This window comes from Cenococcum geophilum, assembly GCF_001692895.1.
Source record: "Cenococcum geophilum 1.58 unplaced genomic scaffold K441scaffold_1, whole genome shotgun sequence".
Classification (NCBI taxonomy): domain Eukaryota; kingdom Fungi; phylum Ascomycota; class Dothideomycetes; order Gloniales; family Gloniaceae; genus Cenococcum; species Cenococcum geophilum.
The window spans coordinates 5,730,761-5,791,708 of NW_027137559.1; the positions used below are offsets into that span (position 1 = coordinate 5,730,761).

General features: G+C 39.7%; 3 protein-coding genes across 3 annotated transcripts; 2 read left to right on the forward strand and 1 right to left on the reverse strand.

Moving 5' to 3' along the window:
• The first annotated feature begins 44,600 nt into the window (after positions 1–44,600).
• On the forward strand, positions 44,601–44,977 carry K441DRAFT_11185 (uncharacterized protein). Its single transcript, XM_067639967.1, has one exon. The coding sequence runs from the start codon at positions 44,658–44,660 to the stop codon at positions 44,886–44,888; it is 231 nt and encodes a 76-aa protein (XP_067510594.1). The 5' UTR covers positions 44,601–44,657; the 3' UTR covers positions 44,889–44,977.
• A 7,999-nt stretch (positions 44,978–52,976) lies between these two features.
• On the forward strand, positions 52,977–59,772 carry K441DRAFT_650697 (uncharacterized protein). The gene is made up of 6 exons (XM_067647075.1): positions 52,977–53,356; positions 53,446–55,443; positions 55,556–57,044; positions 57,107–57,207; positions 57,280–59,431; positions 59,502–59,772. The coding sequence occupies exons 1-6, from the start codon at positions 53,010–53,012 to the stop codon at positions 59,640–59,642; spliced, it is 6,228 nt and encodes a 2,075-aa protein (XP_067510595.1). The 5' UTR covers positions 52,977–53,009; the 3' UTR covers positions 59,643–59,772.
• Positions 59,773–60,281: 509 nt separating this feature from the next.
• On the reverse strand, positions 60,282–60,617 carry K441DRAFT_11252 (uncharacterized protein). The gene has a single exon (XM_067639969.1). It carries the CDS (start codon positions 60,593–60,595, stop codon positions 60,383–60,385), a length of 213 nt encoding a protein of 70 aa, XP_067510596.1. The 5' UTR covers positions 60,596–60,617; the 3' UTR covers positions 60,282–60,382.
• Positions 60,618–60,948: the final 331 nt, after the last annotated feature.

The window sequence follows — 60,948 nt, forward strand, 5'->3', positions numbered from 1 at the left end:
GGTAGTAGAAGTTATAAAAGCTAAGGAAAAACTGGATCCCTTTTACTATATAAGGGGGCTTCTAGTTATAGATTACTTCTACCTTCTTAGAGTTAACTTTAATTCCTTTTATAGTTATAATAAACCTAAGGTACTTTATATATTTTACCCTAAACTTATATTTCTTAATATTAACTTATAAGCCTACGTTCTATAGTTTCTCTAGGACCTTTTTAACATAAACTTAATACTTAAGTTCGTTATCTAAGTATATAAGAATTTCGTCTAGGTATGCCGTACAAAATTCGTCTAGGTAATTAAAAAACGTTATTTATATACCTTTAATACGTAGCTAGTCCGTTTATTAGTCTAAAGGAAAGAATTTTATATTTATAGGAGCCATAATAGGTACGGAATATAGTTAAATCTTTAAATACGGGGTCTATTCTAATTTGGTAGAAAGCTTAACAGATATTAAGTTTAGTAAAGATCTTTACCCGGCTTAAACGTGTAAGGGTCTTATTAATTAAAGGAATAGAATACCTATCCTTTTAAGTAATAGTGTTTAGCTTTTAATAGTCGATATAAAAGCGGAGGCCTTTATTAAGCTTTTTTATAAATAGGATAGGGGAAGCAAAAGGGGCTTAACTTAGCTCGATAAACCCTTTATTCAGGTTATTAATTAAGTACTACTTTATTACTTTTAGCTTATCTATTAATTATTAGTAGAGGGGGCTATAACCTAGTAAGTTATTAGCTTTTAATTAAATCTTATAATTATATATCTAGTAAGTGTTAGCGACTTAGTTAATCGAGATATAAGCATGGTAAATGGGTCGCGCAAGCCTATATAATTAGATTGTCTATAAACGAAAATCTAAAGCTAGGAAAAGGAAAGGAGAAGAAGAGTAGCGCCGTTCGTGTTTTATAAGATCTTCGCGTTACGTAACCGCAATATGCGGCAATTTGTAGCAACTTGCCGATGCGTAGTTCTACCAAGTCCTGCTAGTGCCGTAACATTACCCCCCCCCCCTCTAAAAAGCCTGCCCTTAGGCTTTGTTGCTAAAAGTCTTAGTAAGAGAATCTAACTAATTAGATAACTTTAACCGCCGGTTAAAGTTCCTAGATATCTTACAACCTTACGTAACTAAGAAATTTCTAGGGCGTTTTTGTCCTTATATTCTTTTAGTAGCTTATTATCTTTATTATACCAGCAATCTATCTACTTATTTAGGTACTTTAGCGGTCCAGGTTTATTAGGGTAATAGCTATAGAACTTCTAAAGTTTATAGGGGCTACCTATAAAGTTTTATATAGGGTACTAAGTGGGATCTAGGTTATATCCTTTTTAACTAATATAATACTTTAACATTCCCTTTATAAGTTTATAGGCTAGTATTTCTTTAATTTCCTATTTATTATTATCGTTAACTTAAATTAATAGGGGAGGTTTATTCTTTTATTTAGGTAGTAGGTTATTTATAGCTTTTTATAGCTTATCCGGTAAGAAGATAAGGTGAACTTTAATTAAGTCTAGGAGCTTAACCTTATACAAGTTGCCTACTTTATTAAGAATCTTATATAGTCCTACTATTTTATAATCTAGCTTATAGCTAGGCCGTTCTATCTTCTAGTTCTTTGTTATAACCTAGACTATATCGCCTATAGTAAAGTTAGGCTCGCGCCTATACTTATTCGCCTACTATTCTATTAATTTTTAAGCCTTTTTTATGTTCGTACGGGCTACTTTTTAGGCTTTTTTTAAGCGCTTAGTGTACTACTAGGCTTCCTTATAAGATAGTTTTTCGCGTATAGTCTAGGGCCCTTCTAGTCTTTCCCAGTTAAAGCTTATATAGGGGAGGTAACCTATTTCTAGTTAAATAGGGGCAAATCCGGTAGAGTTATGGGGTAGGGTGGCTTAGGCGTAGTCTATTAAGGGCAATAGTTTAGCCTAGTTATTCTAAAAATAGTTAATAAAAGACCAGAGTCTTTAGTTTAAGTATTAATTTACAATTTCTGTTTAACCGTCTGTCTAGGGGTAATATACTATAGAAAGCTTTAGCTTAATACCTAGGATCTAGGTAAACTTATTCTAAAAGGCTAATATAAACTACGGCCCGCGGTTAGATATAATAGTATCTAGTAGTCTATAGATTTGGTAGATGTAGTAGATATATAGTTAGGCCGCCTCTTTAGCATTAATATTCTTATAATAGGGAATTAAGAACAGGCGCTTGCCGAAGCGGTTAACTAGGATTATAACTATATTATATCCGTTACGGTTTAGAGGTAGCTTATAAAAGTTTATAGAGATATATTACTAGGGGCGGTCGGGTATTAAGAGGGGTTTTAATAGTCCTAGGGTCTTATCTCGTGAAATTGTGGACCTATAGTAGTTATTGCAGTTCCGTATATAGTAGTTAATATTTATAATTATTCCGGGCCAGTAGTAGCGGTCGCTAATAATCCTATAGGTCTTATTTTTTCTAGGGTAGGCCATAGAGACCTAGGCATATGCTTTAGCAATAAGCTAAGTCTATAAGTCCTGTTCCTCTACTACCACTAGCCGTTTATAGTACTTAAGTAGTCCACTTTTAAGGGACTATAGGCTAGAAACGTTTTTTACCTTTTTACGGTACTTCTATAGAGAAGGGGCTGTACGGTTTACCTGTAGTAGTTTATTAATAAGGTCTAGTTCTATAGAGTTAATAGGGTATATCTTAGTATCTAAAGAGTCTATATTTAGTTCTGCCCGTATTTAGGAATTAAGGTACTCTAGTCGTAGTAGCGCTTAGGTCTATAATAAGATCTTTACACCTATCTAGTTATTTATATTCTATTTACGCCTTATAAGAGTATCCGCACGGTTAGTGGCGCCTAGCCTATATATAATTAGGAAGTTAAACTAAGATAGGGTGTCCGCCTAGCGCGACTATCGGGCTATAAGGGCCTTTATTATTATAAAATATTTTAAGGCCTTATAATTAGAAACTAGCTAGATAGACTTAGGGGTGCCTTTTAGTTGGGCTCACTAGTGCTAAAAGCTAGAGATAATAGCCAGTATTTCTTTGTCGTAAATTGGGTAGTTTAGCTTAGTATCTACTATAGTTTTTAAATAGTAAGTAATAGGGTGCTATTCTCCGTCTATCTACTTTTAGAAGTAAACGCTAGCTATAATACTATTTAAGGCATCGGTTTCTAGCACTAAGGGCCGCTTTAGATTAAAGTAGGCGAGTAAGGGAGCAAAGACCAGTCGTTTCTTAAGCTCGTTAAAGGCCTGCCTATATACAGTATTAAAGTAAAAGGGCCGGTCCTTGTAGGTAAGTAGGCTTAGTAGCTGGGTAATCCTACTATAGTTCTTAATAAAGCGTTAGTAGAAGTTACAGAACCCTAAGAATAACTATACCCCCTTTACGGTCCTTAGGGGTACCTATTAGTTAATTATAGCCGTCTTTTCTAGGTTTGCCTTAATCCCATTTATACTAATAATAAACCCTAAGTACTTTATATACTTAATACTAGATTCTAATTTCTTAATATTGGCTTAGAGGCTAGCTTCCTAAAGCCATTATAGGACTTTATAGATATGCTCTTTATATTCCAGTTTATTTTTAGAGTAAATTATAATATTATTTAGGTATACTGTATAGAAGTCGTTAAGGTAGTTAAATAGTATATTATTTATATATCGTTAGTATATAGCCAGTCCGTTAATTAGTTTAAAAGGTAGTACTTTATATTTATACGTTCTATAACGGGTCTAAAATATAATAAGGTTTTCTAATTTAGGGTCTATCCTAATTTGGTAAAAAGCCTAGCGGATATTAAGCTTTATAAAGATTTTAGCTCTACTTATTTGGGCTAAAGTCTTATTAAGTAAAGGTAGTGGGTAGCGGTCTTTAAGGGTTAAATTATTAAGCTTGCGGTAGTTAATACAGAAATAAAGTCCTCTATTTAGCTTTTTGGTAAAGAGAATAGGTAAGTTAAAAGGGGCTTAACTAGACTTAATAAAGCCCTTATCTAGGTTATTAATAAGATACTACTTTATAGCCTATAATTTAGTAGTAGATTACTATTAGAGGGGGCTATAGCTAAGGGTAACCACCTTATCCGGCTTAATTTTAATCTTATAGTTATACGGTTGGTTAGGCGGGAGTATATTAAACGCTACTTTAGAGAAGGTATTTTTAAATTTCTAGTATTAATAGGGCAGTTTCTGTTCTACTAGCTCCTTATCTATAAGCTCGCCTTTCTTTTAGGCTAGGTCTTCTTTCTCTTTAATTATTTAATTAATTTTATATAAGCTAGTTGTAAAGGCGACGGTATTAGGCTGAACTAGGTTTTAGTAGAATCCTATAGCGCCAATGCAGTAGATATTAACTGGTGGGAGGTCTATAGGTTTCTTTACGGATATTTATCGGGCCGTATTTTACGGTATAGGGTTTATAGTCTTCCTTAGCTTACGTTCCATTTTCTATAAGTTATCCTTCTAGTTTATTAGTTTAGTATATTGTCTAATATCCCTAGCCTTTCTTTATAGCTGCGTAGGGCCTAAGTTCTCTATTAGGGACTTAGCTAGGCTATTACTAGCTTCTTAAGTCTTTAGTGCAAGTGGTATAATATAGGCAGTCTAGGGGCGGCGTAGTATACGGATCTGTTGCGGATTAAGCTATATATCCTTCTTAAAAGCCTAGTCCCTATACGTCGCATCGGCCTAATAAACGGTGTTTATTTGCGGCCGTATAAGGTTTTCTATTATAATACTGATTTCTTTTATAAAGGAAGGCGTTAGGGGTATAATTTTGGGCTAGATAAGCTGCTTGTTCTATATATTAAGCTATAAGCCTAAATAGGCTAGCTATTTTCTCCTTAAGATTATATTATAGCTTCTAAGGTCCGTAATAAGGAAGGGGATATTATACTACCTTCGTCTGTTAACGCGGAGGTAGATCTATAAAATAGTTATAATAGGTAATCCTATTTGTCCGTTATAACCGTAAATAGGGATTAGTTTAGGTAGTTCTTTAAGGGGTATATTTAAAAGGTTAGCTAGTTTTACAGCGCACTTTATATTAATTAAGGTAAAGGCATTTACTCCTAAGTTAGCTAAAGCAGAGGTTAAAACTTAATATTTATTACGAAATAAAGTATAAGGGATAGTGCAGCTTTTTCTACTAACTAGCTAACCTAGATTAATATATAACATATTAATCCCTTTTAACCCTAAAGAGAAGTCTTCCTTTAGGGTTCCTCTTTTTCCGGCTTTATACTATTCTCCTAAATTAATAGGACCTTATTTGTCTTTACCTTTATTAGGTAGTTCCTTATAGGGTAGCCTATTTAACCGTATAAGAAGTAAGCTCCTTAATTACTAAGGGCCTATATACGGGGGTTATTATATATAGGCTAGGTATACACCGGGCCTATAATAGGGGTAGCTACGCGGCTAGCTGCTAGGTTAATTATAGGAGTTGCCGACTATACTAGGGCATTATGGGCCGTACTCGTAGTACTTATAGCCTGGTTTATAAGGTTTTTAGTTTTTAGCCAATTAGCGCATACCTTAATTTAATAGAGGCCTTAGTTAATAGCTAGGCAATAATTTATAAGTTCCTTTAACGTCTATACTATAGTATAAGCTAGTAATACGGCCCGCTATAGGTCTAGGGTAAGCTTATTAAAGAGGTCTGGTAGTAGGTCTTCTTAGGGGATCTAGGCCTATCCGGCTAGGTATAAAAAGTAGGTTTAAAAGGCTAAAAAGGTCTCCGTTGTTTTTATATTTAGGCTTTTATAACTAAGGCGGGCATTTTATACTTTAAAAGGGTCTTTATAAATAAAAGATAAGTATTTAATTATTTCTTCTTTAGAGATAAAGGGGTCTATTAAGTCTTTAGTGTATTACAGGCGTAAATGCGTCTAGGCGTCTCCGCCAGTACGGCTGAAGACATAGGCTATTCTAGCTCGGGCATTAGGGAAGTAGTCTGCATTAACTTTAAGCTTATCCCGTAATTAAAGCTTCTAATTATTAAATATAGGGTCGGTTCTATCTGTAAGTAGTGGGGGATCTATAACCTTTACTAACTACTTTAGTGCTATATAGGCCTCGTTTAATCCACTAAGGCGCTAGGATAGGGCCTAAAGGACTATAGCAAGCCTTTAGTTGTCTAATAATGACTTATTATTAGATATAGGGGTATCTCTAGCTTTGAGCAGCTCTCGCAGTTATTTAATTTCGGTATTAGTAGCCGCAAGCTCCGCCTAGGGGGTTAAAACGTTAATTGTTTCTTTGTCTAAAGTATTTAAGGGTCCTATAGCTGCTTTACCTGCTACTGTGTTTTATGGCATAGTAGTAGGGGTATTAGGTAATTCTAGGTAATTTCTTTAGGGGTTCTGGTCTGTGTGTATCTTATAGGTCCTTTCCTTAGGGTTCTATTCTTTTCTTTTAGGTTTTATCCTTATAGTCCTAGTAATGTCCTTAGGGTCCTATTCCGTGTTCTTGTAGATATATTTAAGTTCCTTTTTAGGAAGAAAGAGTAGAGTAAGCTTTAGATAATATTAGCGACTTAGTTAATTAAGATATAAATACGGTAAATAGGTCGCGCAAGCCTATATAATTAGATTGTCTATAAACGAGAATCTAAAGCTAAGGAAAGGAAAGGAGAAGAAGAGTAGCGCCGTTCGTGTTTTATAAGATCTTCGCGTCACGTGACCGCAATATGCGGCAATCTATAGTAACTTGCCGGTGCGTAGTTCTGCTAAGTTTTGCCAGTGCTATAATAGTAAGGGGGTAACTTATCTAAAGCCGCCTTTAAGAATGCATCCTTATAATTTATATAAATAGTAAAAAGAAGGCGTTTAACTAATTCCTTATTAGTCTCCTTAGCTAGCTCTTCCTCCCTATTATTAATAATTCGGTTAATCTTATATAGGCTTATTATAAAGACCTTATTATCCTTCTAGTATATATTAAAGTGGAACGCTATAGCGCTAATTATAGCGATATTTACGGCGGGGGGGTTATATAATAATAGGGGTATATATAACTTTATGGAATCTTCACCGCACATACAAACTTACCAAAAGGTGGCGCCGCACTTCCAAACTTACGCATACCCATCTTACCATCAAAAACTATCATTTTCCTAACTCCTAAGACCTAATTCTGCCTACCTAGCGAGCTAGAGGTAGACTTGTTCCCCTTATTACCCCCTTTATTCTGCGACAGAGGCCTTAGCAAAAGAGGTCTTAGCGTATAAGCAAAGCACGGACAAGAACACCAAAACTACTACTACTACTACTACTACTANTACCAAAACTACAAAATATAGACTTTTCCTAGGTTTTTCTTCTATAGAAAGTAAAAGCCTAATAAAATAGGGGGTGTAGGTACTTTTCTATATCTCTTTTAGTCAGACTTTCCTTAGTAAGAGGAGGATTGCTTTTAGGGCTTTTCTGCTAGCAAAAGCCTAATAAGTCCTTTTTTTTAAGTAGTTTTTTCTACTTTTAAAAGGAAAAGAAAATAACTACGCTAGTCTTTTTTAGCTAGTTTTTCTACTACCTTCTAGCCTAGTCTCCCTAGAAATCCTCTAGTAGGATTAGTAAGGAGAAAAGGTAAAAAAGGATAGTAAAAACTAGCAAGGCTTTTTGCCTAGTTTTTNACCTCTGGGACTAGGAGATAAGAGACCTAAGGAGGTTATTATCTACTGAAAAAACTAGGAAACCCCCCTATAAAATATCAAAGAATCCTTAGGCTACTAAGCCTAAAAAGCCTNCTAAAGANAATAATANAGAGANAAGNGATAACGAATTNACTTTCNNTTTCCCCTCTTACTNTAGCCTATTTGGGACAGGAGAACCTTAGGCTACTAAGCCTTTTAGAGGTAAAGACACTATAGAGACAAGCGAGGACGAACTCTTAGCTGCCTTACCTACCTTACCTACTTCACCTACCTTCTCTTCCTCTTCTCTCCCGCCTTCTCCCTGCCCATCTAGGGAGGACGTAGAAAAAGAGAATAGAAGGAAAAGAAGGTAATCTTATTCTAAAAATAGAAAAGAGAACCAAAACTAAAGAAGAAGGCTACTAATACCTAAGCCTATTTCGGCTAGTATACCTTCCTCTACCTCTTCTCCAAAACAGCACCTATAAATGGCTCTATATAACCTAAACCAGGCCTATATAGGGCTAAAAGAAGAAGAAGAAGAAAAAGAATAAGTTAAATTACTAGGGGACTATGTACAGAGTGTCCTAGGAGGAGAAAATCCCTTTATAAAAGAAAAGGAAAGAAAGGAAAGAGATATCCTAAAAGGACTAGTAGAAGAAGTAAGAGCTCTCCGTAAGGAGGTAGCCCTAAAAACACAAACCTATACAGAGAAGCTAAAGAAGGGCCTCTCTTCTTCTACTTTTACTCCTTCTTCTTCTACTACCTCTTCCTCTACTACCTCTCCCTCTCCCCCTCCCTCCTTATCTCCCCCTACTAGTTTTACTAGCTCTACCTCTACTAGAGGAAAAAAGAAGCAGTTATAAGAAAGGAGACTAGTCCTAGTTACAGACTAAAAGGACCAGCCTCTAGATGTCTTCTCTTTACAAAATTAAGTTAATTAACTATTTATATCTAAACTGTAAATAGAGAAGCTAGTAATAGCTACTATAGCTAGAACTAGAGAAAAGCAGAATATTCTCCTTATAACTACAGAAGAATACAATATAGAGTATTTGGTTAAACATAAGGAAATCTGGTCTAACTGCTTCTCTTTTAAAAGGGAACAAAAACTAGAGCCCTGGGCTTAGGTAGTAGCTCACAGTATCCCTATCTCCCCTTTCCTAGGAGAAGGAGGCTCTAAACTTCTAAAAGAAGAAATAGAGACTTTTAATCCTATTAGAATACAGGGATTACCTAGATAGATCTCATCTAGGGAAAAGAGATATAATCCACAAACTAGGTTCGGCTCTATAGTCTTTGCTATAGAAAATGAGGAGAAAAGACAGGAAATCCTTAAGCAGAAGGAAATCCTAATTGTAGGGGTAGCTGCTAAGGTAGTTAAATACCTAAAAGTCTCTCCTACTACATAGTGTATAAGTTGCCAAAAATTTGGCTATATAGGAGATAGATGCTCTACTAAGGCCTGTTGATTTTATGCAGCGGTATATTTATCTAAGGACCACTCCTGTTCTACTTACAATATAATAGGAAGACCTTACAAGCATACTACCCCTCTTTGCAGCAATTATAAAGAAAATCACTTTGCTAATAGTAAAGACTGTGAGTCTCTTAAAGCAGCTAAGCTAGTATATTAATAAGTATAAGCTTAGAAGGTTCTATATAGGAAGAAGAAGAGATCTCTCTAGTTTCTAAAACTAGGGGAGAAATCTCCTTTATACAACACAATGTAGGAAAAAGACAAGAAGTANAGCAAACCCTACTAGAAATAGGATTTAGGAAAAAAACAGATATTATTCTAGTACAAGAGCCNAGTACCTGGAAAGATAGACAAAAAGAATCCTACTTTTCTATTCCACATCCTGCATTTAACCTAATCCTCCCTAGTAATCTAGCTATTCGACCTAGAGTAGCTATCTATATAAGGAAAACTATTTCTAGTATTCTACAATATAGAAATAGGGAGGATATCTACAACGATATAGATATTATAGTATTAGAAATCTATGGCCAACTTAAAAGATTTCTACTATTTAACATCTATAATAAGAGACAACTAGACGAAAACTCTAGAACCCAAAGAAGTAGTATAACTACAATCTCTAGGGCCATTCTAGAACTAGAAATAGATCTCCCTTTTGTACTAATAGGAGACTATAACCTACACTATAAACGGTGGAACGCGCTAGCTAAAAACCCAACTAGGGAGGCTAAAGAACTAGTAGACTGGCTAGACAAATATAACTACCAACTACTAAATTCAGACGAACAGGAAGGGACCTCCTATAAATCCAATATAAGGGAAAAGTCTATTATAGACCTAGCCTTCTACTCAGGAAACTTCCAAGAAAATACCTAGGATAATTGGACTATAATAGAAGAAACAGGATCTGACCACAAGACTATAGCATTTTCTTTATTTACTAGAGAGACGCAAAGATACCTAAACCCTCTTCAAGAAACTCCTTTCTCTATAAAAAAGGCAAACTGGGAGCTTTTCTCTACCTCTTTAAAAGAGCAAGTTCTAGGGCTAGAACTAAAAGCGAAACTTTTAGTACTAGAAGAACTAGTAGGAGAAAACCCCTATATAAAGATAGGAGAAAAAGGTCCCCTAGCCTCTCCAGAAGATTCCTATAGACCTAGGGATAGAAGCTTAAGTATATTAGTAGATAATCTAGTAATAGATCTTACTAGAGGTATAAAGCTAGCAGCAGAGAAAGCTATCCCTAGATCTAGAACCTGCGAATTCTCTAAACCATGGTAGAATAAAGAGCTTCTAAAGAAAAGACAAAAAATNGCAAAACTAGNAAGACTTNAANAAGAACAACCTACTAGAAGTTCTAGACTAGAAGCCTATAAAGAAGCCAAAAATCAATACTTCNACGCAATNAGAGAAGCNAAGACTAGCTGCTGGAATAGCTTCCTAGAAAAAGCATAAGGAAAGAAAGTCTTTACTGCCCTAAAATATACAAAGGAGAGAATATTGCAAATAATCCCTAGTCTACAGTATAGCAAAGACGGNNNTACTAGACTAGTAGAAAGCTTCGAGGACCAGTATAAAGCTTTTACAACTACTCTATTCCCTAAACCCCCCCCTTCTACTAGCCCTATAGAGTGGAAGGACTATATAATAGACAATAAATGGGAATAGCTAGAACTAGAGAAAATAGAAGTTAAACAAGCAATTTTCTCTAGCTCTAATAAAAAGGCTCCAGGACCAGATAGGATATCTTTTACAATTCTATAAAAGGCCTACCCTACTATAGAAGATCTTCTATATAGAATCTATAGGATTTTATTTATCCTAGGCTATCAGCTAAAGGTCTAGAGAGAAGCTTAAGGAGTTATTCTCCCTAAAGCAAATAAGGAGGACTATTCCTTACCAAAGTCCTATAAACCTATCTCCTTACTAAACTGCCTAGGAAAGACTTTAGAAAAGATCTTTACTACTAGATTAGGATATCTAGCTAGTACTACTAGCTTACTTCAAGATTCTCAACTAGGAGGAAGAAAACAGCGGTCTGCAATAAACGCAGTCTTATTACTCCTAAATAATATCCAATCTAAAAATAGTAGGAAAAAAGCTAGACAAAGGATAGCCACTACGTTATTCCTAGACGTAAGAGGGGCTTTTAACCATGTCTCTAAAAACCAGCTTTTATCTATCTATAAGGAACTAGGACTACCTATAGCGTTTANANAATNGGTAGCTANTTTCCTTAGCAATAGAAAGCTANAGCTNTCCTTTAATNGGNAAATANAAGAAAAAGTAGAACTAGAAACAGGGATACCACAGGGATCGCCTATATCCCCTATTTTATTTCTACTATATATACGCAATATCTGCAGCATACAGACAGAAGGAGCCTACTCTCTTAGCTATATGGACGATTTTGCAATTANAGTTACCTCAAATTCAGCTAAGTCTAATTGTAAAAAGCTAGAGAGAATAGCGCTAGAACTAATGTCTAAAGCTAAGGAAGCTGCTATTAGTTTNNACGTTAGCAAAACAGAGCTTATACACTTCTATAGTAAACGCACTACTATAGAAGAAGGGTTAAAGCTAGGAGACGTAGAAATATCTCCTAAACCCCTAGTTAGGTAGTTAGGGGTATTTCTAGACTCTAAGCTTACTTTCAAACAATATATAGAAATATAAATCTCTAAAGCAAAAACAGCCTTCTATTTAATTAGAAGACTAGGTAATACACAAAGAGGTCTATCTCTACAAGCCCTACAACAGCTCTATATAGCTTGCGTTACCACTATAGTAGACTACGGTATACAATGCTGGTGGAAAAGCAAATCTAGAGACTACCTACTAGATAGGTACCAATCTCTACAAAACGAGGCCCTAAAACTAGTCCTAGGAGCGTTTAGAGGATCTCCTAGCCAAGCTATAGAGATCGAAGCCTCTATTCCTCCTCCTAAAATTAGATTTAAAAAGCTTTGCAATAACTACGCATTAAAAATCCTAAAATTTAAGGAAAACCATGTAATTAAGAAGGTCTATATAGAAGAGATCAACAAAGATAGGGACGAATTAGCAGCTAATTCTAGCTCTAGTTCTAGCCCTAAAAACTCTACTATAAAGTACCTCTTATAGCCAAAGACACAGCTACTATCTTTAGCCTCTAGAGTTTAGCAGCTAATTCAAAACTGGAAAATAGAGAGAATCTCTCTAGAATGGCAAAAACCGTGGTCTCCTCCTATCTCTGCATTCTTTTCTATCTTAAGGGGTAGTAAAGAANAAGCTGNANAAGAANATCTAANACTAGTANNAAGTTTATAAGAATCCCTAGAGTGGGACCTAGTAGATATATACTATATAGATGGCTCTAAAGACAATAAATTAAATACAGCTGCTATATGTAAAATAGGGGAGAGAAATAGGATTAAATATGCAACGAACTGGAATCTAGGACCCTATATGGAAATTATGGACGTAGAGCTTTATGCAGTCTATAGGGCCCTAGAACACCTAAAACAATAAAGACTAAAAGAGAAACAAGTCTATATCTTTATAGATAGCCAAGCGGCTATTAAGAGATTATAGCTTAATTCTCTTATAGGGGGGCAAGAACTAGTCTTTAAAATTACGCAAAGCTGTTCCTATTTAGCTAGTAAGGGGATCTCTATTAACTTCTACTGGGTTCCTAGCCATTTAGGAATCTATGGGAACGAAATAGCAGATAAGCTAGCAAAAAAGGGCCTTTTTAGAAGAAAACTACAATCTTTTTATACCTCCTTAGCCTATATAGGGAGAGCGGCAAGAGAAGAGATACTAGAACAGTGGAAAAACAACTNGCAGCAGAATAAGAATAAAGGAAAACACTATACTAGGATCTGTAAAGGAAGCCATTCCTTTTCTCTTAAAGCCCCTAAGGATAAATATCCTAAAAGGCTACAATCGGCTTTCTTCCAGCTAAAGCTAGGAAAAGGCTATTTTAAATCCTTTACTAAAGTAATAGGAGAGGATAAAGAAGGTAGATGCTTTAGGGAATATAGAGCACTATAAACCCCTAGACATCTACTACTGGACTGCAACCTATATAGGGAAGAAAGAAGAGAAATGCGAAAGAAACTAGGCTCTTCTCTCTCTCTAAAGAAGCTATTTTGTACACAAAAAGGAAGAGAGGCGCTTTTTCTATTTCTAAGTAGGACAGAAATAGCTACTAGAAAGTGGCTAATAACAGCAGGATCTATAGGAGGTAACTCCTACTAGGCTCCTAGAAAAGAGATATTAGTAAGCAAAAGGACAGAAATAAATTACAAAAGGACAGGGAAAGGCGTTAGGATTTCTTATTTTCTTATAGTTTTCTACCGTTTTCTCATTCCCTAGTAGTTGCTTGTAACTTAGTATTTTACTAAGGAACTATAAACCCCTAGTTTAGGGGCTTATAAACTACTAGGACATAGTTACTAGTACATGTTAAGCTGCCCTAAGGGATTCATGTATATAGGACTATAGCGCCATAGCCTAGAGGCTGCATGCGCAGTATTATACGTAGTATAATACAATGGATATAAAATAAAAAATATAAAAAAAATATAACTTTATGGACTTTTAGAGCACTAGCGTTATTATTACTCCTTTTAACTCCTATTATATTTTTTAGAGGTTATCCCTTATATCCTATTAATACGTTCTTTTCTATACCGGTTAGATCTGCGCAATTTAGACGTTATTTATATTACTATCTATCCCGCTTTTATATATAGAGTCCTTTTTAAATATAGTGCTTTAGGAGAGTATCTTTATTAGTATAGAGTTCTTTCTAGCTTCGTGGCGGGCGTCTTTTTAAGTAAAGGCTAGATTATAGGCTAGGATATCCTACTAATAAGTAGGGTTAGCCCTTACAGCTAGTATTTTACGGTCGGTTTAGATCTCCCTAATAAAGGAGGGTAACCTTAGTCTATCCTCTAGCTAGATAAACTATCTTTATTATATATTTAACTAAATATTAAAATAGAATATCTATTTTTGTTTAAAGATTATATTATAGGACCCTAGGTCTAGAATATAAAAGGAAATACTATATTAGCGTCGTCTATTAAGAGTAATATATAACTTTAAGATATAGGTAACGGGCTGACCGGCTTAGCCGTTATAGCCTTTTACCTAAATAGGCTTCTCTAATTAGATAGCTTCTATATTTAGAAACTTAGCAATATTATTTATATAGGCAGTATTTATAAAGGCAAAGCTATTTACTCTAGTATTAATAAGGGCAGTTATATTAACTTTATATCTATTTTAAGATACTATATATAGAACTATAAAATACTTTCCACCTATTAACTAACTAAGATTAATCTCTTTAAGATTAATATGGTACCCTAAGGGGAAGTCTTTCCCTAGGGTTCTTTTTTTCCTAACTTATTAGACGTTTCTCCTTCCTCTATTTCCTTAATATTATCTATATCCTTTAGCTCTAGGCAAGATAAGGCAAAGTAATCCTCCTTATTATAGTTATAGTATATAGCCGAGGCAGGGTTAATTAGAGTATTACGGCGAATACTAGTTAATAGCGTGGTATATAGCTAGTTAGGCGTCACTTGCCAATATATAGTTATAACCGCTTTTAGTATAAGAGTAGTTATAGCTTATCTTCCTACTTTAGCTTCTATAGGTATAGCTAGCGAGTTATAATTGCTACGGAGTTACTTTTACTAATTAGAATAGGCTTTAATCTGCTTTAGTTCTAAGTCCAATAATAGGTAATAAGCTGCGAGTCTATTATAAGTTAGTAGGTCGTTTAAGGTTATAGCGATCTTCTCTTATAGCTAAATTATTAGCTTATCGTATAGGTCTAATTGGTAGTTCTTAAGGGGAACCTAGCCTTCTCCTATAAGGTATAGAAATTAAGTCTAGAATTTAGCAAAGGGTTAGTTTAGCTTTATTATTAGGTAATTATAGTTATACTAGGCGTCCCGTACTTTATTTAGGTTAATATAAATAGGCGCTAGGTACCGTATTATCTTATTAATAGATATAAATTAAATAGGGGACTTATCCTTAAACTTGGCTTAAAGGTGCCGCTAGGCGTCCCTAGTAGTTTAACTAAAGAGGTAAAGCATTTTAGCTTCTTTAAAAAGGAAATAGTTATAGTTAACGCAGAGCTTTCCTTATACTTAAATCCTCTAATTCTTAAAGGTAGGGTCTATCCTATTAGATAGTAGTAGGGGGTTAAGGAGCTTAATAGACTTTAATTACTTTGTTATTATATCTATACTCCCTAGTATATCGCATTTAGTAGAGTAAATAGGTTAGCTAGGGCTTTAAGAAGGGGAAGCTAGGCTATTTTATAGGGTCTCTTATATATTTCTTACTTTAAGATAATTGGCTTTCTAGCTAGCTATAAGGGCGCGAATCTGCTCGCGTACGTCTATAACTGTCGGAATATATAGACAGGAATGTATGGATAGAGGTTACGTGGTCACGTCTCTAATTAGTCATCCTTACGGTGACTAATTAGCCCCCTACTTAGGCACTGCGATCCTTATAATCCTCTGCTTTCGATACCTATTAGATAAGAATTAATTTAACAGTTAATAGGCCAATTAAGTGCACTTAGGTGATACCGATATTAATTAATAGTTAACCTTACCGGTTGGCTATAGAGTAATAAGGTTTACTGCCGCCCTAGCAGCTTTAATTAAAAGCAGCATTCTAGTACCTAGCAGCAAAACTAGTACCTAGCAGCTCCGGCAGCAAACTAGTATCTAGTACGCGTCTTAGCATACAAATTAATACCTAGTACGACCTCTTTACTAAGCGCTAGTACCCCTAGCTTATTAACAGCACCCAATACCTAACCGCCCTCGGGTAGTACCCCATTAGCAGCTACCTTAGCAGCTACCTTAGCAGTACTATGTGCAGCATACCAGCTTATATAGTACTTAGCGTCATAGCAACCTAATAGCCTCGCGCAGTATCCAATTACCTAATAGCTTTATATAGTAACCTAGTGTAGCAACACAACTTAGCAGTAAACCAATATCTAGTACGCGTCTTAGCATACAAACCAATATCTAATAGCCTCGTGCAGTACTCTAGCGTCACAGTAACCCAGTAGCGTTATAGCAGCATCCCATAATTTAGCAGCGTTAGAAGCACCTAATAACCTAGCAGCTTCGGCAGCATCTAATAACCCAGCTGCGTCAGCGGCACCCTCTACCATCCTATAACCCCGACACTGTCTACTTCCTTGTAGATCTGCCACGTCGAAAATCACGTCAATAGCGCGCCTACAACGCTAGCGCGCTCCCTATCCTCTAACCTCTTAAATCTGCTGGCGTCTACGGCAGCTACAAACCCTTAATAATGGCACTACCTTAACTTCCTAAAGGATACAAAAGCGGGAGCTGTACGACCACTAGGCGGCCTTACTATATTAATATCTATAATAATAAAGCCCAATGGGAGTTTCTAACTATAACCGCTTATTAAAAACAGATTTAGGATATATAAGATATTCTAGACCTACGTTAACGACAGTACGAAAGAATCTAGAAGGCATATTAAGAACAAAAGGAAGAGATTAAGGAGTTACAAAGCGTAGTTTAGCAATTACAGCAATAACAAGTTATATTAGCGCAAGCTCCGTCTACACAAGCTCCGTCTGCACAAGCTCCGTCCGCACAAGCTCCGTCCGCACAAGCTCCGCCTGCACAAGCTCCGTCCGCGCAAGCTCCGCCAGCTTCACCCTCTCCGTTAACTAAAGCTAAGGAGCTACGGTAGTTAAGCCCGTACAAACCCCCGCAACCTCGAACCTGTAAAAAGTGCTCTACTATATTCCCTTTGGGTTAAGCGCTCTTTAAACATTTGCCAGACTGTTAATTATTTTAGTATACTAAGTGCGGGTCTATATTCCCCTCGAATACTACCCTCCATAAGCACGTTTGGGGATGTCGTCGTCTAAAGGATTAAGCTTCGTTAGGATAGAGGTCTACCAACTAAACGATTGTGCCATTACGCCTGCAATCCACCTGACGCTGGCACCGTACTGCCACATACCATTGACAAACTGATAGCGCCGCTATGCCTGCTATTATAATACTGATCGCGCCGATACGCCTGCGATCTACTGACCGAATTGTTCGGGTCACGGTGGGGGGGGGTTTTGGTTTCAATCGATTTCTTCTTCTTCTTCTTTCTACTTCTACAGGTGGAATTTGATGGATCTCCTGAGCTCGCTTAGCTCACGTGGTCAACCCAATTGGTTACAAGCAACCGTGTCCACTATATTACAGAACCTTATTCAGACACGAATGATTGTGCCTGTATGCCTGCGATCTACCGACCGACCAATAGACGAGCCCTACGTTCGACCACTATTACTACCGCCGCTAGTACCGTACTACCACCTAAATAGACTTTTGCTGCTTTCACCTACAGCTAAACCAATACCTTGCTGCCTTCCTGTAGCACCACAATTGACTTCTACTACTCTACCTGCAGTAATACAATCGACAACTGCTACTCCGCCTGTAGCAGTGGTCTTAGTAATGAATGCATGCATATTCTAGCCAAATATTCATTCAATTCATGATTTGAATGCATATAATGAATATAGCTTAGGTACGCTCTATTCATTATATGCATTTAAATTATGAATTAAATGAATATTTGGCTAAAATATGCATGCATTTATTACTAAAACCAGTGATAAAAGCTTTAAAAAATTCAATTTATAAGGGAAAAAAATATTCAATGTATATCATTTGTTATGAATGAATATATTCATAAAAATGAATGAATAAAAATATTCTTAAGACCACTGGCCTGCAGTACCACTATTACTTCGTGCTGCCTTCCACCTCTAGCTAAACCGATACCTTGCTGCCTTACTGCCTTCCTATAACGCCATAAGCATAAAGAAAGAACTGCCAGTGTTGGAATATATGGACAGGAATGTATGGATAGAGGTTACGTAGTCACGTCTCTAATTAGTCATCCTTACGGTGACTAATTAGCCCCCTACTTAGGCACTGCGATCCTTATGATCCTCTGCTTTTGATACCTATTAGATAAGAATTAATTCAACAGTTAATAGGCCAATTAAGTGCACTTGGGTAATACCGATAATAACGTTATTATTGTCTTTAATTTCTAATCCTAATTAGATCTTAGGTTCCTCTCTAATAAAGGCAGCTCTCTTAAATAAGCTTACTTTAGGTACCATTATTAGCTTCTTAAGGTTTGTTAGTATTATACGCTTTAGTTTTAATTCTAGGGATATAGGTTTAGTCCTGTCTAGCTTATAAGGTAGGATATTATCTAGGCCTTCATCAGGAAAATTTTTTTTAGGCGCGTTGTTGCAGCCGAAAATTGGGGTCTGCAAAACCTGCGTAAGTCGCGATTTTAGCGATTTGCGGTAACTTACGGCAATTTGCTACAAATATATAGGCTACTCGTGCAAATTGCTGCAAATTGCTAAAATCGCGACTTACGCAGGTTTTGCAGACCCTAATTTTTGGCTGTAACAACGCGCCTAAAAAAAAACCTAATACTATAACCATAAAGCTCTGCATAAAGCTCTGCACGAAGCTCTACACGAGGCTCTGCACGAAGCTCTACACGAGGCTCTGCACGAAGCTCTACATGAGGCTCTGCACAAAGCTCTATACGAAGCTCTACACGAAGCTTTATACGAAGCTCTACACGAAGCTCTATACGAAGCTCTACACGAGGCTCTACACGAAGCTCTGCGTACAAAAGCTCTGCACGAAGCTCTGCGTACAGAAGCTCTGCACGAAGCTCTGCGTACAGAAGCTCTGCACGAAGCTCTGCGTACAGAAGCTCTGCACGAAGCTCTGCACGAAGCTCTGCACGAAGCTCTACACGAAGCTTTGCACGAGGCTCTACACGAAGCTCTGCGTACAGAAGCTCTGCACGAAGCTCTGCACGAAGCTCTACACGAAGCTCTACACGAAGCTTTGCACGAGGCTCTATACGAAGCTCTACGTACAGAAGCTCTGCACAAAGCTCTGCACGAAGCTCTACACGAAGCTCTACACGAAGCTTTGCACGAAGCCTTGCACGAGGCTCTATACGAAGCTCTGCGTACAGAGGCTCTACACAAAGCTCTACACAAAGCTCTACACGAAGCTCTGCACAAAGCTTTACACGAGGCTCTACACAAAGCTCTGCGTATAGAGGCTCTGTATAAGGCTCTGCACGAAGCTCTATACGAAGCTCTACACGAAGCTCTGCATAAAGCTTTGCACGAGGCTCTATACGAGGCTCTACACGAGGCTCTACACGAGGCTCTACATGAGGCTCTATACGAGGCTCTACACGAGGCTCTATACGGGGCTCTACACGAAGCTCTGCGTATAGAGGCTCTGTACGAGGCTCTGCACAAAGCTCTATATGAGACTCTGCACGAAGCTCTATATAAAGCTCTGTACGAAGCTCTACACAAAGCTTTGCACGAGGCTCTATACGAGGCTCTACACGAAGCTCTACGTATAGAGGCTCTGTACGAGGCTCTGCACGAAGCTCTATACGAGNCTCTGTACGAAGCTCTATATAAAGCTCTGCACGAAGCTCTACATAAAGCTTTGCACGAGGCTCTACACAAGGCTCTATACGAAGCTCTGCGTATAGAGGCTCTGCACAAAGCTCTACATAAAGCTCTATATGAAGCTCTATATAAAGCTCTATACGAAGCTCTACACGAAGCTCTACGCAAAGCTCTATATAAAGCTCTGCGTAAAGCTCTATATAAAGCTCTACATAAAGCTCTGCGCAAAGCTCTATATAAAGCTCTACGCAAAGCTCTATATAAAGCTCTACGTAAAGCTCTATATAAAGCTCTACATAAAGCTCTATACGAAGCTCTGCGTAAAGCTCTATACAAAGCTCTACACGAAGCTCTATGTACAGAGGCTCTGCATAAGGCTCTGCACGAAGCTCTATGTATGGAGGCTCTGCACAAAGCTCTACATAACACATTACTATCGGGTCCCCGCTATATTCCTAATAGCCTCTACATATACACCTAGGTAGCCACCTTATTTTTTACCCTTCCTTCCTTACATCCTCCCTACCTAGGGAGGCACCAGAACAGCAGCTAGCTGAGGACCGTCGCCAGAACCAGACGACCGTCGACCGTCGCCAGAACCAAACAACCGTCAACCATCGCCAGAACCAGACAACCGTCGACCGTCGCCAGAACCAGACAACCGTCGACCGTCGCCAGAGCCAGACGACCGTCGCCGGAGCCAGACAACCGTCGCCAGAACCAGACCAACCGTCGACCGTCGCCAGAACCAGACAACCGTCGACCGTCGCCAGAGCCAAGACGACCGTCGCCAGAGCCAGGACAACCGTCGCCAGACCAGACGACCCGTCAACCGTCAACCGTCCGCCAGAGCCAGAACGACCGTCGTCAGAGCCAGACGACCGTCGTCAGAGCCAGACAACCGTCGTCAGGAGCCAGACAACCGTCGCCGGGAGCCAGACGACCGTCGCCAGAACCAGACGACCGTCGCCAGGAGCCAGACAACCGTCGCCAGAACCAGACGACCCGTCGCCGGAGCCAGACAACCGTCGCCAGAACCAGACGGACCGTCGACCGTCGGCCAGGAACCAGACAACCGTCAACCGTCGCCAGAGCCAGACAACCGTCGCCGGAGCCAGACAACCGTCGCCCAGAACCAGACGACCGTCGACCGTCGACCATCACCAGGAGCCAGACGACCGTCGTCAGAGCCAGACGACCGTCGCCAGAGCCAGACGACCGTCGCCAGAACCAGACAACCGTCGACCGTCGCCAGAGCCAGACGACCATCGCCGGAGCCAGACAACCGTCGCCAGAACCAGACGACCGTCGACTGTCGCCAGAGCCAGACAACCGTCGCCGGAGCCAGACGACCGTCGCCAGAACCAGACGACCGTCGACCGTCGCCAGAGCCAGACAACCGTCGACCGTCGACCGTCGCCAGAGCCAAACGACCGTCGTCAGAGCCAGACGACCGTCGTCAGAGCCAGACGACCGTCGCCAGAACCAGACAACCGTCAACCGTCGCCAGAGCCAGACGACCATCGTCAGAGCCAGACGACCGTCGCCAGAACCAGACAACCACCGTTTGAATGTATAGCCAGCGAACGGCCGTAGAGAACGATTCGAATTAATACAATTAATCGAATTAGGCGGAGCCTTCAATCGGGCCAACCTTTCCCCCAAATTACAGATAGGTAGGCATAGATAGTAGCACAGACAGAAGGCACAGACGGTAGGCATAGACGATAGGCACACACAGACAGTAGGCACAGACAGGTAGGCATAGATAGTAGGCATAGATAGTAGGCATAGGCAGGTAGGTATAGGTAGGTATAGATAGATAGATAGACAGATAGGTAGGTAGGTAGATATATAAATAGATAAATAGATAGACAGATAGATAGATAGGCAGGCAGGTAGGTAAGCAGGTAGGCACTAGGCCTAGTTAGGAAATTAGTATACGGCTAGTGGATTATTAGGAACACCGCTAATTAACAATTTAGAGCTTTTGCGAAAGGCTTCCCCCTCCTAAGTAGATAGCTTTGTATTTTATATAGTTATAATATAAATATATTTAAAAGTATATTATAGCAATCTGTGGTAATATATAATAATTTAGTTACAATTTATATAGTTATTATAATTTGTATAGTTCGTACAGTTTGTATAGTTCGTACAGTTTATATAGTTCGTACAGTTTGTATAGTTCGTACAGTTTATATAGTTTGTACAGTTTGTATAGTTTATACAGTTTATACAGTTTATATAGTTCGTATAGTTTATATAGTTTGCGCGCTATATAATTATAAGGTAGCAAAATGCTAGCATTAGTTTAGTAGTTAAGTATTTTGCTGCGATTTACTAGTAGATGCTACAAACTTATTACAAAATGCGCGGTTTGTATAAATCGCTAACGACCATATACGACCGCCGCGATTGTATAGTTTGTGGCAATTTGCGGCAAACCGTAACAACCTGCTATAAAAAAAAATCCTAATGTTCCCAGGCAATATAGAGTTATTTTAGTATCTAAGTATAGTGTGTTAATGCGTCGTTGCAAATAAAGTTTTTTTTAGGGTGGGATATTATTAAGGCCTTCCTAGGCAGGGTAGGGTAAGTTGAGTATAATATTACGGCTTAAATAAATGCCTTTAAACCGAAGCTTAAACGAATACTATATTATAAAGATACTAAACTAAGGAGAAGGAAAAGGGGTTACTAGGACTAATATAAACAAATATATAGGGTAAGCCGCCAAGGCGCTAGCTTTAGGCGAGCCAATTATAAATTAGCAGAATTTGGTAGGTAATGTATAATAGCGCTATTATAGTTATCTAGGTCTTATTCGCGCCTTATAAAAGCGTCCGCTTAGTTTATAGCGTCTAGTCTATATATAATTAAGAAGTTAAACTAAGATAAAATATCCGCCTATTATACCTACCAGGCTATAAGGGCCTTATAATCTAAAACTACCTTAATAGGCTTAGGGGTCCCCTCTAGCTATATACGCTAGTGCTAAAAGCTAGAGATAATAGCTAGTATTTCTTTATTATAGATGTGGTAGTTTAGCTTAGTATTTATTATAGTCTTTAAATAGTATATAATAGGGTGCTATTCTCTATTTAGTTGCTTTTAGGAAAAATACTAGCTATTACGCTATCTAAGGTATTAGTTTCTAGTATTAGGGGCCGTTTTAGGTTAAAATAGGCAAGTAGGGGAGCCTATAATAGCTGTTTTTTAAGCTTATTAAAGGCCTGCCTATATATAGCGTTAAAGTAAAAGGACTAGTCTTTTTTAGTAAAATGGTTAAGAGGCTAGGCAATCCTACTATAGTTTTTAATAAAGCGTTAATGTTATATTATGATATTCAATTACGCTGTTACGGCTCCCGTTAGGGTCTATATAGCGGGTCTATATGGGTATATATATATATATATATAAGAGGGGAACCGTACCGCTGGGGCCAGATAAAACCTCTTCTTCTCTTATTATATGGCCTATATGGCTTGTTATGCGGCCTATATAGCCTCTCTTCTAATTAATAACTACTAAGTATAAGTAGACGTCTCTTTAAGGCGCTATAGAAAAGCTATCTTAATACGTACTCCTGGGTTTGTCTGGTAGGGTGTATAGCTAGGGCCTAGGTTTCGTTCCTAGCTGCTCCGGTTATTTAGGTAGGGCGTAGGCCGGTGGCCTATAAGGCTAGTAGTAGTGTAGAAGGTTCCGTTATTTGCATCTGCGTTAATATATGTAGCTCTATACCTTGCTAAGTTTTATTAAATTCTGTTAGGATATTAACCTTTGCCAAATTCTACTAGGTTACTAAATTCTATTAAATTCTACCAGGTTGCTAAAGTTCTGTTAACTTCTATTAGGTTATTAGATTCTGCTAAGTTGCTAAAATTCTACTAAATTCTATTAGGTTGCCAAAACTCTGCTAAATTCTATTAGGTTGCTAAAACTCTACTAAATTCTATTAGGTTACTAAAATTCTACTAACTTCTATTAGGTTGCTAAATTCTACTAAATTCTGCTAGGTTAATAAGTTCTGCTAAATTCTGCTAGGTTGCTAAAGTTCTGCTAACTTCTACTAGGTTACCATCTATAAAATTCTACTATATTCTACTATCCCTATAGTATTTATCCTCCGCCTCTTAAAGCACTTCCTAGCCTCTTTTCTTTACCCTAGCCAGCTCTCTAGCAAATAAAAGGTATAGTAAGAGGTTTATCTGTATAAACTAGTCTATAACTACCTTAGTAGCCTTTAGCTTAGTTAGAAGCTCTTTATATAAAGATATTCTAGTATAGTAATACATTTCCGCCCGGCTAGCAGCGTGTCTAGGGTAGAACACCACTATGTATATCGTTAATTGTTAGCTATGGGCGCATAGGCAGGCCGGGGTTAGGTGCCCTAGTACTTTTCAGTAGTAGAGGTATTTATTAAGCCCTATATGCTTGGTTCTAAGCAGTATATTAATTATACTCTCTACCTTTATAAGCCTCGCGTAGCGTTTAAAGACTTTCTTATTCTATAGCTTGGCCTAGGCCGTTATATAGTAGGTAAGCGTGCTCTAATACTTTTCCTATTCTCTTTTCCACCGCTTCTTAAACGCCTCTTATACCCTAGCCCTTTTACTTCTCTTATACTACACTTTAGATAAGTCTATTAGCCATATATCTATCCCTAAAATAGTAGCCGCTATCCTCTTAAGCTTATCCCGTCTAGTGGGCCGTATTAGTAGCTTTATTCTAGGCCGGAGTTAGTGGGCTATTATGGCCCGTATAGTATTGCATTCCCTCTTAATATGCTCTCTTATTAGTCCTTCCCGCATTCTCTCCGCGTAGGCTATAGCTAGCTCTTTAAGGTATATCTAAAGCGGCGGAAACCCCATCTTATACTCCAGTACTAGTATTAGCGTTAATTTATACGCCCCTATAATAGTGCGGAGGTATAGGTTCTATACTACGCCTAGCTAGCATAGCTTAGTTTTGCTTATCTCTTTAGGCTTTATTTACTCCGGTAGTAAGTACTAGATACTATATCTGTATAAGATTACCAGCCGGACTACGGCGAAGTATATTATCCGCGCCTTTTAAAAGGAGGCGCCCTATATAGAGGCCGTGAGCCAGGTTAGTGCGGCTATTTAGGTAATCGCCTTTATCTTAATAATGTTGACGTACGGTCCCTATTTAAGCTTTAAGTTAACTTATACCCCTAATATACGTAGGTTACTAACTGGGCCTTCTATAAAGCCTAGGATATATTTATATTATAAAGCTATAAAAGTTATATACAAAGTAGAGTTGCGGAGGCCCTCCTACTAGGGCCCTCTACTATAGTTTTCTACTTTAGACGCCCCCTAAACGCCTATCCGCTTCTATAGCAGCTAGCCAGCTAAAACTAGCTACTGCCTATATGCACCTAATTTACTCCATAAGCCTATTCTTATAGCTTACCCCTACCTAGATAGACTAATATATATATCTGTCCTTTTAGGCTATATAGATAGTGTTATTAACAAGGTGTTAATCCTTCCTCTAAAATAGGTCCACTAGGAGTTAGAGCCTAGTAAAGGGGTAAGGTTCCTAGAGTTATCCATCGCTACCATTATATACTACGCCCTATAACCGTTACCGGCTACTTTATATTACCTATAACGCTCTTATAACAATAGGCCGACCGTATCTTATAGGCGTAGGCCTATAATAACTTAACGCCGCGTAGCTATTATCCCTTAGCCGCCTACTAACCAAACTTATTATCCTTTTATCTTAACTAATACCTATATCTAAGTCCGTTCTAGCCTACCTATATAGGTTTATCCTAGCTCTTTCTTAGTCCGTTTTAGATTAATGTCGCCGCCTAGAGATAGGTTAACGCCGCTATATAGAAAGGGAGGATTAACGTCGCTAAATATAGTTAACGGTGTTAAGATTCTTCCTATATCCTCGCTGTTTTCCCCTAGTCTTAGAGCGGAATAAGTATAAAGGTACCCTATTATCCCCTTAGACCTATCGCTTTTGCTAGCAAATATAGGCGCTAGCTTGTGGCCCTAGATTAGTTGTCTAGGTAGAGAGATATTAGGTAGTTCTTAAAACTATTCCTCTGTTCTTCTGTGGTGTTTTTTAAGTCTTAGCACGTTAAGACCCGCGAAAACTCTGCTGTTTTAACGGCGTTAAGGACAACGCATTTGAAAGCGCCCTCTAGCTATAATATAACGCCGCTGCATTAGTAACAGACGAGATCCTTACTCTTAGCTTAACCGTGCGGACAAAGTGAGATGGAAAGGAACCCCTATAGGACAGTATGGGTTAGATTTCGCTTTTAGTGTTCCTTAAATAAAGCGTTAATAGAAGTTATAAAAACCTAAAAATAAGTATACCCCTTTATGGTCTATAGGGGTACCCACTAGTTAATTACGGCCGTTTTCTTTAGGTTAGCTTTAATTCCGTTTATACTAATAATAAAACCTAGGTACTTTATACGCTTAACACTAAACTTTAACTCCTTAATATTAATCTAGAGGCTAGCCTCGCGGAGCTGTTATAGAACTTTATAGATATACTCCTTATATTCTAGCTTATTCTTAAAGTAAATTATAATATTATTTAAATATGCCGTATAGAAGTCGTTAAGGTAGTTAAAAAGTATATTATTTATATACCGCTAGTATATAGCTAGTTCGTTAGTTAGTCTAAAAGGAAATACCTTATATTTATATATTCTATAATAGGTCTAAAATATAATAAGATCCTTAAATTTAGGGTTTATTTTAATTTAGTAGAAGGCCTAGTAGATATTAAGCTTTATAAAAACCTTAGCTCTACTTATTTAGGCTAAAGTCTTATTAAGTAGGGGTAATAAATAGCGGTCCTTATGGGTTATATTATTTAGCTTATAGTAGTTAATATAAAAGCGGAGTCCTTTATTTAGCTTTTTAATAAAGAGAATAGGTAAGGTAAAAGGGGCTTAGCTAGGCTTAATAAAGCCCTTATTTAAGTTATTAATAAGATATTACTTTATAGCCTATAATTCGGCAATAGACTGCTTATAGAGGGGGCTAAAGCTAAGTATATTTTTCTTGCCCTACTTAATCTCAATCTTATAGTTATATAGTTAGTAAAGTAGAAGTATATTGGACGCTACTTTAGAGAATATATTCTTAAATTTCTAGTATTAATAGGGCAGCTTTTATTCTACTAGTTCCTTATCTATAAGCTCGCTTTCTTATCTACTAAGCTTACTTTTCTTTTCCTTAATTATTTAATTAATTTTATATAAGCTAGTTATAAAGGTAATAGTATTAGGCTAAACCAAGTTCTAGTAGAATCCTACGGCACTAATATAGCAGATATTAACTAGTAGGAGGTCCGCTAGTTTCTTTATGGGTATCTATTAGGTTATAATTTATAGTATAAAGTTTATAGTCTTCTTTAGCTTATATTCCATTTTCTATAAGTTATCTTTTTTATTTATTAGTTTAGTATAGCATCTAATATTCCTAGCTTTCCTTTATAGCTACATAGGGCCTAAATCCTCTATAGTTAACTTAGCTAAGTTACTACTAGCTTTCTAGGTCTTTTTATATAGGTGGCGTAATATAGCTAGTTTAGGGGCGGTATAGTATATAGATCTATTACGGGTTAAGCTATATATCTTTTTTAAAGGCCTTATCTCTACGTATAGCATTTACCTAGTAAATAGTATTAATCTAGGGCCGTATAAGGTTTTCTATTATAATGCTAATTTCTTTTATAAAAGAAGGGGTTAGGGGTAAGGTTTTAGGCTAAATAAGCCGCCTACTTTATATATTAAGCTATAAGCCTAAATAGGCTAGCTATTGTCTTTTTAAAATTATATTATAGCTTCCTAGGTCCGTAATAAGGAAGGGGATATTATACTACCTTTGTCTGTTAACACGGAGATAAATCCGCAAGATAGTTATAATAGGTAGCCCTATTCGTCCGTTATACCCATAAATAAGAATTAGTTTAGGTAGTTGTAAGGCAGTATTGCTAGGGTATACGGTAGGGAGTAGGTAAGCCAAGCATGAGTTATATAGGGAGTTGATAAAAGAGGACGATATGGTAATAAGGGTAGGCAATAGCCTTATACGGAGACGAACTAATAGGGGAGGAAGGAGGCTGCAAGCCTAAGGAGCTTATAAGGGGTGACCAAGGCCTAGCCGAAGGCTAGCCTTAGTAGCCCCTAAGAGCTCCCGGGATGTAGCTAAGTAAGGGACTAAAAGTACCCTTATAGTAGTTCTTTAATAGGTATATTTAAAAAGTTAGCTAGCTTTACGGTATAATAGGTATCTATTAAGGTAAAGGTATTTACTCTAAAATTAGCTAAAGTAAAGGTTAAAACTTAATATTTATTACGGAATAAAGTATAAGGGATAGTATAGCTTCTTCTACTAACTAGCCGACCTAGATTAATATATAATATATTAATCCCTTTTAACCCTAAAGAGGAGTCCTCCTCTAGGGTTCCTCTTTTTCTAACTCCGCGCTATCCCCCTAGATTAATAGGACCTTATCCGTTTTTATATTTATTAGGCAGTTCTTTATATAATAGCCTTTCTAATTATATAAGAAGCAAGCTCCTTAATCGCTAAGGGCCTCTCTTTAGGGGTCGCTATATATAGGCTAAGTATACACTAAACCTGTAGTAGGACTAGCTATATAGCTAGCTACTAAATTAATGGTGGGCTATATAGCTAGTGCTATAGGAGTTGCTAATTATACTAGGGCACTATAGGCCGTTTTTATAGTAATTTAGTTTAGAGAGTTTCGGGCTTTATACCGTTTAACTTATACCTTAATTTAACGAAGGCCTTAGTTAATAGTTAAGCACTAGTCTATAAGTTCCTTTAGTGTCTATATAGTAGTAAAAACCAGTAGTATAGCTCGCGATAAGCTTATTAAATAGGTCTAGTATTAGATCTTTTTAGGAAATTTAAGCTTAGCTAGCTAGGTATAGAAAGCGGGTCTAAAAGGCTAAAAAGGTCTCCGTTATTTTTATATTTAGGCTTTTATAATTAAGGTAGGCATTTTATACCTTAAAGGGGTCTTTATAAATAAAAGATAGGTAGTTAATTATCTCTTCTTTAGAGAGGAAGGGATTTACTAAGTTCTATACGTATCGCGGATATAGGTGCGTCTATATATATTGGTACAGCCAAAAACATAGGCCATTTTAGCTCTACAGTGATGTTCATAACCAGCTTCACCACCCCCCTTTAGCGAGCGCTGCGAGATTTCAAATTCGCTACGCGCATCCAATCTCGCTTAATTGCCGCTAGCTGTACATAGTAATTGTAGCGAAGCTATATGCTTAGCTGTGCAGTGTCATGATCTTCAGATATCGTGAGGTTTCCGCCCGTATAATATTGCCAAATTTCATCGACCTCTCTGCAGAGACAGCGTTGTATTCGCGTTTTGGCGGCCACAAGGGAGGCGTAGTTACGGGGGAGAAGGGGGAGAAGAGGAAGCGTACGTCTTCAATTTAATTCCCCTAGCCAACTAAGGCGTTTCTCCAGGGCAACCAAAAAGGTCCTTGCGTGTGGCTATAGCCATTCGCTACAGGTACTACGTACGGCTACATGGCATCTAATTTCGCTTAAGCTTCGCCTAAGTTAGTATGTAGAGCTAGCAGAATTAGATGTAGTGGCCGCTAGGGGGGGGGGAGACGTTGCCTCCTTGCATTTGAAGCTATTCGCAACTTCTCTTCCTTACCAATATTGTAATATCTGCTCTAGATCTTAGTGTAATAGAGCCTTCCTTTTATCAATATGAGCTCTAAACGTACTGCCGCTGCCGCCGTTAGAAGTCCTTCTTATCCACCCTATTAAAGGCCTTAACTATTACCAATACTGTCCTTATCTATTCCTTAACCACCTATCTTAACGCAGAGCTTAAGTATAAGTACGGTCGTAACTCTGCCGCCCGCATTTAGTAGCCAGATTAGCACGTAGCTTAACTTCTCTCTACTAATAGCGTTTAATAGGTTGCCTCCATTATAGTAGGTAGCTGCTTTTGCTAACGGCGAGCTTAAGGAAATATTAAATGATTTTAAGGTAGCAAAGGAGGCAGATTATAAGAAGGTTTAACGCTTTTATTAATCGCAGGATTATAATACAATAAGGGCTCCTCCGTAGCTGCTGCGTCTTACGTAGCTTTTAAATATAGGTTCCTATCGTCCTTTAAGTTAGCAATAATATTATTAGTTACTGTACCTCCACTTAGAGCTTAATCTAGATAATATTGGCCACTATATACAAACCCCGCGTCGATCGCGGAGACCCCCTATACTTCCTTCGTAAGTATTTAAGCCAATACCTAAAGATTTAATGACGGAAAGTAAGGAGGAGGAGCCACCACCAAGGCTTTAATTTGAGCATGAATTGTGTTACGGCTCGTATAAATGCCTCTAAACCGAAGCTTGTAGAATGCTGTATTATAAAGATACTAAGCTAAGGAGCAGAAGAAGGTCGAGGAAAGGATACGTCTATATACACGAGCTAAGTCTCTAAGCGAGCCCCTAACTAGGCTGCATATAGACGTCGCATGGGGCGGTGCCCCAGCGCCGTTACATCACCCCCCTCTTCCAAAAAAGCCTGCCCTTAGGCTTTAGCCCCTCGTAGAGAAGAAAGAGAAAAGAAAAAAAATCTTGCATCTGGCGCTTAATCGCGATGCTAGTTAACATAAGACTTACAGCAGTCCTGCAGCTCCTGCTGCTGCGAGGTATATTACTATACCTAGTTAATGTAGGGCAGGCAGCCGTCCTGCAGCTCCTACTGTAGCGAGGGGTCTATTGCTAGGAGCCCTCTATTAGTTATCGTTCCTCCTCCCTTCTCCTAGAACTCCGGTACCTCCTAGCTATACTCTCCCCCCTTTTATTATAGCGCGCCCTAAGCCATAAAAAAAAGCCCCCCTAGTCCCCCTCTTAGAAAAGTAGGCGTAAAGGTTTAATAAGGGTGGGAGGGTTAGGGAGTTACTCGCATGTATATCGGCATAAGTTCTTATCCGTTTGGTAGCAGTATAGTGCTAGTAACAGGTTATTCGGGTGGTAGTATAATGCTAGTAACGGGGTTATATTCTAGGGAGCAAAGCTCTACCTAGTTATATTTGGGTTGTAGGCGTATTAGCGCGACGGGTTATTAGGGTATAGTTCCACAAGTATATCAGCATAGTGTCTTATCGGTAGTAGTTCGCAGGCATATCGGCGCGGTGACTTATTGGGATTGTAGCAGTACGGTGCCAGCGACGGGCCGTATTTCAGGGAGTAAAGCTCTACCTTATATACAGGTGTTACCGCAGGCGGAGCAGCAAAAGTTGGTCGGCTGTAGGCAGAGCAGTAAGGGTTAGCTAGCTACTAATAAAGCAGCGAGGGTTGGTTAGCTGTAGGTAGAGCAGCAAGGGTCTATTATAATAGCAGGCATATTAGCACTATTATTTGGTTAGGTTTGCATTTAAATTACGTTCGGGTATTATTCGAATTACATTTAGGTCGCAGGCGGATTATAGGCGTAACGGCACGATCGGTCTGTCGGTTAGACTATAGGCGTAGTAGTACAGTTATTATTAGGTCGTAATAGCAGGCGTATCGGCGCTATCGTTATCTAGTTAGTTAGCTACAGGTAGAGCAGCAAGGTATTGTCTGGTTGGGTAGTAGTACGGTACCAGTGTTAGGTAGTAATAGTAGGTCGAATATTTGGAGCTTAATCTATTAGTTGGCTAGTGGATCATAGGTATATTAGCACGATTAGTCGGTTGGGTATATATTTAAATTATATTTAGGTTGCATTTAAATTGCATTTGGATCGCAGGCGTATTAGCGTAATTATTTAATTAGTTAGCTGCAGGCAGAGCAGCAAGGTGTCGGTTCTTATAGTAGTGCGGTGCCAGCGTTAGGTGGTAATAGTAGGTCGAGCATAGAGCTTATCTATTAATAGGTTGTAGTTCCACAGGCGTATCAGCGCGAAGCTTATTAATTTAGGTAGTAGTATGGTGCTAGTGGCGGGGTTATATTTTAAGGGGCAAAGCTCTCCCTTATATATAGTTGTTACTACAGGCAGGGCAGTAGAAGTCGGTTGTAGACTACAGGTAGAGTAGTAATAGTCTATTATAGTGCTGCAAGCAAGGCAGTAGAAGATGGTTCGCCGTAGGCGGAGCAGCGGAGGTTAAATTAGTATTAGCTGTAGGTAGAGCAGCTAGAGTTAATCGTGGTGCTGCAAGTAAGGTAGTAAGGTGTTAGTTAGCTGTAGGCGGAGTAGTAGGTGTTAATAGTAATACTACGGGCAGAGTAGTAGAAGGTTAATTAGGTTACTATAGGTAGAGCAGTAGGTGGTTTATTATAATAGTAGTACGGTATAAGCGTTAAGTGGTAATAGTTGGTTAAATATTTGGAGCTTGGTCTATTAGCTGGTTAATAGATTATAGGCATAGTAGCATAATTGTTAGTTAATAGATTGCAGGCGTAACGGCGCGATTGTTGTCGTAGTAGTATATGATAGCAGTTATATCGGCATAATTATCTCGTTTATAGATCACGGGCGTATTAGCGCGATTGTTCGGTCGTTAGACTATAGGCGTAGAGGCATAGTCGTTATTAGGTTGGCGTAGGGCATGCAGCCATCCTGCTACTGCGAGGGGTGTATATCGCTAGAAGCCCTCCGTAGTTATTATTCCTCTTAGAACTCTAGTACCTCCTTAGCTTTACTACCCCCTCCTTTAATATGGCGTGCCCTAAGCCATAGAAAAAAGAAATATAGCTCATATACGTATTAGCACGAGCTCTTGTCTATTTAGTAATAGTACGGTACTAGCGTCTAATAGTAGATAGTAGGTGTATTAGCGCTATTATTAGTTAATTAATTGCAGGCATAACGGCATAATTAGTTAATTGGTTTATATTTAAATTGCGTTTAAATTGTATTTAGATTATAGGCGTAATAGCGCGATTATTATCTAGTTCGTTTAAATTAATTTCGTTATTAAAGCTTATACAGCTTAGTATTAACCTCGTTATTAGAGTATATAAATGCTTAAGGTAAAGCTTATATAACTTAGTATTAACTATAGTCGTTCCTTAGTATGCGTAGCTTAGTATTAGTTAAAAAGGATCACCATAGGTGGAGAAGAAGACGATTAAATCGGTTAGGGAGGTAGTTAATCGTTAACGAACTTATACGGTTGTTGTTAAAGTTATAGTTTATGTCGCAGGCATATCGGCATAACGGTCGGTTGGGTTCGCATTTAAATCGCGTTTAGGTTGCATTTGAATCGCATTTAGATCGTAGGCGTAACGGCACGATCCGTCTGTCGGTTTCTTGAGGTCTACTATTAATTAGTAGGTAGTTTAAGACGTTGTCGGTTATTTAAAGGTACACTATAGAGTCGACAGGCGTATTTAAATACTTAGATTTAATTAAGGATATCGCTATAAATAGCAGATATTTAGGATCGATTAAGAACTTATAGGAATGCTATTATAACTTAGTATATTAAATCGTTGTCAGAGGTATTGAAAGAGGTATTAAAAGGGTATATATCGATATTTCGATTCTTATTAAAGGGTTAAAGGTATTAAAGAAAGAGTGCGCTTTAATATTTAAGTATAGTTATACGAGGGTAAGCTGTTATATAGCGTTTAATTTAATGAGATACTATTAGAAAGCAGATTCGCATATTATCGTTTAAGGAGGACTGCCGTTAAGTAGTAGGTAGTTTAAGGGTAGTTAATAAATGGTATTAAGAGCGTATGTACTAAGGCGTATGTGTTAATATTTTAATTCTTATTAACGATTGGCAAGATATGCTTTTATAATAGTAGGCTGTCTTATTTATAGAAGGTTATATAAAAGGCTATTAAGAGAAACGCGTTAATAGTTTATAAGAGGTTATAGAGATAAATAGGCTTATCTATAGAGCTGTTGGAGAGTGCTATAAATTAGAATAATTCTCCTAATCTATTCTCCTAATTAAGAGTGCTATAAATTACTTAAATTCTCCCCTAGGTTTCTAGTACCCCTATATATAGGATATAGATATATTCGGCCGTAAGATTAAAGGACTACCTAGGTTAATAGTAAGGTTCGGGTTAATTACGTACGGTGGTTATTAATAAGAACTTAATAGGTGTCTATAAGGGCGTTTATAGACAAGTTAGAGAGTTATATCGCAGGTATATCGGCGCAACAGGTTATTGGGTTTGGGGTTTTAGGGTAGCAGTATAGTGCTAGCAAGTCCTTCCTAATTAATTTCGTCTTTCCTTATACAGCTTAGTATCAATTAGGGTAGTTATCGCAGCGTAGTCTATGCTAGAGGATATAGGTAGGATTTGTTTTAGAGGACTTCGCGGATAATATATACCTACCGCCCAATAGCACGGCGCGGGTTATAAGTCAGCTTATTTTGGCTGTTGGCCTAAACCTAATGTATACTAAAGGACTTCGCGGATAATATATACCTACCGCCTAATAGCACAGCTTGGGTTATATCTTAGCTTATCTTAGCCAACACTGCGGGATTAGTGCTAGGCTTAGTAATAGGATTACTATATTATTCTCCGCAGTACTAGGCTAAGTCTCAACTAAGGTCGTTTCTGTAGCTTGTATAACTCCGTATTAGTTAAAAAGGTCAAGGGGGTAAGATATTCTTACCTTTTTAGGTAGTTGTCCTTATCTATAGGAGACCTTCTAGCTGCTTAAATACCGGCTCCTAGTATTAATAATAGCGACTTAACGCGTCGATGACGCGTAGCTAGGGGTGTTTAACGCGTGTCCCCTTAGAACACGTGGAATGGGGGTAGGAGATTATCTAGGCCTTCCTAGGCGAGGTAAAGAGGGAGCTCTAAATAAATAAAGTCCCCCCTAGGTGGGTGAGCTTAGTATAATGTTACGGCTTATATAAATGCCTCTAAACTAAAGCTTATAGAATGCTGTATTATAAAGATACTAAGCTAAGGAGCAGAAGAAGGTTAAGGAAAGGATACGTCTATATACACGAGCTAAGTCTCTAAGCGAGCCCCTAACTAGGCTGCATATAGACGTCGCATAGGGCGGTGCCCTAGCGCCGTTATAAATTAGAGTAGCAAAGCCGAGCGGTAGAGGTATCTTTTTTAACTATTATCTCTTATTATTAGCGAAGCTTAAGAAGGGCGTATGGACTTAGAATATAGTTATATATACTTTTACTAACTCTCGCCTAAGCCTCTCGCTTGCATATAGTTATAATATACTGCCTATAATTAATAAGGCTATTAAGTAGCAGCTTCCTAGCCGTTGCGTTATATAAGAGTTATATAATATATCGGTTTTATATACTAAGAAGAATAAGACTTAAGTAATGTTTAAGATTAATCCTAGTTAGGAAGCCAGCTGGAGCTTAATTAATAGTAAACTTATAAGCTTAGTAAAGAAGTACCGGAATATAGATAGCTCTACTAAGCAGCTCTTAGTTAAAGTCAGCTTTATATATATTAAGATAAATAATTAAGCTAGATCTACCGCTTGCTCTACTAATCGTTTTATAATGGCCGCATAGTTATTAATATAGCTATTATTAATACAGCTAGCTGCTACTATCTCCTTATAGGATACGCCTCTAAATATACCGTAATCTAAACAGCATAAGGCTAGTAATACTACTTATCTTCTAGCCCCCTACCTAAAGACTACTAAGCTTTGGTTAAAGCTATATAGGGAGTAAAAGTATAAGAAGAGGTGTCTAGGCTCTTCTTAGTGCTAAATCTATTACTAAGTTAACTATAAGCTAATGCAGGAGGACCTTAAGGAGTGGGCGCGGGCTATTAAGGATAGTTTAGCTACTATTTATATACCTTATAATAAGCTATTTAAAAAGCTTTAAGATTAGAAAAAGGGAGATAGTAAGAAGTTTTAACTTGCCTTTATTAAGTCGCCTATACCTAATACTTCTAGTATTATTAATTAATTCTATATTAATTTAACTAGTAGATAGTATAGGTGTCTAGCTATACTACTATTAGGGCAAGACCTAATTACAAGATTATTACCTGTAGTTCCTTTGCCTTATTCACAAGGCCTAAATTATATAGCTAATTTACGGGAGTATTTTAACTGGTAGAAGCTTTTAGTATAAGAAGACCTAGAGTAGGAGAGTAATTTTAAAGCTGCCTATTAAGTTGCTTATAAGAAGCGGTAGGACTTAAGGATTATTAGGGAGTAGAAGCTAAATGTTATAGTACTGCAATAAAGTAGACTAAATAACTACGTTATGGTATAAAGAGGGAAAGAAGGTGGAAAGGGGGTATTGTATATAAATAGTAGGGCCGGCCGCTAAGTCGCTAGTGGTAGGCTAGCTAATAGTAGGGAATAGTACGAGATAGTATAAAATAGTATGCGTTAGGTTAGTGCCGTAATAGTACTCCTCTCCCCTAAACGGTTTAGTCCCTAAACCGAATAGATAACTTAAAAATAGGCAGTGTATGGGGTTGCCTATTTTCTACCGCAAAGATATTAGTTCCGCTTACCGCCCTTAACTAAGCTAATAGCGATTTTCTATATCGGGCATGGAAAATCCTAATTAGTTAGTTTAGTAAGTAAGGTCAGTAGAACTCCACACCGCCACCTAAATCGGTCCGTGTGGCGTTTCTTAGCGAGAATTTAGCTAATTAGATAACTTCAACCGCTAGTCGAAGTTCTATAACATCTTAACCACCACAAATTTTAATGCGGTGGTCGGCCGCGACCTCGGCGTAACTTTTCCTTATCTCATGCCTAGTCTAGGGGTTTTGGCTTCTTAGGGTATTGCTTATAAAAGCGCTATACAGCTTATTTATAACCCTTTAGGTCTTCCTTTAGCTGCCAGGTTATATCCTTATAATATTTCCATTTAATCTTATAAGTTAGGCCCTAGGGGTCTTCGTTGTGTACATTAAGGATTTTCTTAAACTCCTATTTGTCTTCTATGTTGCCGTTATTATCTCTCTCTGCCACTCGTCCTTGTATATTACGGCGCTCTATAGTATTAATATTTGCTTAGCTAGGGATCTTTTTAGCAGCCTAAAGGCGGACCTTAAATATATAAAAGGATTTGTTTACTTAGATATGGTCTAGAAGGTCTACTATAACTGCCCTTTAGTATATTACGAGTACGGGGTACAGGCCGTCCTATTTATTGTCCTATTTCTTCTTAGGTCTATTTATCTTTATATTTTCTAAGCTAACTATAACTATATTNCCTTNNTAGAATAACNCNCTCTNATCCCTANNGGTATTAGNATTATCTTTATAGCGTTACTATAAAATCTAGGCTAGGGCCTTAAGCTGTATTAATATCCGCTTAAAGCGGTTAGCTATAGAGTTTATATAAAAGAACTCCTTCTTTACTTATGCTGATAGTGTTAATAGGTAGGGGCTAGTAGGCTTAATTCTAAGGCAAGGGTTAAAGCTATAGTTTATAAAAAACGGGGAGATGCCTGTACTCTTGTTAACTTAGTTATTTATAGTAAACTTAATAAGTAGCAGGTAGTTAACCTAGTTATCCTATATAAAGCTAACAAAAGCATAAAGGTATTTATTTACGGCGGCGTTAATAATTTCAGTTTAGCCGTCCGTTTCTAGGTACTAGGCTGAGCTTAGTTGTAAGGTTATCTTAAGGCGTTTACTTAGTTATCGCTAGAAGTTGCTGACAAATTATATACCGCGATTAGAGATAATCGTGCTTAGTGCACTATAGAGCTTATATACGTTGTTAATAAAGCTATTAACTAACTCCTCTATTAAGAGTCCTATTACTAGAACGAGGTATCACATTTTAGTTAGGCGGTCTATAATAATAAGGATATATTTATATACCTTACTATAGCGTTAGCATACTAGCAGTGTTATAATATAGTTAATTAAGATATTGGTCTATAGGCGGGTAGGTAATTCTAATAGCTTTAGGAAACCAGGNAGGGTAAAACGGGGGGTTTTAGTGCGAAAGTATAGGGCACAGTCTTTAATAAAGGTAGCCGTAAACTAGGAGATTTCTGGCCACCAGTATGTTCGGTTTAAGAGGTTAAGAGTCTTAACCCGGCCGGGGTAACTAGCGGGGCCGCTACTATAAGAGCGATAGGTAACTTTTAGGTAGAGGTCTAGGGTATTAGGGACGAAGAGATATTAGCGGAAGTAGATCTGTCCGTTAATAATACTGCATTCTAACTTGTTATAATAGAGTAATTTCCTAATTTTCTTTAGCTAACGGCGAGCTTTCCGATTACGTAGGGCTGCCACTATATCTCTTATAAGTTTATTCTCCTAGTATCCTAGCTAGATTAACTTGTCTAGTGACTTTTCGGCTATTTTAGGGTCTAGAGCGGCTATAAACTCCGCGTCGTTAGAGTTATAGGACTTATATAGTAATTCTTTTAAGATTATAGGGTTAACTTTTTAGGGCGGTATAATAACTTAGGCTTAGTGGCGGAGGCGTTTATTATTAGCGTCCTTAGGCCTTATTTCTAGTAGCTAGCTTAGGGCGTTAGGGAGCGTGGCTTTACTACTAGGTCTATATATAATTATAAAGTTAAACTATAAAAGGAACTCTGCCTACTGGACTTGGCGTTAGTTTAGCTGCTTAATAGTTATAAACGTCTATAGGTTCTTGTGGTTAGTAATAATTTTAAACGGCTCCTTAGTTCCTTATAGCTTAGGACGCTATTCCTTTAAAGCCTTAATAATAGCTAGGAGTTCTTTATCGTAGATCTTATAGTTATATTCCGGCGCGGAGTGCTTTACAGAGAAGAATGCGACCGGTTTTAATTTTCCGTCGTCGTTATACTAGGAAAGGACTCTACCGGAAGCCTAATTTAATGTGTCTATTTCTACCACTGTTTTCTTTATATAGTCATAGTATGCTAGTACTAGTGCTAAAGTAAAGGCTCCCTTAAGGGCCTTAAACGATTTGGCTTATTCTGGTCCCTATAGCCATTTAATATCCTTCTTTAGAAGTTTTGTTATAGGTATAGCGATAGCAGAGTAGCCTTAGATAAATCGTTGGTAGAAGTTCGCGAAGCCGAGAAATTGTTATAGTTCTTTAATTAATATCGGGTCCTTCCATTTCTGTAAGGCCTATATCTTCTTAGGGTCCATAGTTATACTATTAGTTAAGATAATTAAGCCAAGGTATTTTATTTTAGTAGAGTAGAACTTAGACTTATTAATATTAATCTAAAGTCTAGCATTGCTAAGTCTTTAGATGACTTTATTTATATACTTAGTGTGCTTAGCGCGTGTTTTAAAAAAGATAAGGATGTTGTTAAGATAGGCAGTACAATAGTCATTAAGGGCGTTATATAAAATATGGTTAATATAGTTCTAAAATATAGCGGGTGCGTTATAGAGGCTAAATAGTATAATTAGCATCTTATAGAGTCCGAACCGGGTAATAAATGCTATAAGCCACTTATAGCCCTCTATAATCCAGATCCGGTTAAACGCAGCAATTATATTAAGTTTAGTAAAGTACTTAGCACCATAAAGTGCGTTAAATGTCTTGCGGATTAGTGGTAGTAGGTATTAATTCTTAATAGTAACTATATTTAGGCCTTGGTAGTTATAGCAGATTTATATACCGCCGCCAGGCTTAGCAGCGAGGAGGAGTGGTACAGTAGCTAGTGAGGTTAATTCGCGGATAAAACCCTTATCCAGTATCTTATTAATCCACTTCTTTATACACCTAAGTTTAGCAGGTAAGAGTGGTCTATTTTTATAGTACAGGGCCTAGTTTCTAGGGGTAATCTCAATTTTATAGTCCCATAGTCGGTAAGGGGGCAGCTTATCTACGTTTTTAGGGAGAAAGTGCTTAATATATTTACTAAACTCCTTTAGTAGGCGTTATAGAATGTCTTTATAGGTCAATCCTGGTTTACCTTTTAGGAATTTTTTAACATCGGTGTCGACTATCTTCCGACATAAAAGCTTGGGTTTAGTTTTTAGATTTATCTTAAGAAAGTCGTAGAAATAGGGGGGGAGCGCTTTATAGGCTTCCTTTATTATATAGTCGCCTTCTACCAGCCGGCGGAAAGACCTTTTTAATAGGTTCGGTACTTCTATTAGGCCTATAGGCAGCTCTTTAAGCAGCTATTAGTGCTTATCTTATTTAACTAGTTTTACTAGCTCCGCTATATAGATCCTTATCACCTTTACGTCTTTTTGTTTATAGAACTAGGTAAAATTAACAGCATAGGTGCATTTAATATTGTCCAGGTTAGAGCATATCTAACTCTTCGGTACTATGGCTAGGCTAGTACAGCTCGGTTGGCCTAGGGGGGCGGAAATAAGGCGGCGGCCCTATACGGTACGCGCGGGAGATAGGTGTAAGGTTAGGCGTTACGGTGGCGCGGTTTCTATTATCCGGGTCTTAGTAGTTCTATAGCTAGTCCTTACTATAACGCAAGCTGTAGTATGCGCATATAGTATATAGCTTAGTTCTAGGTGTTAGGCTAGGCGGCTAGGGTTTAAATAGTGCCTAGGTTAGGGTTAGTTTCTTAATAGTGGCGGCATAAAGCAGACCTTCTTCCTTAGTCTTGGTAGGGCTAGCTAGCCCATCATTTTAGTCTTAAGTGCTAGGTTAATCCAGTCTTCTACTATCTCGTTTCTTTGCAGCTATATAGGCTCCCCTTTATTAGGAACATCTTCTACTATTAGGGCTTTATATATAGTCCTAGGCACTAGGCTTAGTAGTGCTAAGTATCTACATAGGGCGTCCCTACTAACGTCAGCTATCCCCCACGGGAGGTAGTGCCTAGAGTAGTAGTCTAAATTAAAGCGGATCTTAAGTTTCCTAAAGCTAGGACAGGGCTCGTGCTTCTAAAGCTAGGGCATACCTAGGATAATTAAAGTAGTGGGCAAGAGTTTAATAATAAAAAAGAGCATGGCTTTAGTATGGAGGCCGATTAATATTTAGGTGGTAAAGTAGTCTATAACAAGCGAAGTTAGGATACTATCTGCGAGGCGCAGTAGCCTAGGTGCTAGCAGCTTCTTAGTTATAACGTTATACTTTCTTATAATAGACTCTGTATCGGTAAATGCCATTATAGTACTACCGGAGTCTATTAGGCTTACTATATTAATATAAACTTAGGGATATAGGTTACGTAATAAGGAGAGTTAGGTTTAAATAAGGATTAATTTCTTATTACTATTTGCTAATCTAAGATTAAGTGGTAGTTTATTAATAGAAAGAACTAATTAATCTAGTAACAGGGACCTAATCTTCTCGTCTTCCTCCTTATATGGTTTAAACCCTTAAACGCAACTTAATCTAAGGGTTTGCCTTTTAACAACTGGGGTATAGGGCTATTTTGGCGGGGCGGTCTAGTGTCCATCTAGCTAGCGGTGTCTATCTCTGTTTCAGTCAGGATATAGGAAAATAATACCTTACTAATAATATGGCCGTATTCGTATTCACTAGCGCAAAGTCGCTAATACTGGGCGTTATTAATGGGTTAGGCTCCTATATAGGGTATGGTTTAGAGTAACTAAGCCGTAGGGTTAAAGGGGGGGGGGTTATCCACCGCGGCCATAATAGGCTCCGCGGTCGCCGCGTCTATAATAGACTCTACGGTTGCTATATCCGCGGTTATTTATTCGCGTTATTTAATAGGGTAGTATTAGGACTGGGTTTGCTATCTTAGCAGGGTTATAGGCATCCTTCTAGTGGCTAGGTAGGCTATAGGCAAGGTATAGTCTATTATTAACGCGGCGCTTACGCTCTATATCTGAGATTCTATTAAGGTCTATAGGTTCTTTAGTCACTACTAGGGTTGGGGTTAACATAGGGGTAGGGGCTTGGGTAGGGGCTTGGGTAGGTAGGCGGTGGTTAGCGTTCTTCTTAAGGTTAGCTCGGTGTGTATAGTTCGCAAGGTTCTTAGTAAACACATCTATCTACTTACTCCAACCTGTATAGTCACTATTATTAATTTTATAGGCTAGTCTAAGTACCAGCTCTTCCATCTTTAGAGAGATAAACTTTTAGAGTAGGTCCACCTTCTATTCGTCTATCTTCTTGGCGCGGACTATTAGCTTATTAAGCTCTCCCTTCTAGGACTAGTAATTACGCTCACCTTAGGGGAAATAGTTAAGCTTATTCTTTGCGACCTAGATTATATTAAGGACCTCGTAGTAGGTAGTAAGGTCTTTAAGCATATCTTCCTTAGTAGGCCATTTCCACGTAGATATATTATTTGGGTTCTTGTATATAAGCTCTAGGCCCTACTTAATAAACTTATAGGCCTTGTCCTTTAGTATATCTAAGATGTAAAGGATCTAGGACTAAACTATATTAAAGTAGTTTTAGTCCCGGTTAAAGACTCCCTTAATCTTAATATGCCAGGTCTTAAAATTAGCTTATTATTCTAGTGGGGTGCCTTTTCCGCTAAATATTAGCGGGTCTTTAGATCTCTATTTTTTCTACTAGGTTACTACCATTGTTATAGGGGTTAATTATTTTAGAACGGTAATAGTCTCTACTTAGGAGTTAATAGTTCCTGTCTAGAAAGCGATAAGGGCACTAAGGTTTTTATTGGCTTTCTTATTGGCGGTGTTTATATTATATATGCACTGTAGTCCTACTTTAATATTATTAAGGAACTTATTAGTATAGTTAATAAGGGTAAGGTAAGCTTTGCTAGGCTTAAAGATCTTAGGGTATAATAGGGAGCAGCGGATTGTCCACGCGATATTAGGGTATGTCTCTATAAATAGGTCTGCGAAAACGTTGTAGGGGTTCTAGGTTTCGGCTATTTCGGCGTCATTAGTGTCGCCTATCTAGGCGCTAGGTAAAAACTAAGGATTATTCTAGGACTGTGCTAGGGATATATCGGTTTCAGTAGAGGCGCGCGTAGGTTGCAATTACTCTAGGGCGGAGGTTAATTGGCTAGGGTACAGGGAATTAGTGATCGCGATGGGGCGCAAATTAAAGATACTATAAACTGTCATAGTGCTGTAATAAAGTAGACTAAATAACTACGTTATGGTATAAAGAGGGGAAGAAGGTGGAAAGGGGGTATTGTATATAAATAGTAGGGCCGGCCGCCAAGTCGCTAGTGGTGGGCCAGCCAATAGTAGGGAACAGTACGAGACAGTATAAAACAGTATGCATTAGGTCAGTGCCGTAACACTAAATAAAGAGGGTAAGACGCTAGTTAATATAATAATTAATAAGGGAGTACCAGAGGTAATTGCTAAATAGGTATATTAGGATATTAAGAACTAGAGGACTTTATAAGTTGCTTAGCTTTCTAGTAGTATTAAGAATTTAGAGGAAGATAAGCAGTAGATTTTTTACACTAGTATAGCTTTGCCTAAAAGTTTAGGGTAGAATATAAATTTTACTAGTAATTTATATAAGAGTTCTATAATATAGTAAGCCGACTAAAGCAACGTCTAACTCCTACTAAAAAACACCACGCTAAGGATTATAAGGTTTAACCCAAATCTAATAACTTACTAACTCTTCTATTAATCCTTCCTTATATATACCTACTATAGCTAAAGTAGGCTCTAGCGTTATTACTCCTTTTACTTACAGTATCTATATACTACTATAGGAAGTTTTTAAACTTATTACCCTAAAGCTCTAGCTTACTCCTCTATAATCTAAAATATTATTAAATATACTCCTTTAGCTTACCAAAGAACTCCTTAATTAGATTTAGATTAGGCGAATATATAGGTAGATAGACAAGCACTATACTATGCTTAGTAAAAAGAGACTTAATCCGTTCTAAATAGTGGAAGCTTATATTATCTATAACAACTACTAACCTCGGAGCTAGATAAGGATTACAGTAAGGTAAAAGGTAGTGTTTAATCTAGTAATTATAGCCTTCCGCGTTCGTTGAGCCGCTATATACTAACGATATTAGTACACCATCAATAGTATACGTAGGTAAAATATTAAGCTGCTGCTCGCCGCGATTATATGGAGTATATAGGATTAGCGTCGTGCCTACCGGCGCCTAAGCCAACTTTTATATACCTATTTTTAAATCAGCGCCAGATTCGTCTATAAAGACAAGTTGCTTAACAGTAAACTATAAGATATTGGCCCAGTATTAATTACGGTCCTCCTAACTCCGCTCTAAAGTAACGCGACAAGCCTTATATATAAGTAAATTATTTCCTTATCCATATATTTAGAATGTAGCTTACTAGCTTTCTACTCTAGCTAGTAACTCTTAACTCTACAGCAATTGTTTACGGGCCTACTATAACTCTAAAACTGTTGTATATATACTAAGCCATCTTATCTAGATATAGATTTAGTGCCTTATTAAGTCGGTAAAGTAATACAATAATTATCTAAGAGCTTAGCGCACTCTTTAGGCCAAAGTATACACGACTAAGTCTCGTCCTTCCATACCTCTCTAGTTTCTATCAAATTTATTAAACAGCTCTGCAAGAGCACTTGGCTTAAATACAACACTGTCGATTGGTGGCGCCCGCGTTAATAAGGATTTCAAGGAAGACGTGTTGCTATTCGCGCATATTAGGCGCTATATTTAATGGAGGCGATAACAAGAGTCACACCATGATCTAGAATAAAGATCACGATATTGGTAAGGAAGAGATATTATAAATAGCTTCAAACGTAAGGCGACGTCTCCCCCCCCCTAGCGGCCACTACATCTAATTCTGCTAGCTCTACATACTAACTTAGGCGAAGCTTAAGCGAAATTAGATGCCACCGCTGCTGCGCGCACGGGGGGGGACACCGAACCTTGCGGACCCTGTAGTAGCAATCAAGCGAGAATTTTGAAATCTCGCAGCGCTCGCTTAAGGGGGGGGTGAAGCTGGTCGTAAACATCACTATCCCTTTATGTGTTTGAATTCATGGACTTTTAGTTCCCGCGCGCCGTCAAGCGACGGACTAACGCCAAAAGCCACGTATATAGCTTCTATACTATAATAAGCTTGGTGTCGCAGGCCTCCCTAGCTCTGGCATTCGGAATCTGCCGCATCGCTACCCTCAGCAGATGTCGATTTTTAATGCATATCAATCGAATCTCATTATAATATCAACTTCCTCACCCATCAATGGATCTTTCAAGCTCTTCCTCGCCAACGCCCGCCTAGACGGCTTTTATGCAGTCCTTCCAGTTGCCTTAGTATATATATGTGAGGCAGTATTGCCAGGGTGTACGGTAGGGAGCAGGCAAGCCGAGCATGAGTCACATAGGGAGTCGTTGAAGAGGACGATATGGTAATGAGGGTAGGCAATAACGGGTTAGCCACCCAAACGAGACAGCCACCCATTCGAGACAGTGCACGGACCTCCTACCAAAATCAAAATCAATTTTAAATCAATTCAATTCAAAATCAAAATCAACAACCCAATTTACCCTATTGCATAAATACATTATAATTTAGCGATTTGGGGGTAGTAGAGGACAAGTGGTGGTGTAGTAAAGGAGTATTTTGATGTTTTGATTTTGATTTTGGTGGGAGGTCCGTGCATTGTCTCGAATGGGTGGCTGTCTCCGTTTGGGTGGGCTAACCCGTTAGCCTCGTACTGAGACGAACCGATGGGGGGAGGAAGGCGAGCTGCAAGCCCGGGAGCTTATAAGGGGTGGCCAAGGCCTAGCCGAAGGCTAGCCTTGGCAGCCCCTGAGAGCTCCCGGGATGTAGCCGAGTAAGGGACCAAAAGTACCCTTACAATATACAGCTCACCAATCAATTAGGTAACCCGCGTGCAGACGCTAATTACGGGTAAGGACCCACCAACGCCGCAGCGCCAGTATATGTCGCCATATAGTATACAGGTGGTGGAGGTAATAGACGAGAACGAGGATGCAGAGGAGGCAGAGGAGGCAGAGGAGGCAGGATTTTAAGCTATAATCGAGCCGCACGGTAAGCAAGCTGATGAGGGCTATAAGGAGGACCAGGTGGACGATACTACTCTGCCTAAATTATCAGTTAATAAGGTTCAAAAGCTAGGCCTTCCATCTATTCCTACTAGCTGGCAGCCCATAGATTATATTCCTAAGGAGCCTATACGTATTATAAACCTTCCGCACGAGTTCTATATTGCTGCTCAGCGAGCTAGTAAGGAAATCAGTAAGGAGAGCGTTGTCGCTAGTAGCTACGAAGGTCCTCTAAATAAGCCTCCCATTAATCTTACTGATCGCTCTAAACGCCAAGCCCATATTTCTATACTAGATCGTTAGGAAATAGGCTTATTAGAGGGGTATAGAAGCGGGTAGAACCTACTATTAAGGATCTTCCTGCTATTCTTCAGTCTTCCTATATTTAAATTGCTCGCTACTAATACTAATCTCTATGCTGCTAAGCATAATACTAACGGTATTTACCAAACAGGACGCTATGCAGGCAGGAAGAAGAGGCTCTAGAGGGACACATTAGCGGGCAAACTAATGATTTAGATCGGCCTTATTATTTATATAGGAGTCTTCCGGCAGCGCCAGCCACGTAATATTTAGAGAAAAGATAATAAATTCCCTATATATATAATTAGCAGCTTTATACCAAAGGCTTAATAGGAGCAGCTTAAGCGTTATTTCTACATATCGTCGCCCGCGATAGATAACGTTAGGGAGCACCTATACGCCAAAATCGAACCTCTTACTAGCGCCCTCGGTAAGGCCTTTTAATAATTTATAGTGCCTAGATTTATAGTATCCGTTAATAAGATAATAGTAAGGTTTACTAGTAGATTAAGCTATAAGATTAAGATACCAGGTAAGCTAGTTCCTAAAGGATATAAGATTTTAAGCCTTTATCAGTATAGATATTGCTTTAGCTTTATATTTAGCAGCGGCCTTAATAAATATTATTACCTACCTACTAAAACCGAACTCACCGATATTACGCTTAATCCTATATCAGAAGCTATCTTCTACCTCTATTACCTTCTTCTAACAAATATTTAACGATTTTGTCTATTTTATAATAACTTCTTTAGTAATATTCGACTGTTTAAGGCCCTCTGGCGGATTAAAATTGCTACCTACGGTATAGCTTATACGAATTCCATTAATTATCTAATGGTATATAAGACAGTAGATAAGAAGAAGGCGAGGCTGCTATTTAACCTTATTTCTGGAGTAGAGGTTAGTAAGGTCCTTTTAATTATATAGTAGGATAAGAATCTAGTGCGTTTCCTCACTACTGCATATAGCTGCGGTGTAGATAACATTAGTAAGGTTAAGCGGCGTCGCCTAAAGCCTTATAATTTGTTCCTAAAAGAGCTAGTTATACGCGTCTAGGGTAATAAGGCTAGAAAGAAGCTAACGCTGCCACGTCTATCAATCGATTATAATAACTGGATGGGAGGTGTTAATATCCATAATTAATTACGAAGCTACTATACTACGCAAATTACGTCAGTTAGGAATTGGATGCCGCTATTCTTTTAGGCGCTTAATGCAGCAGTTATTAACGCCTTCCTTATTAGTAAAACCCTATTTAGAACCTTAAGGAAGCCATTCCTAAAGACGCACCGACTATTCTGGATTTGACTGGCCTGGAATCTTGTTATTCTTAGCAGTAAAAGGATGGGGGTAACTAATAAGGAAGTATAAGCTTTTACCTACTCTATTAACGTTCTAAATCCTAGCCAATATTAACGTGGTAGAAGCCCTAGCTATAAAAATGGCGGCCTATAAAGGAGTAAGTACGTCACGTTAAATACTCCCCTTCTATTAATTCGACAGCAGCTTGGCTCTTATACTTAACATTCTATATATTCGCAAACTTACGGCTTAAAAGCTCTTCCATATTACTAGCTTTATAGGTAAAAGAAGGCTAGGAACGCTATTATAAAGGCACGCTAGACAACTACCGAGTATTCTATTTGTTTAAAGCCTCTATATAAAAGCTACTTTATAGAGTTCCATTTAAGAGCTAACTAATTAATAACTACTTTCTACTACCATTTTTAACCTTTTACTAATATAGATAATCCTTAGCTGCCTATATAATCTACCTACTCTACCAGATCCTTTAGCCTGGCACTTAACGCAGCAAAGCTGCTCCTCTACTAAATAACTTAACGGCGCAGGTAATACTGGTTTAGAAGGAGGAGAGAACTCTATATTCGTTAAGGCAGTAGATATAGTTAAATTAGACGTTATTTTTTATCTATATTATATATATAAGCAACTAGCAGCTGCTTTAAAAGCTCCTTACCTACAACTATAATAGTGTCTTGATTTTAGTGTATGGGCCTCCTAAAAATGACGCTTAAGGGTTTTAGGCCTAGCGCCCGCACGAAGGAGCTGCTAAAAACGCTAGGTCATAAGAAACACACAAAGGGATGCTATGCGCCGTTGAGAAAGGCGTACGCATAAGCGAACTAACCAGAGTCTCTATATCGAATCGAGTCTTTACAAAATAAAGTTATGAATTTGATCAATAAATTAAGGCGCTAAATCATTATAATAAATCTCAAAATTGATATATAATTGACTCTATCGTGTCCTAATTGGGCTGAGGTGTTCCTGCCGGTAAGGTCTTTATATTGCGTAGAGTATAGCCGAATTAAGTCCTTGGAGGAGCGTGTTAATGTTTTTAGTATTCGCGCACGGGCCTCTTTCGGCGTACGCCTTAACGGCGCATGGGATAGTAGTAGAGAAGTAGTTTGTATTAATTTTAAGCTTATCCTATAGTTAAAGCTTCTAATTATTAAATATAGGATTAGTTCCGTTAGTAAGCAATAGGGGGTCTATAACCTTCGCGGACTATAATAATACTAATACTATATATTAAGCTAGAGCCTTAAGGACTATATAGTAATGTATATAACTAGCTTCTACCCCCTCCTTTGGCGAGGGCTCTAAATTTTTAAATTCGGTACGCGTATCTAATCTCGCCTAGTTACCACTAACTGTACATAGTAATTGTAGTAAAGCCGTATGCTTGGCTATAAGAACTTTAATTCTATAGTATTACGGAGGCAGCGTTTAAAAGTTTCGATCGCCCTTGCGCCACTAATAAGCCACAAAAACGCCCCCAAAAACGCCACGTCACTATGCCTTGGCGTCCTAATTAGGAAGAAAGCTGGAGTAGTAGATGGATTTAGGCTCTCTATAACAAGAAAGTGTAGATAGATAATATTATAATTAATACTTATATAGTGTAGATATATAAGATATATACTACTACTTCTTCCGCCTACCACCTCGTCGCTATAACTTCTTTAATGGCTTAGCCACTTGCTATAGCGGCTCCTCTAGACCAACAAAATTCTTATTAAGGACCTCATTTGGAAGGCGATGGCGTAGAACTTGTCGTGGCTTATTAGGTAGCTCTTAAGGTGGTTCTTAGCGTAGTTCTTATAGTGTTTTTTGCTATCTAATATAGCAAAAATAGCTGCCAAAGTAGCGCTAGCAGCGCTCTCTACCGCTGCCTTCTTTAGAGCACGCTTTTATGGCTTTACCTTTGCCTTTTCCTTTAGCTATAGCTCCTTCTCTTCTTCCCTAATATCTAATATATCCTCCTAATCGTTCTATAGAACTTTATGGTCTAGAGTACTAGTATAGCGTGGTATATCTAATAAGCCCTTGCGATACTCGTTGCCTCCCTTAAGCCTTATTATCTCTTATATATATTAAGGAATTCTCTTAATCTACCTCTATATTCGCTACTGTTTAAGATCCTTCTAGGCCTTCTTTTATACCTTTTTAGCAGGCTTCATAGCCGTAAGTACGCCGTTCTTTATGGTAGTTCTTTTAAGATAGGGCCATGCGGGCTTAATTATATTTATATTAGGAGAGTTACTATACTAAAAAAGCCGCTGTACCTCGCTGAGTTGGAAAAAAAGATTATAATAGGTATTAATATAAGAGGGGGCTTTGTCTTCTTAGATAAGTATATTAGGATAATCCTTTTTATAAGCTTAAGCAAAAGGAATAAGCTTGGGCTTTAATATGTACGTGGCGTAGTAATACTAATTAACTCCTTTTTTATCCCCTCTTGTAAGCTTACCATAAGATTTATTCCATTTCTATATAGGCTTCTTGCCTCTAAGATTCCAAAGTCCTATATAACTTATTAGTGTATTTAACTCCCATTCTTTCCTCTTAATATCTTCCAGCTTGGCGTTAATTTTAATAAGATCTGCAGTAGTAGTAGCTCGCTGTTGTTTTATCTCTAGAACCTAAATATAGTAGGGACCTTTCCTATTATATAAGAAGCAGCCCTAAAACATAAACTCTTAATAGCCCTTTTAGCGCTCTCTTATTATAGACTTTAAGAAGCGTTCTTTTAGAGTTCGCTATACGCGGTAGCCTTTAAGACGGTAGCTAAGAATAACTAAGGTTTTATTACTCTAGATAACACGCTTCTAATTCTCTAACTTCTAGTCCTTATACCGAAGGTAGAACTTAAGCCTATCCTTCTTTATCTTTACGCTTAGGCCTGGCTTATGTATTAGCTTTGTCTTTTAAAAGTTTATAAGCTTAAGAATTCGCCATACTATGGTGGCGCTAAGGTCAACCTTAAGAGCGAGTTAGGCGGTTGATTTTTCTCTACTATAACGGTTATAACGAACCTTATCAATAACCTCTTAAATCTTTACAGATGTAAGTTTTAAAGGACGACCTATTTAGGCCGAATCTCTAAGACAGATATTAAGGATCTTGCGGTCTTTGGTTTTGTTAAAGCCGCGCGAATAAGCCTTCTAAACGAGCTTCCTAATTACAGCTTCGCTCATACCACAAACTGCAGTAATTTAGGCGTTTGTTGACCCAGAAATCTTTATAGTTAGGGCCTAAGCCCTAGTGGCAATATTGTAATGATTGACTATAATAAATAGTAAGAATTTGATCTATTTTGAAGACTATACAGTATAGTATTGAGAGGAGGGTTGAATTAGTAGTAACCCCACCGTGCGCGCCAAGCCTCGCTTACGCCACACTAAGCCACTAACGGCTAGCGTAATAGGGAGGGGCGATCGAAACTTTTAAACGCTGCCTCCGTATAATCTTCGTTAATATTATAGGTTTCTACCTATATAATATTACTAAATTTTATTAGCAATTGCAGAGACGGCTTTATATTCGCGTTTTAGCGGAAGTATAAGTAAAAAAGGAAGCGTACGTTAAGGAAATATATATTAGGGGAGCGTTATTAAGCAAGTTCTAAATTTAATTCTCCCAGCCAACTAAAATAATTCTCTATGGTAACCAAAATGGTCCTTATATATAGCTATAACCGTTCACTATAATTACTGGCGAGATTGGATGCGCGTACCGAATTTAAAATTTTAGAGCACTCGCTAAAGGGGGGGGTGGAAGCTAGTCGTGTATATTACTATAGTAAGTCTCTAGGTATTTAATAACTCCTTACTAGGTATAGGGGGTTCTCTAGCTTTAAGTAGCTCTTAAAGTTATTTAATTTTAATATTAGCTACTATAAGCTCTACCTAGGAGTTTAAGTTAGTTACTATTTTACTATTAGAGGTATTTAAGGGTCCTATAGCTACTTTACTAGCTACTATATTTCTTAGCATAGTGGTATAGTTATTAGGGTAACTTTTAGTAAGATTCTATAGGGGTTTTAGTCTATATATATTCTATAGATCTTATTATTATTTTCTATTCTTCTAGTTTTATTCTATTCTTTAAGTTTTAGTAATAGTCTTTAGGTCTACTTCTATATTTTATTCTTATTTATAATCTATAAATATTTTTAAGTCCCTTTTTAGTGTCACGAAGTGAGTATAAGCGACGATAATATATAGCAAGGTAGATATTATTAAGCTATGTATATAAACTGTGTAAGGAAGTCAAGACGTTACGTAGGGAAAGAAAGTAGGAAAACGGGAAGAAAGGGCATATATCGTTGACTTGGTTGCTTGGTTAACACGTGTATGGGCAGAATAAGGTTTAGGTCGTAGTCCTGGCAAAACTTGGCAGAATTTGGTGGAACTTGGCAGAATATGGCAGAATACCGTAGATTGCCGTTAGATTGCCATTTCGCGGTTGGTCTCTAATTGCTGAGTCGGTGGAAACAGGTGGACGTGTGCAAGGTGTCACGGGGGTGTCCCGTGACATTTAGGAAGAAAAGTAGATAAGCTTTAGATAATATTAGCGACTTAATTAATTAAGGCATGAGTACGGCAAGAGGGACGCGTAAGCCTATATAATTAGATTGTCTATAAATAAGAATTTAAGTTCCTTCTTAGGAAGAAAGGTAGATAAGCTTTAAATAATGTTAGCGACTTAGTTAATCGAGGCACGAGTACTGTAAGAGGGACGCGCAAGCCTGTACGATTGGATTGTCTATAAACGAGGATCTAAAGCTAGGGAAAGGAAAGGAGAAGAAGAGCAGCGCCGCTCGATGTTTTATAAGATCTTCGCGTCACGTGACCGCAATATGCGGCAATCTGTGGCAACTTGCCAGTACGGAGGACTGCAAAGTTCTGCCATTTTCTGCCAGTGCCGTGACAACAGTCCTATAAGACTATTCGCCGTATACCTAAAAACACTCGCTTAGCCTCTATTAATATAGATAGAATAGATAATGTTAGGGACTTTATATCGGCAGTAGTACGACTACTAAGGAGAGACATGAACAGGTTGGTTGAGACAGCACGGGAGGCGCTGGAACCGATGGGACGAGGGGAAGCCGAGTCACGTGGCCAGTCACGTTACGAGTTCGGAACGTGGGAACGTTGGAACGTGGGAACGTGGGACGTACCGACGTACTGACGTACCAACGTTCTCAGTATATTTCTTAGGCGCAGTATTGTGTATTTAAAGGACTACAGTCCCTACCTAGATAGTTCTCTTTTTTGTAGTGAATCTCAGAATACAATTGGAGTTAATCTGTTGGGCAACCTAACTATCGTGCACGACCTAACGGCTACTTCTGAGGTATTTGGCAGTATTTTGGTGTTCCATCTACATCAGGAAGGCGGTAGATCCACCGTCATAACGCCGTCATAACCCTATCATCTACGTTAACGGCAGGAACTATATATTAATCATAACGCAATCTTAATATGGAAAATAGAGTTCTCACGGCTTTACACGTAAGTTTAGGTGCAAAAAATGGGGATCTACATGCCAAGGATTCTAATTCGTTTTGACAATGACAAATCCCCGTACTTCTAACTAAAACAACTGAAATTTCAAGACAGAAAGATCTTCATAGAGAGAGGTCGGAAAGACGTTTGAGGTCTTGAAGTACGCAGTGCTTAGCGCGTAAGTTCGCTTCGCTTGTCCGCCGTGCTTAAATTACTGGTTCAGTTTATCCAACCCTTCCCCGCTCTTTTTAGTAGGCCTTTCTCACTCCGTCCGATTCAGTTATTTTCCTTGACCGGACTGATCTATCAATTCAGTACTCCAGCCAGCCGACACCCGCGTATGGACACCAGCAGCAGCAACAACCCGCGAGGTCACCGCAACGCAGTTGCAGGTCACACAAGAGGCCGCGGTCGCGGTGGTGCAGCGGGCGAAAGAGCTGGTCGTGGTGCTCATCGGGGTCGGGGGCCTAAACCAAGAGCCCCTGGTCGTGGGAATTCAACCGTTGGTGGTGGTAGTAGGGGAGCTGCTAATGCAAATTCCGACCGAGGGGATGATGGCGGGAGAGGAGGGCGTGGTAGGCGAGGAAGTGGATCTGGTCTTGGTAGGTCCGCGGCTTCCGTTAGAGGATTTCCACAACGTCGTGGCCGTGCTACTGAGATGGGAAGCGAGATGAACTGGACACGCAGGTCAGTAGTTGCACCATCAGTGGATGAGACATCTAGTCCCAACAAGGACCTCTAAGCAGAACCTTGAGTTGACCTGCCATATCGAACAGCTTCAACAGCTTCAACAGCTTCAACCAGCGGGCAGCGTCAGAACTATCGGCAGCTCAAATGCAAGAATTCCTTCAAACAGGCCTTTCAGCAGTCACTATCTCCACAGAGTCAAGACAAACGTTTGTCAACAACCTCGCCACTGAAGGCGGCCTCGCCCGAATCCGACAAATCGTCGAAACAGACTTCTCCCCGTCCTACACCGTTCTAAATCCCATGTTCGACCCTCATTGCATCCTGTTTCTTCGCCTTATCTCGCACGAGGAGATTAGGCACTCGCTTGTGCTTGAGAAAGCGGTGGGAACTATATATAATGTCGTTTATGGACACGATGGTAATAGGGGGGTTGAGTTTTTTAAGAAGATAGCGAACTGTTTAGTTCAGATGATATCTGAAGTGGAGGGCAGAAACGGGAGTATTGCTAAGGATGAAATGTTACAGGTTGAAGAAGCGTTGTTGCTGGTAACGAAGGCGCTGCTTAGTACTTTGACGCTTAACCAGGGGGCTGCGATCAAGACAGAGTTTAGGGGGGTCGTCGAACAGCTCTGCGGTTGTTACCACGTCGAGGACATTAACCGTGATCTTGCAAGTCTCGACGTCCGTTCTACACATGAGAATATCCTCAAGATCAAAGACATACTTTCCATGGGGGACACTATCTCTGCCTCCAACGCAGCTAACATTCGTACCACAACTGATTCTCGACAGCAGCGGCCGGAATGGTGCCCTCCCGAGCTCCATGTCGATCTTCCTGGCGAGCTCTCCCAACTCGGTCCCCGCCATGACAATGACCACGCACTCATTTCGGGTATTAGAATCTTACCCACGCTCTCCGAAATCCTCTGCGATCAGCGACTAGATTTCCTTCCCACGCGGCATAATCCCAATTCCCCATCCAAACATCACGAAACGGGTATTCTTCGACTCCTTGACTCCCAGTTTCGCCTTCTACGAGAGGATACTTCGGGTTTACTCCGTGACTCCATCCGCTTGATTTTAGAAAATTGGAACACCCTTGTTCACAATCCCGATTGGCGAATCAAACGCAAAATCCTGCGCGATGGCAGTCCAACTCCAGTTCGGATCTACTTTGGCGTTGAGATCCAGCGAATCAAGTCTGACTCGATAAAGGGAGTGGGGATTGAGATAGAATTTGACCAGGTCCGTAGGGCAAGGAATCTAAATTTGACGAGGAGAAAACAATGGTGGCGCGAGTCCCGGGGGTTGAGGGAAGGGGGGGCAATATTAGCCCTCATTAATGGAGAAGAGGAGGAGGATATGACTGTGATTTTCTTGCTAGTTTCAACGAGGGAGATTTGCACCTTGGACCATAATGAGCAGCACAGCCCCTCGGGAATCCGATATGTTCGTGATCTAGCGAGCAATGCTAAAAGAGCGATGATTACACTTCGCCTAGCAAGTCCGACCTGTAAGGTCGATCTGTCTAATCTTGTCTACCTAGCCAGCAACAACAGACGCTCATTTTCGTCATCCAGACCGCTCATCCTCGTTGAGTTTCCCTCTGTGTTATATAATTCCTTCGAGGGAGTTCTGCGATGTCTTCAATCTCTACACAAGGACCCAGCTCATATTCCATTTACTACCTGGTTAGCTCCCCGTGTGCACGACAACACATTTACTCAGGACCCAGCGACAACCTATACTGACGGAAAAATCATTGTCCCTCCACCCGCATACCTTCTAAACAACGCTACTCTCGACCTCTCCTGTATCCCCACATCCACGAACAATAACAGCGACAGTACTACCACACCACTAACTATCTCACTCTCCCACGATCCCCACATGTTATCCACACAGCTCTCTGAAGTAACAACTCTGGATACCGGCCAGGCGGTTGCGATGGTTTCAGCGTTGAGGCATGAAGTAGCCCTTATCCAGGGTCCTCCAGGGACTGGGAAGTCGTATGTAGGAATACAGATCGCAAGGTGCTTGCTGAAGAATAGGGACTTGTTGGGGTTAGGACCGATTTTGTGTGTGTAAGTCGTTTTGGTTGTAATTCTATCATCCTTGATTATTCAATCAACAATCCTAAACTCACCTCCCCACCCACTAATATCTAGGAATTAAACAGCTAACTGAACTGCGTAGCTGCTACACCAATCATGCACTCGATCAGTTTCTCCACGAGCTTCTCAATTCTGGTGTCACCAATATCTTACGAATTGGCTCTCGTAGTCCATCTCCCCGTCTGGAAGCCCTTTCACTCGAAAACTACAAGAAAAATGGACAAATTCCACGTATCAGAGGTTTGGGGAAGAGGATAAGTGATTGTCGGGCGAGTTTGGGGGAGTTGAGTGCGGAAATTCAGAAGGTGTGCAGACAGGCTGAAGAGAGCAGTGCGAGGGTAGTGAAGGGGTTTTTGAAGAAGAGGTTTCCGGTGCAGGCGGAGGGCATATTTGGTGGCAGATCTGAAGGTGGTGGGGTTAGCCTTGATTCCGAGTTTGGGGATGATGCTGCGATGGAAGCTTGGGTTTCCAGTGATGCACCTGGTGACTGGAGCGGTGGTGACGTCGAACGCTCTATCGACCAGCTGCTCCTTGTGGAGATCTGGACGCTGACGAACTTGGAGCGCACTCGTCTATACCAATACTGGCACGACTCCGCTTTCGCTGAACTTTCGCAACAGTTCCACGACCTAATGCATAGACACTCCTCGGCGAAGCAACTATACACATCTCTATTCAACGAATCATATACGCAATTTCTCGACCGATTTCATATTGTGGGAGTAACAACCATCGGCCTGGCAAATAATTCTGATCTTTTGCGTGGTCTTCGCGCTAAGGTTCTGATCTGTGAGGAAGCTGGAGAGGTACTGGAAGCGCATGTTCTCACTGTGCTGTTGCCGTCGATTCAGCATGCGATATTGATTGGGGATCATCTTCAATTGCGTCCACGAATTTCGAACCTTAAGCTCTCGATGGAATACGACCGCGGAGGGCCCAAATACAACCTCGATGAATCACTATTCGAACGACTAGCTAACTCGCGTTTCGGAGACTGGAACATGAACGGAGGAGAGGGGGAAAGAGGGGGAGGGGGCCGATTTCCTATCGCGCAGCTAGATCATCAGCGACGAATGCATCCTACAATCTCCACCCTCGTTCGCGAGACTCTTTACCCTCAACTCCGAGACCACCCTGACACGACTTTGTACCCTGAAATTCCCGGTATGAAACGCAGGTTATTCTGGCTTGACCACCGCAACATAGAAGACGCCAGTGATCCTGAAGAGCCGATGCAAAGTAAGACGAATATGTGGGAGGCCAAAATGGTGACGGCGTTGGTGAGGCATCTCTGTAGACAAGGGAAGTATAAACCTGGTGAAATTGCAGTGTTGACACCTTATGTGGGGCAGTTGAGAATATTGAGGGATATGTTGGGGGAGCTGATGGAGCTGATTATTGGGGAGAGGGATTTGGCGGATCTGGATGCCTCGGAGGTGGAGGCGGATGGGAGAGACAGCGGTGGTAGGAAGGAGCAGCCGCCGCAAGGGCGACAGCAGCAGCAGCAGCAGATGGTGGGAAAAGGGAAGTTGTTGGATGAGTTGAGGATGGCTAGCGTGGACAATTTTCAGGTAAGAGAACTTGCAACTCAATTGCCTTAGGCAACTAAATACCCACACTGCTTGTTTGTCAGGGCGAAGAGGCAACCGTTGTCATAGTCTCCCTAGTACGAAGCAACATATATCAAAATTGCGGGTTTCTCAAGACGCCTAACAGAATCAACGTGCTCTTGAGGTAAGCATTGGAACTTCCTAGTCCACACCTGCCTATCCAATGGTAAGTCAGTAACTTACCTGCCACTTCCAGTCGCGCCAAACACGGTATGTACATAATCGGCGACGCCAATACCTCCTCCCGCGTCCCAATGTGGTCATCCGTCATCCAACTGCTAGAAAAAAATCGCAATATCGGTCCAAAACTAGAGCTCCACTGCTCCCGTCACCCCAATAACAAAATCTACGTCTCCTCTCCTGACGACTTCGCCATCCACGCCCCAGAAGGTGGATGTGCGGAGAAATGTGGGTTGAGGTTAAGCTGCGGACATAGTTGCGCGGTTAAGTGCCATTCCACGACGCTGCACGAAGCGGTTAAGTGTATGGAGTTGTGTACAAGGGTGAGGGAGTGTGAACATTTGTGTTCGAGGAAATGCAATGCCCCGTGCGGGGAATGTCCCGAAAAGGTCCTAAATGTTGTGCTTCCATGCGGACACACGGCCAAGGAGGTGGAATGCCAACATATGGGGAATCTTGCCGGCATGAAATGCGAACAGCCTGTGGCGCGAGAAATGCCCGGCTGTGGCCATAATATCACGATACGGTGTCGTGAAAGCACGAATGATATCAGATGCTCGCATCCATGCGACAGCATCCTGCCTTGCGGGCACAGCTGCCGAAAGCCGTGCTGGAGGTGTAGACAGATTGATGATCACGGCTCTTGCAACATTCCCTGCGGACGATTGTTCACGACCTGTTCGCACACCTGCGATCAACCATGTCATTCTAGCACTCCCTGTTCTCCCTGCAATCGCCCCTGTGAGGTACGTTGCAGACATAACAGATGCCCCAAGACGTGTAGCGATCCGTGTCCCCCTTGCGCGGAGAAATGTGGATGGAATTGTGGTCACCGACGCGATCGCTGCAGTATGCCGTGCGCGGTCCCATGTGATATCATTCCTTGCGATCGTCGCTGCGAAAAGAAGCTGGTAGCTTGTGGACATCAATGTCCAGGGGTTTGTGGGGAGCTGTGTCCGGATTCCAAGTTTTGCCGGATCTGCTGTGCGCCGGATATCCTTGAGCAAAATGTCGATTTTATTATGTTTGAGAAATACGGCCAAATCGAGATTGACGAGAATCCATTGATCTTCCTCTCCTGTGGACACTTTTACACGGTTTCCAGCCTTGATGGCATTATGGAACTGACTCAACACTATGTCACCGACTCCCGAACGGGCAAGATCGTCTGCCCAAAATTGTCGCAGCGGGTAGTAACTTCCGGGAGCGCGCCTAAAGGATGTCCAGAGTGTCGCATGCCACTTAGAGATATCGACCGCTATAACCGGATCGTTAAGAAGGCATTGCTGGACGAGGCAACGAGGAGGTTTGTCGCACAGGCGAATTTAAGGTGTGCGGAGTTGGTGGAGGATATTCAGAAACGAGAGACGAAGATTGAGGGTGAGAGAAGGGAGTTCATGCTGGAGTGGTCACAGGCAGTTGGCGAGTCCAGGGACTTGGATCAAGTCAAGAGTTCCCTGAAGGCGTACCAAGCAGAAGGAACCCGGCTCCAAACACGTATCAACAAATTCACCAAATCTGTGGCGAAGACAGAACAGCCGTTTGGGAGGGTGAATAGTATATTCGCCTCCGCGGTCGCTAGACAGCGGGACATAACAACAAATGCCTTCGAGCTTGATGAGTCGGTCATCCAGACCGGATTCCAATTCCGCGGCGAATGTTTTAGTCTTCGACTCGGCTGGGCCATCCTCTGGGATTTTGATACAATCTACAGTAACAACACCATCGATTCACGTATCCGTTCGGCGTCGCGCAGTGCGGTAGCAACCCGGATTAAAGGGCTTATGGACAGATGTCTCTCACTCATAAATTCCAGTCGAAATGCCAAATTCCCACAACAAGAAGTGGAAGCGCGGGTCTACCACGCGCTATTCTCCATGCTCTCGCTCAGCAATTCCCGAGCGCAAGGCCAACCAGTCGACGAGGCCACCGAGACCTCAACGCGTCTGCGGGAGAGGGAGAGTTTAGAGGAATGTGAAACTCTCTGTTCGCGATATCCAGGCACGTTGGCGTATCTGAAGGACGATACTGAAAAGGCGAAGAGGTTGGTTAATGGTGGGACTTTTTATAGTTTTGTGACAACAGAGGAAAAGCGGGAGGTTTATAGAGCTATGGCGAGGCAGTTTTCGGGGACAGGTCATTGGTATTATTGTCGGAATAATCATCCTGTAAGACCCTCTCGGTTTATGACCTCTAGAAAACTTGGCCCGAAAGTACTAACTACCATTAAAATCACAGTTCACGGTGGGAGATTGTGGAATGCCAATGGAAGAAGCTCGATGTCCGCAATGCGAGGAGCCGATCGGAGGTCATGATCATACTCCTGTCCAAGGGGTCCGTAGAGCGGAAGACTTAGAAGCTGAGCTTGGTGGTGCTTAGTTACATTATTTTAGATTCAAAAGAGCGACCATCTGATGACTGCCCATGTGGGCGATGTCTGTCTGGAGAATTTACTGGCCCTGATCCCCACTCTGGAGCCCTTTGCCATCCTACAACACAGCCTCTACGACTGAAACCTCAGATTTCACACTACTTGATATCGCATTATAACCAATTGCCGCTCATGTAAGGGAATGTATGCCATCCTATTCTCCGTAGTACCATCTCACCGCACCACACCTCGATTTTAAAGACGTACTTTTACTTCGTTCCTCTACAAGTTATAAAACTTCTTGCCAATTTTAGGTAGGTTATCAAAAATTATGAGGATCGGGGAAGGCATAGGGGCATAGAGAATCCTATGGCAACAACGTGCCTTATTTCATTTAACTAAGTCCGTCAACAGGATCTACTCGCTATAGAATACTTGTCCTTTATAGCATGTCTAATGCGAGAAAATATTCCTAAATCCCTTTTACTGCCAGGGGCGTCTAAGAAGAGAGATTGACGCAATGGTACCCTTAACAGCATACTCATTTATCATTAAGCGAGAAAGTCACAAAGAGAGAAGTAAAGATTACCTTACTAAACAATATAGGGTGGTATCAGTATAGCATTAGGCAGTACGAAGCAGCAGAAGGAACGTAATGGTAGGTGTTAGAGCTAATAGAGAAGGTATTAGGGAAGGAGCACTCCGAAACACTAACAAGTATAAATAACCTGGCTGTGGTGCTAAGTAATTAGGGGAAGTATGCCCAGGCCGAAGAGGTACACCAGCTGAAGGAGAAGGTGTTGGGGAAGGGGTACCCTGAAATACTGACGAGCATAAACAACCTCGTTAGAGTGCTGAGTGAATAGGGGGAGTACACCGAGCAGGGGAAGTAAGCTAATGCAGGGTCTGAAGCACAGCTAGCCATGATGGTGCTAGTGTACCTGGAAATGTGAGTCAACATAAAATCATTGAGCGTTCCGGGGTGAAGCCGATTTTGAATTTCACTGTACAGGATGGTTTCATTATAGCCGTTGCCTTGACCTATACGTCGTCAACTTCCAGTCCTATTTCTCTGGACTTATCCTGGGCGGACAGATTAGGAGTAATGTTGGGAGAGTTACCTGTATTTGCATACCTCGTGCGTCCCCTTCCCCGTATAGCCCGACCCCGGCAGAATATAGTAGAATATAGCAGAATATGGTAGGAGACGCGCTTAGCATCGTTATATGCCCCGTGTATGGCACGGCCCCTAATATACGGAACGTTGGTCCCCAACGCAAATTTTGACCCAAGTGTAATAAGCCAATTAGTTAA

What these genes read in the sequence shown, in the direction of transcription:
- K441DRAFT_11185 (XM_067639967.1), top strand. Translation starts at nt 44,658, where the DNA reads ATGTCGATTTTTAATGCATATCAATCGAATCTCATTATAATATCAACT.
- K441DRAFT_650697 (XM_067647075.1), top strand. Translation starts at nt 53,010, where the DNA reads ATGGACACCAGCAGCAGCAACAACCCGCGAGGTCACCGCAACGCAGTT. An exon ending in CTAGCGTGGACAATTTTCAG is followed by an intron (nt 57,045 to 57,106) that starts GTAAGAGAACTT and finishes CTTGTTTGTCAG; the next exon opens with GGCGAAGAGGCAACCGTTGT. An exon ending in AGAATCAACGTGCTCTTGAG is followed by an intron (nt 57,208 to 57,279) that starts GTAAGCATTGGA and finishes TGCCACTTCCAG; the next exon opens with TCGCGCCAAACACGGTATGT.
- K441DRAFT_11252 (XM_067639969.1), bottom strand. Translation starts at nt 60,595, where the DNA reads ATGTTGACTCACATTTCCAGGTACACTAGCACCATCATGGCTAGCTGT.